This window comes from Ruditapes philippinarum, unplaced genomic scaffold (genome assembly GCF_026571515.1).
Source record: "Ruditapes philippinarum isolate M1 unplaced genomic scaffold, ASM2657151v2 ctg6087_1_1_1_1, whole genome shotgun sequence".
In the NCBI taxonomy this organism is placed as follows: Eukaryota; Metazoa; Mollusca; class Bivalvia; order Venerida; family Veneridae; genus Ruditapes; species Ruditapes philippinarum.
The window spans coordinates 1-53,947 of record NW_026861136.1 but is presented as its reverse complement, the minus strand read 5'-3'; the positions used below and the strand labels follow the sequence as shown (position 1 = coordinate 53,947).

Here is a 53,947-nt window from a genome sequence, read left to right as displayed (position 1 = left end):
AGTTGCGAGTACTGTTAATGTTTTCACGATTTTTTATTGTCAAGTACTTTTCGTGTTTTTCCCTATTTTCAGTTATCAAGTTCTTTAGTGTTTCATGATTTTCAGTTGTCAAGTACATTCAGTGTGATACGATATTCAGTTGTCAAGTTCTTCAGTATTTCTTGATTTTCAGTTGTCAAGTTCTTTTAGTGTTTCACAATTTTCAGTTGTCTAGTATTTTCAGTGTGATACAATTTTCTGATTTCCTTTCAGTGCTTTACAATTAACAAGTATCAGTTTTTCCCAGTCCATAAAATTTTTTCAAGTAGCAATTTTTTTAAGTGCGTTACACTTACATCCGAGCATCCCCATTTTAAATTAAAGTAATTAAATTTTTTTCGGGGTAAAATTTTATGTAAATTTCAAGTTTATATTTTTCCCGCCCATTCAGGTTCCCCAAATATTCAGGTTTTCCAAGTTTTTTTAAAAAAAAAATCACGATTTAAGGGTTTCGAGTATTAGAAGTGCGACACAGTTCACATGTTTTGCAACATTTTGCGTTCTTCACTATTTTCAGGTTTTAAGTACTTTCAATGCTTGCAAATGTTTTTAGAAATTAGAGTGCTTCAAAATTTTCAGATTTTACAGTACATTCATGCTTAAATATTTCAGGTTTCCAGTTTCCTTGTATTTATTAGCAACACGTGTTTTCTTCAATTATTGATGTTCCATAGCAAGCAGTGATTTCCAACATCAAATGAATTGTTTTATCAACCAGTCACTTCAATGGAAACAATGACTTCCGATTCATTCCTTTGTTTTCCATAGCAATACAGTGATTTCCATATTTTGCCATAAGCGACCAAACATAATTTGATAGCTACCATTCACTTTCTATAGAAACTATTAACTTTTAATCGAGAAATAAACCATTTGACCTTCATAGTAACCCCACTAAACTACCAAATTGTTAAACAAGCAAGTGAATCTTTTAATTACTAAATGATTTTCTCAGCAAAAACAACCTTAAAACTGTTTTACATTTTGCACGATTTCAGATGCCAGAATTAATAATATTTCATATGTTGCCCGGTTCGGACCGGAATATCCGGTCCCGAGGGGACCCGCCATTGGGCGGTAACGAGGCTTGCCGAGTTACGCCCTATGGGGGGTTCCGAGGGACGGATGTTCCCGATCCCAACCGCAAAACATATGTCAGATATTTTTTCTTGCATTTCTGCCATATTATTTTTTCATATTTAAAATGGTTTTAACCTCAATGCAATATTATGTTCATGAAAATTTAAGTCATTTCATTGTCCATTTCTATTTCCCTTAAAAAAAGCGTATGAACTTACAACTTAAATAACAAACGGCGAAAATGAAGTCATCCTTAGCAATTATTTCCCCTTCTAAAACGACGTCCATTTAAACGCGGTTCATTCCATAAAGGGTGCGGTAAAATGACGTTGTTTTTTGGGCAACGCGAACTCATCTGGAACCCCCATGCCAGATGAAATTTCCCGGCATGGTGTAAAACTCAGGAAACGCCCAGTCTGCTATCAAGAATTTAATAATATCTGTCTATGTTGCGGTTCGGACCGGAAAATTCGTCCCGAGGGGACCCGCCATTGGACGGTAAACGAGGCCCTTGCCGAGTTTACCGCCCATGGGCGGGTTCCCCAGAAGGGACGAATATTCCCCGATCCGAACCGCAAAATATGTTAAAGATATTTTTCTGCATATTTCCTGCCATATTTTTCATATTTTAAAATGGTTTAGCCTTTCAATATGATATATTTTCATGGAAATTAAAAAGTCATTTCATCCATAACTATTTTCTAACAATTTAGCGTATGAACTTACACTTAAATAACAAACGGCCCGAAATGACGGTCATCCTTAGCACAATTTTCCCTTCTAAAACTACGCTTCCCCCCCCCCCATTTTAACGGCGGTTTCATTTCAATAAAGCGCGCTAAAATGACGTTGTTGTTTTGGCCCAACGCGACTCATCTGGCACCCCCACATGCCAGATGAAATTTCCGGCATGGGTAAAACTCACGGAAACGCCAGTCTGCTATGCAAGAAATGGGACATTTGTAAATATCAGTAAATGATTATGACTTGATATCCTGTTTTTTTGATTTATAGTAAACAGTGTTTAAATCACAAGGGAAGGAAAACTGTTACACGATGGGTGGAGTTCTTGGTGATATATTGTTTGGAAAGTTCTTATGATTTATGTTTTGCTCATTAGAGAAAGTCACCAAAGGGTCACACTTGTATGGATTAAAAGTGAAAACACAACTCTAGTATTTGAATAAAAATAGGGCACTTATTAAATGCCATAATAATACATAGGCAAGTAATAGGGCATTAATTAAAAATGCAATAAAAATACTAACAAGTGAAAAACGTTTTAACAAGAGAAACATAACTGGGGTGAAAAAAACCGCCACAAACCCGACCCAGAGCGACTTACTGTGAACTTGCCCTAAGATGGACTGATTTGACAAAAAAACCTAGTTTTAGGTTATATTGAAACTCATGTGAAAAATTTGGTCATTTTTTCCTTTATATGGGGAGGTTTGAGTTGCAAAATTAAACTTTGTTAATTGAGCTGGCCCTTGCATATTTTATTTTGTTTCAAGAAGAACCCTTTTAGCCATTTTTAATTTCGCCTTTTTTAAATGAAATGTGGTAGTTTTTAGTAAAATTTCCAAATTACTTCCTCATTCGTACATATTGTGACCTTTTTCATTTTGTGAATTCTTCGGTTACTTATACAAATGTTTAAAATGCCCCTAATTATAATGCAGAGTTGCAAACATAAAGCCCACGCTAAAAAAACCGATTTTTTTTTAAAATGTCACGGATTCTTCGTTGATAATCAAAATATGTCCTGGAGTTCTTATGATTACTTTTGTTTACGCCAGTGGTGTTTCTTTGTGCTCATTACGGCCATATTTAAGCGTATTTTATGATTTAATATGTGTTTAAATTATCATGAAAACTGGTTTTATAATGTTAGTTTTGAAGCGTGTTTTACTTTAAAAAGATATTTTCTAATTAAATTTGTGCGAATTTCATATACTTATAAAACCGAACTAATTCACCTAATTGTTTTTGTGTATACTGTTTCGTAAAATATAGTTTTAATGTCATAAGTTTTTTTTGGGAAATGTTTCGCTGAATTAACAGCATCTACAATGAAAGAAATATTATAAGTTAGCATAACAGACATGCATATCGTTTTTTTTATGATGACCAACGTTAAGTATATATGCGATATATAGATTGGTGTGTTTAAAATTTTTCAAAAGTAAATTTTTTCGGTTATTGTCATTTTTTATCGGAAAATTCGGCAGTCAGAAAACCCCAAAACTGTTTAAAGCATATATTTGAACATGATACTGCTTTGGTGTCCATTCTACAAAGGATAAACAAGTGATAGGCTATCTTCAGCAAAAACCTGAATCAGCGGTAACCCCTGTATTTGAAGCCAGTAAACATGGCTTTAACCCCCAAGCAAAAAAATTGTTAAGAACTTTTTTTGCTCAAACGAACATGTTTTTAAGCAACTGCCTTCTAAGGCTTGACAATATACAGTTGGGCTTCACTCAAGAAGCGGCTAAGTAATTTGTTTCATTTTATTATTAAAACAACAGTATATAATCGGGATACCCTTTCACACCCATGCCGCCACCAAAAATGTATGATCTTATTATACATAAAAAAATCAACCGATAAACTTTACCGATTCTCTTCAACAGATTTCCACGGTTCGAGCAATATAGTTTTGGTATCAATTACAGCAAAAGTTTGTTGCAGAGTTTCCAACAACAATTGATTTATATGCCCGAAGGACTCCAAAAATTTAATAAGAAAAAATTGTAATGCAATAATTTTCTGCAATATACCTTTTTAAGACGCGGTCCGTTGCTATGATAAAAATGACAGGAAGTACTATTTTATCGCGCATGCGCAATTTGCGTATGGCACTAAAGCCATGCCTGCATAGAAATGAAGTAGAAATTCATAGACAATTCCCGAATTTGTTTAAGATAAAAATAGAAAATCATATAAAATAGCTTTTAACAGAAAACACAAACGATGCCCCAATAAAGGCATGGAAAAAGACGATTGTTTAAGAATTCCCCCTCACGGTCACTGACCTGACATTGAGATTATTGTTGTAAAAATATGTGGAAATATATATGTTAGCAAATAAATAAGTCAAATTAATTGTTGTTGAAGACATCCATATTAAAAAAAAATTATTACATATAATATATAACATTTTTATATAAATTTTATTAACATTTTAAATCGGAGGTTTTTTAAATATTATCCGGAAAAAAGTCGAAACACGTGATTTTTAATGCTTTTTTTAGTTTTTCCCAGGTTTTTTAAAAAGTAATTTTATCCTTGATCCAAACTTGGGGGGGACTAGATGCCAAAACATAATTTTTTTTTAAGTCACATAATATTTAAAATTTATTTATTCTAATATTTTTTAATCTTGTTGAAGTTTTTTAGATGGTTTGTGGAATAACACACATTTTGTCCGGTTCCTTGTTAAACACATGGAAAATGCACGTCACCGTACACTATTTGTCACTTCATAAAATCAATAAAATTGATTGAGATTTGGTATAAATAAAAATTACTTAAATTACGATTAAATCATTTTTTCATTTAATTTTTATGTCATGGTACAAAAAACGGACACGGTTGAATGAATTTTTGTTTAAGTAGGGATGGCAAATAACAACCGGTCACGTGTCAATCTGTTTGACACTTACCCCTTGCCAATCAACTTTCAAAAGAATACTAATTGTGTAATATTTTTTTTAAAACAAAGGGGTGATAAAATGTTTAATTTTTTAACACCCTGTTTTTTTTAATTATTTGGGAAATTCTGAGAAAAGGGCACCTAATGATACCCTTTAACAGAGGGCTTTTTTCGTTGAATTTTAAGTCCTCCTTTTTTAATTGCTTTATTAAAAACAATTCATATAAAGTTTCTAAAAACCCCTTTTAAATTATCCTAAAAATTTTTTTTTTTTCTGGGGGACATAACTTGAAATCCCCCTTTTTAAAAACTTTTTAAATTTCGTTAAATTTAAAAGCCCATCCCTTATTTCCCCTTTTTTCCGTTCGCCAAAAATGCGCATGCGCGAAATGCAGCATACGTTGCTATGGAAAAAACGTAATGTAAAATGGTCCGTATGGGGATTATGTACACCACGTGATGCTACATTGGATTTAAAAGTGAAAGGAACAAGGTCGATAAACGGCATGAACCTTACGGTGACTAACATATCTCATTAAAGACCTACTTTCTATTGTTTTATCAACTTTGTACGCTTCTATGACAAAAATTGAAACTTTTAAGACATCAAAAATATCCGTTGAATACCAAAAGATAACACCAACCTCATTAAATTTAGATAAAGGAAGTACATACGTCTTCCTATTTTGCTGCAAACCATTTACATGTAATTTGTTTCGGCACACCGATAGCATAATTACTACATGTTCTCTAAAAACTGCAAAGAATAATGTATACATGAAAAAAATCGAGTATTAGATTCAAAGCGTTTTTTTATCCTGTAAGTCAATGTTCTACATCAAGTATGTTTTCAGTCATTCCAATAAAATGAAAAACAAAACAAAAAACAAACAAACACAAAAAAACTACAAAAAGAGAGGAAAGAAAAATATCTCTAACTAAAATACACTCTTACCCAACGTTATTTAACCAAATGTTTGTGCAAATGATAAGCGTACTATGGTTCATAATGATTTACACACTTATTGACTAATAAAATACGCTTAAACGTGCCTTAAATAAACACAAGAAACACACTGGAAGTAACAAAAAGTTATTATAAGATCTTCAGGACATATTTTGAGTTATCACAAGAACTCCGTGACATTTGAAAAATCGGGTATAAATTTATTAGCTTGGGCTTTATGTTTGTGTTGCAAAAAATTTCCCTGGCCCAAATTATTTTAAAAAAAGGGGTTAAATTAGGTATTGGCAAACGCGGAAAAAAAATCCAAAAAAAAAATTTGAAAATTGTTTAATTTTCCTTTTTTGTAATTGGGTTTTAAAAAAGGGAAAAGGAAATTTTAACATGTTAAATTTGGGAAATTTTTTTAAAAAAACAAAAAAAAAAACTCCAAGAAAATTTGTTTAAAGAAAAAGGCCGGGATTTTTAAAAAAATGAAAAAAAAAAATTTTTTTTTCGAAACATACTACAATTTTTTAGGCCCAAAAAATTAATTTTCAAAAATTTGATTTTTGGGGACCCCAAAAATCTCCATTTTAAAATAAAAATGAAACTTTTGCACTTGAGTTTTTCAAAAAATTTGTATATAGAAAAAATTTTTCCAAGGGAAAACCCCAAACATTTCCAGGTACCCCCGTTAAAAGTTATAAAAAAACTCCCAAAAAAATTATCATAAGAACTCCATCCTCCGTGTAACAGTTCCTCCCCCGTGTTAATTGTCCCTTGTCATCAAGAGCCTTTATAAAAAATAGAGCCATCATGGCTCTTGTTCAGTAACGTTTGTCTTTTATATCTAATATTTTCATAAACAGATAAATTGTTGGGTCAACATCTTCGCTAAACATTTATAAAGATCATCAAACATCGAATCTTAAATGATAAAGTTATTCATTTCCGGTTTTAGATACTTGTTCGTCGAAGCTCTCTAGCTTTGAATATTCAGCAAACAATCGGCAAATTCAAAACCTGCCCTCTTGATCTGGAAGAAGAGAGAAGAATCCAGAAAGAAATAGAAAAGTGGAAGGACTATAAAGACGATGTTGACCGACTAAAAACAGGAAATGACAGACGTGAAGAAAGACCTTGATGACGTAAAAGAAAGTGATACTGCAGTGAAGAGAGACCTTGAAGTCATAAAGGAAAATGTAACTGATGTGAAGAAAGACATTGAAGATGTAAAAGAAAATGATAATGCAGTGAAGAGAGACATTGAAGACATAAAGGAAAATGTAACTGATGTGACGAGAGACGTTGATGACATAAAGGAAAATGTAACTGCAGTGAAGAGAGACGTTGATGAAATCAAAAGACGGCAAGGGGCAGGTTGGTTTTTTTAAGCTTAAATATTTTATTGTTTATGAATTCTACAATAGAAAGGCTGAGAAAAGAATATACTAGAATACTAACAAATACTATGAAACTTTTATGGATTAAAAGTGTTCATGCCAACAGCAATAATTATATAAATCAATGAATACAAACATGTACTTCTTTAGCGTTTTGATCCTGACGTTTACATTGTCATTGCCAGAAACGTCAACAATGTAACAGTGTTTAAGAAAAACGAAAATTGTCTCTTTCGAAGATTATAATCGATTTTTCCAATTTGAAAATATAACAAACTTAATATCTTGCGGTAAAAATAAGTGTAAATCTACAATATTTCTAGGTTTTGAGACACAAGCAACTACAAGAAAAACTGATTATGTGCCGCAGAAAATAATCTATCGATGTAACCGAAAATTCATTACATTTGTTTGTATTTTGTCAAAAAATACATGCACATCAATCAATCCCGTGGATGATACGAGTGATAAATAACTATTTAATATTTTTAAAGATCATTTTACTTATTTTATATGGTTTAATATCATAAATATAATGCTTAAATGAAGATTTATCAATATTGTAAGTTCCAAAAAGCAATGTTTGTAAAGATATTACCGAATTTACATTTCATGTTTATAACACGAAGTAATTAGACATTTATTTTCTATAAAGTCTATGTCAATTTTTTCAATAAGAAATAAATGCATATATTTTAATTATTACATATAATGTGACAAGTATTTGCAGTACATATTTTACATTTTCTTTGATGTTTGAAAATTCTTTACGAAGCATAATTTTATACAAATATAAAATTTTGCATATTTAAGTGTGGTTACATACAGGATCTTTTAAGTGTAAATATCGTGCACGCGCGTTTTTATCCGGTTTATTCGGTTGCGTTTAGTTTTTTTTACCATGTATGTTTAACTTCCGGTATTGAATCGGTGAAACTTCACAATTTCTGTTCCTGATGTATATTGTCCAGCTCACCCGTGCAATATCATGAACACTGGTCACTTGTTCTGTGTTGTATTTGTCCAATTGTTTTGTTTGTTTTATATGTTTCTATTTAAAAAAGATATTCATTGGTTCTTTTAAATATTTTTTTAACTTCTGCGCACTGTTTGCTCTTCCTGACCCGCTCATTCTATTCAGTCACCTCTTACGAATCACACGTTTACTATTATTTAGATCTACGTTTACTGTATTACAATTAAAATTGAAATAATTTCATAAGTAAATATATTCATACAGAAGCTGTGGTAAGAAATCTTGTCATCAAAGTTAAGTTATTTGTTTTTTCTTATTCCGATTTGACTGTGTATATAAAGTTGTTTCCTTGTATTTCGTTTTATATGTATTTATTTGTAAGATGTATAATTATTGTATTACATCTTAAGGCCATTTTTATTTGGAATATTAAAAGATCGACAAAAAACCGACTGTTTATAAAAATAATTTAAAACACTAAGCTTCTTAAAATTTATTAGTACATTTTAAAAAAAAAATAAATTGGTCAGACAACTTTAACATATACTGAAATATTTTTTTATATAAACTATAGTTATATTCCTTATAGATAAATTCATTTTTATTTTTTGTATATAGAAAATGTACTCTATTTACTAATTTATCTTGATAATCTTTTAGATAATAATCAAGCCTGGATGACGTCATAATTATTATGTGATGCGCATGGATTTCAAAAATCATGGTATTTTCCCCATCAGGTATATATATTAACTATATATACGTACCTGATTATTGTGTCGCCTCTACGGAGTAGTGGCGACATATAGGGATCACTTCTCCGTCGTCTGTCTGTCCGTCTGTCTGTCTGTCTGTCTGTCTGTCTGTCCGTCCGTCACCAAACTTGTCCGGACTACCCCTCATAAACTACTGGTGCAATTTCATCCAAACTTTACAGGAATGATCAGTACAAAGTCTAGTTGTGCATATTGTCAGCATTTTCCGGTTCAATGATTTTTGTCAGAGTTATGGCCCTTTAATAATTTTTATTTTTAAAGTTTGTCCGGACTAGTTCTCTTATACCACTTATGCAATTTCAATGAAACTTTACAGGATTGATCTGTAGCTCAAGTCCTTGCGCATATTGCACGGGTTTTCCGGTTGAATGATTTTTGGCTGAGTTATGGCCCTTTGATAAAAAGGTGTTTTTTTCTGTGTGTTGCCAGATACGCAAAAGCTTGTCCGGACTACTCTTCATAAGCTACTGGTGCAATTTTATCCAAACTTTACATGATTGATCAGTACCAAGTCTAGTTGTGCACTGTCCGTCTGTCTGTCCGTCTGTCACAAAATTTGTCCCAACATGAAATTGGCCATTATGAGGCGACACATGTGATTACTGATCACTCTTGTATTATTTCTTTGTTAATGTTATATTGTACCGACAAATTTAAGTAGAAACATGCAAGTTGAGAGCAATATATACGATACAATTATAGACAATATCTTATACATTCAAAACATGTATGGTGATGAAAATTGTACATTTATGCTCTTGGGAGACTTAAACTCGAGGGTTGGCCTCTTACCCGATTACGTGGTTGATGATTCTGATATTTTATTTAATTGTGATTTACTTCCAGATGATTATACAGCTGATGTATCTTTACCTCGTTTTTCACAGGATGAAAATACCAATTCAAATGGGTATTTACTGATTGACTTTTTAAAACAAACAGGGCTTAGAATAGCTAATGGGAGGGTAGGGAATCCTGAACAGTCGGGGTCTTATACTTTTGTAGGATATAATGGGTCAAGTGTTGTAGACTATTGTATTGTTGATACTCAAATGTTAACTGAATTTAAATCATTTATAATACATGAACCTAATTTATTATCTGACCATTGTTTGATTGAGTTTACCTTGAAGGGTAGTATGTATGCAACTAGTGATGTTATAAATATCCACAACGAACCAGAGTTTAATGAACTCAGTAGTTGTTACAAATGGAATAATGATTATAAAGATTTATATGTTGAAAAAATAAATAGTGAACAGTTTATTTCTACAATAAATGACTTAAACCAATCTGTAGAAAATGCTCAATGTTGTAATGATATTGACAGTAATATTGAATGTTTTGTTAGTTGTATTGATCAAGTTTGTTCACCAATGTTTAAGAAAATAGTTAAATGTAATGCTCAAAATCAAATAACAATTATTCAACACAATTCAATGATAGATGTGACAATAGCAGGAAAGGTTTTTATCAAAAACTTAATAACTATAGGCGCAATAAAATGACATAAATAGAAAGGAAATGATAGAAGCAAGAAGTATTTATAAGAAATAATGTTAGGAATTTTGATTATGAAAAAGACAAACAAAACACTGATAAATTACTAAACGCCAAATATAAAAATGCTAGACTTTATTGGCGAATGCTTAAGGAATCAGTTGCACCAAAGGCACCAAAAGATATATCTTTAGAAACTTTCACGAATTATTTCAAAGCAATTAATAATCCTGATGACTCATTTTTTTCAAGCTGACGACGACGTTATATACTTAAATGAGAAAGTTAAACAAGAATTAAATGATATGTTTTCTGAGTTAGATGTACCGTTTTATCGTTTAGATATTTTGAAGGGTATATCAGATCTGAATTTAAATAAGAGCGGAGGCCCGGACCGAATATTAAACGAATTTCTTATTCATGGAAAAAATGTTTAAGTTGGCTATTTTTATCCCACAGAACATATTAGGTTTGATATGGTCCACCGTAAATTACACGCCAGTATAATGCTGCTTTCGATCTTGAATCGTACAAGGCACCGAAATCTTTGAAACTTTCACGAATTTTAAAGCAATTTTCTAAGACTCATCAGCGAGAACAACGTTATATATTAATGAGAGTTAAACAAGAATTATGTGGACAAATTTACGATTAATGACCGTTTTATCGTTTAGATATTTTCAAGCGGTATATAGATCTAATTATGTGCAGGGCCGGACATATAACGATTTCTTTTGGACAAGGTTCTATTTAAATCTTTTTAGCAAACTATTATATCTTGGGTATTTTCCTAAAAAGTGGAGCGAATGTCTCATTGTTCCTATACATAAAAAAGGAAGTCTGTCGGAAGCTGAAAACTTTGGAGGTATAACACTTTTAAGCGTTATCGGAAAATTATTCACACGTTTAATAAATACTAGGCTTACAAATTGGGCAGAAAATTATTACGTTTACGTAGAATCTCAAGCGGGATTTAGAGCCAAAATGGGCACCATTGATAATATTTTTGTTTTACATGGTTTGATTAATCATATCATTAATAATAATAAACAATTGTTTTGTGCATTCATAGATTTTTCAAAAGCATTCGACTATCTAGTAACAGAAAACATTTGGTATAAACTTTATCAATTGGGACTTCGTGGTAGGCTTTATCATGTTATTAAATGTCTTTACAGCTGTGTCACATCTAGAGTAAGATTAAATAATAATGTAGAAGAAATATTCGAAAGTTATTTAGGAGTACGACAGGGCGAAAGTCTTTCCCCTTTTTTATTTTCAATGTATCTAAACGATCTTGAAGACGAGTTTTATTTAAAAGGGTCAAAAGGCATAGACATCGGTTATTTTAATATTTGTAATAATTGTATATAACATTGTAATATTTGCTTCTTCAAAAGACGAATTACAGGATAATCTTAATATTTTGCATAAGTATTGTAATCGTTGGAAATTATGTCTTAATAAGGCTAAAACAAAAGTAATTGTTTTCAGGAAAGGGGGCCGCCTGCCACAAAATCTTAACTTTTATTACGATGGATATCCTTTAGAAATAGTTAACAAATTTTCATATCTAGGAGTAGTATATGCGCCTCTTTAATCCCAAGACTGCGCATGCGCGGCGGCCATTTTGTTTTCTATTATTAGCAACTCATTTGCATAGAAGAAATGGCCTTACTACACATGCACGGCGACCGTGTTGAATAACAGACGCGCGGCGTCCATTTTGGATTCTATTTTTAAGAATGACATCATCACGTTATAAATAGAAATAAAAAATATCTCCCGGAAGTATACGGAGCTGACTCGTATACACAATCTTAGGGCGTGAATCGCGGACATTGAAGGTCAGGTCCTCGGCCCTAGACGGGGAGATAATCACCATTATTATAACTACAGATAACCTTTGTATAAATACGTGCTTAACTACACATATAAATTAATAAAATCATTGTTCGAATAAAGTAGAGTCTCTTAAAAAAATGCAAACGGCTTTATTACATTTTTAATTAGTAATAAAAACTGACTAAATATTAATATATTATTTTTAATGTGTTTTTCTATAAACATTCCAAATAAAAGAAAATACATCAGTAATAAGATATAATTGAAAACTGACTGACTAATTGACTCTCTAAAATACTATAAATAAGACAATTAATTTATTACTTTAAATGTGTTTCTTTATAAAATTCTTAACATATAACAAAATATATCCTATTTATAAAATTATAAAATTTTCCTATTTTCAAACTTTATTTGATACCTTTCAAATAATTACCTTTTTAATAATTCATGTGACAATCATAAAAATGATTCAAAGACATTATGGAAATCCCTTAAGGAGCTTGGTCTACCTTCTAAAAAGGACAATTCATCTTGTAAAATTAATATTGGATTAAAAATAGGTGATGAAATTTGTTTTGATAAACAAAAGGTTGCTGAAGAATTTAACAATTTCTACTGTAATGTTGCATCAAATCTTACTGCAAAACTACCTCCGGCATTAAACATTTTTGGTAAACAGTTTGTATCTTCTTTTTATTTATCAAAAAGAATTATATTTAATAATTTTTCTCTTTCATTGATGTCTGAAAAAAGTGGAATTAAGTATTTGAATAAACTAGGTTCAAACAAATCCACTGGTCTGGATGGTATTCCTTCACGTTTTGTAAGAGATAGTGCATCTATTATTGCCTTACCTTTAACACACATTATAAATTTGTCATTGATACAAGGCACAGTACCTGATGATTTGAAGGCAGCCAGAGTTGTTCCTCTTTTCAAAAAGAATGATAAAACTGAAGTTGGCAACTACAGGCCTGTTTCCATATTAAGCATTGTTTCTAAAAATTTTGAAAGAGTTGTTTATGATCAGATTTCTTCCTATCTTAAAGAAATGGACATATTATATAAATTTCAATCAGGATTTAGAGGTGGTTCTTCCACGGACACTTGTCTTACACATCTATCTGATTTCATTAGGCTACATATGGATAAAGGTAATCTTGTAGGCATGATTTTAATGGATCTTCAAAAAGCATTTGATACAGTGGACCATTCAATTCTTTTAATGAAATTAGAAGCCATTGGTCTTAGTACTGATGTATTACAATGGTTAAGGTCATATCTGTCTGATAGGCAACAACTTGTTGATGTATCTTGTACTTTTTCCTCACATGAAAGGGTTACTTGTTGTGTTCCCCAAGGGTCTATCTTGGGACCATTATTATTTTTAATTTATGTAAATGATATGCAGGCTGTTGTTAAAAATAAACTTCTTCTTTATGCAGATGATTCTGCTATTCTTGTTACAGGTAAAAATAGGTCATCTATTGAAAAAGAACTGACAGATGAACTACATTCTGTCAGTCAATGGTTAATTGACAATAAACTTTCCCTTCACTTAGGCAAAACAGAGACAATATTATTTGGCTCTAAACATAGGTTAAAAACAGGTTCATCTCTTCATGTCAGTTGTAAAGGGACTGATATACAGTCAACTTCTGATGTCAAATATCTAGGTGCAACACTTGATCAGTCTCTCTCTGGTGAAGCAATGGCAAGTTCTATTATTAAAAAGGCCAATGCAAGGTTAAAGTTTCTGTATAGAAAACGTGATTATCTCACTTTTCACACTAAAAAACTTCTTGTTATGGCCCTCATCCAATGTCATTTTGATTATGCATGTTGTTTCTGGTTTCCTGGGGTTACTAAATACTGGAAGGATAAACTCCAAGTCACACAAAATAAATTGATAAGATTTGTTCTAAATCTTGGTTATAGGTCACATATTGATAATGAACACTTTAAAATTTTTAATTGGCTACCTGTCCAGAAAAGAGTTGATCAAATCATTCTATGTAATGTTTTTGAAATAAAACATGGACTTGCCCCTGAATATATGGGAGAAAACTTTATTCCATTAGATTCTGTTCATACTTACAGGACCAGGTCAAGTGAAAGTGGTTGTTATATGCTACCTAAGGTCAAAGGTTTCGGATCAAAGTCTTTTGCTTACAATGGATGTGTATTGTGGAATAAGTTACCCTCTTCTATTAGGATGGAATCAAAATTGTACAATTTTAAATTATCTGTTAAAAAACATTTACTTAATGGGTAATTATCTCTTTTAAGGGTGTCTATCCTCTAGTCTTAATGTTTATTATTTTTATTAATTGATTTTAATTTGAAAATTTTATGTATACTTTTGTCTTTCTTTAATTTAAAACTGTGATAAGTCATTTTCATGCCTCTCTTTGTCAAAACCATCAGTATCTAAGGACCACAATGGAAATAAGAGATTAAGTTCTCTTTCTTGTGTTATCCTTGGTATGATGTTTTTGATATGGTGCATTTCTTTACATTGATATTTGTTTTTATTATTTTATCATGTATTGGATATGTTTTTACCATGTTATTTACTGAATACTGAAATAAATCTATCTATCTATCTTTCAAATGTTCGATATATTGTATCATGTTCGTTATTCTTTTTTCTTTTCTTTTTTTTTTCTTGTTCTTTTCATGGTATTTTTTATTATCCTCTTGTTAAACAATTTTTATTATAGCAAAAACTAAAGGTAAACAAATCTTGATTATCGTTTACATTATAATTGACATGGTTATTTCCCTTGTCATACTCGTCTTGTACTTTCGTTTTCGATACAAGGTAATTTGTCAAATACTAAAATGCATATTTGTACATGTATGTGTGTCTAAATCTGACATATTCATATCTGACATAAAAACATGTCATGCTTTAGTAAAATATTGGTCTTGTAATTTCATTTTATATACAAGTCATTATGTTACATATATGTTTATGTATACATTTGTAGGAGGTAAGTAATACCAAACATTATAAATATTTATATATGAGCATATTATGCTAAAACAAGTTAACATTTATAACCATTGATGTTTAGTAAAAAGAACACATACAGAACAAGGTAACAAATCAAATAAACAAGAGATAAATATGTATGAAATTATAATTGATATGAATTAAAATGTAAATGACATCATATAGTTTTGATAAGTAATAGAAAGAGCACCGAAACACGAGGTTATCTGATTTGTACGAGGGGGCGTAGCCCCCGAGTATAAATCAGATTACCGAGTGTTTTGGTGCTCTTTCTCTTTTGTATCATAGTCAAACATAAAAACACGTTCCCTGTTGTCACAATATGAAACCCCGGCAAAAATGAACCAATGAACGAACATCTGAATATGATATTTCTGTCGCTTTTCCTTTCTCTGCCGTCACAATTGTAAACCCCAGCAAAAATGAGCCAATCAATGGGCATGCTCTGGAGTGCGGGTAACTAATACCCGCACTCCAGTTAACGCACGGTGCATGTATATGTATACGATTTTACCCTGACACATTTTCATTGTACCTGTCAAATTCAAACATGGAATTAGCAAAATCTTAATATTGTAATTGTAACCGTTTTTTTAACTAAGCTCAAAGCTGTATCTTTAAAATTTTAAAAGGAAAAATACATTTTCAGATTCAAACATTACATTTATTCAAGATTTATCTATTCTTATTTGTTTATATTAAAAACATGATTAACTTCAGATATTTAACTCTATTGTAATCAAGTCACCTACGGTCCTTGAGAATATATCAGTTGGTCATCACCACGTGGTCATTAAATCTTCTCCAAATTATTGTCTAATTAAAACCGTAATTTTAAAATAATATTATATAATGAACAGGGATATAAAATTGTAATATTTCCTTTATGGTTAAATAATATTAATTTACATTCAAGACTTTAATTTTAGATTTTGTTACGAAGATAAACTAGTCTACCTCTTCTATGGTGATCCTCTAGCGGATAAATCTAATAATACGCTGGTTTATTACATGCTTTTCAGAGGACAGTGAAATTATATTTGATGATTTCACAGTGAAATTATAAAATGTTATTTTCACAGAAGACGGACAGTATCTGAACGCAGATGAAAATAATGTTAAAATAAGTTTAGTTTAAACATATTTTATTGCATTAAATACATGTTTACAAACATATCATACAAATAATGAGTATATATCAAAATGCAAATGGGTTGGATTTTCACGACCAAACAATAATGTATCAATGTTTAATGGATGATAAGATCGGATTTCTCGAAAGAGTATTATTCGTTGTTCGACGTAACGATTACATTTGAAAAAGAAATGTTAAAATAAGTAGAAATATATTGTCAGGAATACTCACCATCGATAGTTAAGTATGCTTGAATACGAGAAGCAAACAAAAGGCTGCAAATATCACTGTTATATTGTAACATAATCCTTTCAGTTTTACAAAATTAGTTTTCAACAAGAACTATTTGTCACATGCGTTGATGACGTCATTATTGACAATTCCTACATTACTCGATTAATATATTCTTCACTTCTGACACTTGAATAATTTCTAACTTAATAAGGAAGTAATTTAGTATTGGCCTTTCTTAAAATGTGAGGAATCGCCGTTAAGTTGAGTTATTCGAATTTTCCCCTTGAAATAGACTCCTTTCTGATCAATATAAAGCTAATGTTTCTTCTTTTAAAAGACATAGTCCGTTTAACACACAATTTGTTTTGATATCAGTTGACCATTATTTCTTTTTTTTTTCGGATCGCGCGGAAACGTATTTATGGCGTATTTAAGGACATGAAGATGTCTAAACTCATACTTGACCTCGATCACATGGCATCATGTATTATTCCTAGTTTACTTGGACAATGAATATAGACATATAATTTATGCATATACAAATAGAAAAGGAAACGATCTTCAATTCTTATCTCCGTTTAATCCATTCCTTATATTTTCTCCATTTATTATTTATTTATTTTTTTAAATATATTTTTTTACTTAGTATTAGCTTTGTAAAATATCATTATGAATGTATTTTTTTCCAACTATCTTTTAATAGGGACATAAGTAATCTTTATCTTTTCTCTCTCTTTTTGTTTCTTCTCATTCTTCATCTATCTTTCCTTTCTTTATACACTTTCTTTTCTCTCTTTCTTACTTACTATGCACTTTATAGTACTATCAGTTCTTCTTAGCACTCATTTTCTTCTGTCAAAATCTTTTATTAAAAGATCTTAACATACAAATATACTTGTCATAATCTGATAACATTGAATTGACATTATTTTTTATGTATTCATTACATGTACTATGATTTGAATGTTTGTATATTTTGATTGAAAAATAAAAGAGAAAAAAAAATGAATGTGGAGCTGAAATCTACAGATGCCAAAATGTGCAACCATTTCCATTTTATGCTGAAAGTTTATCTTTAATATCTTCATGCTACGAAGAAAAAAACATCTCTTTTGAATGAAATTTTAGTAAATTAAGCAACATTATTTTTTCAAGTTTATGGTTAACTCTGAAACGTGTATATAATTGAATTAGAGGAAAAAACGATGGATAAAGCAATATAAACTCAACGTATCCATAAAACTTCAGATGTGTGAAGTTGGCGGCCTAGCGGCCTGGCGGCCTGGCGGCGTGAAGTTGGCGGCCTGGCGGCCTAACGGCCTGGCGGCGTGAAGTTGGCGGCCTGGCGGCCTAGCGGCCTGAAGTTGGCGGCCCAGCGGCCTGGCGGCCTAGCGGCGTGAAGTTGGCGGCCTAGCGGCCTGCGGCCAAAAATTTTAAATGTTCTAGAAATGTTTTTTTAACAATAAAACGGCATTTAATGAAGTTTTAAAGATAATTATTGTTATTTAAACGATATATCTAAAGAAAAAATCACTTTCAGAGATTTTTAAAATTTTTGTCATTTTTTGTGAAGTTGGCGGCCCAGCGGCCTGGCGGCCTAGCAGCCAAAAATTTAAATGTTTGTAAAAATGTTTTTTTAACAATAAAACGGCATTTAATGAAGTTTTAAAGATAATTATTGTTATTTAAACGATATATCTAAAGAAAAAATCACTTTCAGAGATTTTTTTAAGTTTGTCATTTTTTGTGAAGTTGGCGGCCCAGCGGCCTGGCGGCCTAGCAGCCAAAAATTTTAATGTTGTAAAAATGTTTTTTTAACAATAAAACGGCATTTAATGAAGTTTTAAAGATAATTATTGTTATTTAAACGATATATCTAAAGAAAAAATCACTTTCAGAGATTTTTTTTAAATTTTGTCATTTTTTGTGAAGTTGGCGGCCCAGCGGCCTGGCGGCCTAGCAGCCAAAAATTTTAATGTTGTAAAAATTTTTTTTTTAACAATAAAACGGCATTTAATGAAGTTTTAAAGATAATTATTGTTATTTAAACGATATATCTAAAGAAAAAATCACTTTCAGAGATTTTTTTAATTTTGTCATTTTTGTGAAGTTGGCGGCCCAGCGGCCTGGCGGCCTAGCAGCCAAAAATTTTAATGTTGTAAAAATGTTTTTTTAACAATAAAACGGCATTTAATGAAGTTTTAAGATAATTATTGTTATTTAAACGAATATATCTAAAGAAAATCACTTTCAGAGATTTTTTTTTAATTTGTCATTTTTGTGAAGTTGGCGGCCCAGCGGCCTGGCGGCCTAGCAGCCAAAAATTTTAATGTTGTAAAAATGTTTTTTAACAATAAAACGGCATTTAATGAAGTTTTAAAGATAATAATTGTTATTTAAACGATATATCTAAAGAAAAAATCACTTTCAGAGATTTTTTTAATTTGTCATTTTTGTGAAGTTGGCGGCCCAGCGGCCTGGCGGCCTGGCAGCCAAAAATTTTAATGTTGTAAAAAATGTTTTTTTAACAATAAAACGGCATTTAATGAAGTTTTAAAGATAATTATTGTTATTTAAAACGATATATCTAAAGAAAAAAATCACTTTCAGAGATTTTTTTTAAGTTTGTCATTTTGTGAAGTTGGCGGCCCAGCGGCCTGGCGGCCTAGCAGCCAAAAATTTTAATGTCGTAAAAATGTTTTTTAACAATAAAACGGCATTTAATGAAGTTTTAAAAGATAATTATTGTTATTTAAACGATATATCTAAAGAAAAAATCACTTTCAGAGATTTTTTTAATTTTGTCATTTTTGTGAAGTTGGCGGCCCAGCGGCCTGGCGGCCTATCGGCCAAAAATTTTAATGTTGTAGAAACGTCAATTAATGGTTATTTAGTCAAAACAAGCATTTTGGACAGTCTTAAATTTTTACATGTAATGGATTTTTATTTGAATAGTCCCTTTTAAAATGTAAAAACAAGAAACATGGCAATGCCATGAAACCAGGTTTTCAATTATCACCATTGTAGATAAATATGTTGTATTTGAAATACAAATACAAGCAACAAACAATGTAACTATGTGCAATGTAAAACATGAATAATGTAGGAGGAATTGCCACTGAAGAAGTGTTCACTATATATTATGTATAAGGAAAAAAACAAAGGGCCATAATTAGGTCAAAAATTATCCAATCACAAAACCCTGACAATATGTGCCAGGGTGCTTGATGACAAAGCTTCTGTGAAAGTTTGAACAAAATCCGTTGAGAAATGTAGGACGAGTTCAGCACAGAAGAATTTGTTCACTATAATTATATTGATAATTCTGTATAATGAAAAAAAACAAAGGGCCATAATTAGGTCAAATAGTATCCAATCGCAAAACCCCGACCAAAACCCTGACAATATGCGCCAGGGCACTTGATGACAAAGCTTCTGTGAAAGTTTGAACAAAATCCATTGAGAATTGTAGAGGGAGTTCAGCACAGAAGAAATTGTTCACTATATATTCTATATAAGGGAAAAACAAAGGGCAATAATTAGGTCAAATATTATCCAATCGCAAAACCCCGACAATATGCCCCAGGGCACTTGGTGACAAAGGTTCTGTGAAAGTTTGGTCAAAATCCGTGGAGAAATGTAGGAGGAGTTGCGCACGATAGAAATTGTTCACTATATATTCTTTATAAGGAAAAAAACAAAGGGCCGTAATTAGGTCAAATATTATCCAATCGCAAAACTCCGAAAATATGCCCCAGGGCACTTGATGACAAAGCTTCTGTGAAAGTTTGGTCAAAATCCGTTGAGAAATGTAGGAGGAGTTGGGCACAGAAAAAATTGTTCACTATATATTCTATGTAAGGAAAAAAAACAAAGGGCCATAATTAGGTCAAATATTATCCAATCGCAAAACCCCGACAATATGCGCCAGGGCACTTGATGACAAAGCTTCTGTGAAAGTTTGGTCAAAATATGTTGAGAAATGTAGAAGGAGTTGCGCACACAGAAGAAATTGTTTACGCCCGCCCGCCCGCCGACATACCTCAATCTAATAACCAGTTTTTTCCTTCGGAAAACCTGGTTAAAAATTGCAGCTTTATAGTCTTGAAAAGGGGGTATCTAAAATGTAACATTACTTGTTTGTGACATACCTGTGTATTGTCTATATGACGCAGGCATGTAAGGAATTCTTACCTTCTTCCAACACATTTGCCGATGTTCTTTAAACAAGGACTGTAATACCGGTGCAAGGATAGAAAACAGCCTGTAAAAAAGTCCCGTCAATATAATGACATTTTGGTTCAATATATTGCTACTTTGGTATCATATATTGAAGAACTGGTATCATATAATGTGAAAATCAACTTTTATATTGCTACTTCGGTTACATATATTGATAAACTGGTTTCATATATTGTAAAATTGATTTAATATATTGATAATTCGGTTTCATATAATAAGCATCTGGTTCCATACATGACTTACTTGGATCCATATATTGAAGATCTGGTATCATATAAAATTACTACTTAAATGGTAAACGATTATGTTGAAAATATTCATAAAAGATGTACAGTATTTGTATGATACATGTATTACTAGTAATATCGACTTATAACAAATAAACCGGTTATATTATATGAAACTACCGAATTCCATCATTGATGCCTCAATGTTGTGTTGTTTTTTTGGACACGGCTTGATATGCACTTGTGTACAGTTAGACATCATCATAAATGTAAAAATATAATGAAGTTAAGTATGTTATATATTGATCCATATATTCAAGATATAAATATTTCGTAATCGTAGTGCGTTTAAAATAGTTTGATTTTTAAATTGCTAAATTTAATTAATTAATTAATCACTTGACATGTAGCAGTTTCCTTTAAAACGAGGGGAACAAGAAACAAATAACAAAAAAATAGAAAAAGAAATTGGGAAGAACAAAGTATTTTCAAACGATCATACAAAAGACAGACAAAAGAAAAACAAAAACAAAAAAAAATAACATCATCACTATGTCATGTATGAGCGTCGGTTTCGAACCTGTGAGTGCATTTCATAAGAGGTTACAGTGACCCTGATTTACCAATTTAACCACTACGATGGTACACATTTTTATTAGAAATTATACTATAATAGTCGTTGACACTTTCAATCTCCGATGATATGCAGACTTACCCTTTAATGGACTTTCCCAAGTACCGTTAGAACCAAATTATCATCTCGGGATAATAGGTAAAACAGCTTTTTTTGAAGAAGAGAATATAATACAAGATAAGAAGTACCATTTAAAAACAACTTTATGGCAAATTCGGTAAAGTTGTTGGTATACGATACGACTTAAAATTTTACCACGAGTTCGAGCCTAAGAAATTGCTCTAACATTTTTCTTTCCTTATTTTATCAATTTTATGATATATGCAAATGAATTGGGATATCAAGGTAGTTTTGTTACAATATCTAATAATTTTAATATACAGATTATAATATTTTTTTTCTTGTATACATTGAAAACAAAAGAAAAAGTGAAAATGAGAAGTAAATAAAAAAAATAACACAACATAATAAAAATATTCTTCATACAGAAATAATTTTTGCGAATCGAACATGCCTTGCATTGATATTCAAATAAAAATTTAACTGACAGTCTTACCTACTGCGTTAAGTTGACAGTTGGCAAATTAGTAGTTTTTTATTTACATAGTTGAAAGATGATAAATACAATATGATATCTGTTTTACACCTTTATAGTAGACTTGACCATTATGTTACTAATTAATTATAATTAAAAAATGTTGTTTGAAAATTTTCGTAATATTTGCTGGAAATCACTGACCAGCGAATTGCGTAGCTCATCTACACAAACGTTATCACAGATAGATATCTGACTTTTATTAAATTTGCCATATTTTCAGAATATTTGTTGCCATAGCAACCAGAATTTTCAACATAGGAAGAAAAGAAAAAGACGTGCATAATCTCCATACTGCCATCTATCCATATATCAAGTTTCATAAAAATATTTTCAGTACTTTTTGCGTTATCGCGGGATCCAGTTTTGTGGACGGTACAACCGGTTTCAAACATATTAGAACAGAACCGGTTTCAAACATATTAGAACAGAAAATATCGGAAATGATATATGGGGTTTATTTAAGAAATAAAAAATGGCCTTTCGGGGAAAATGCAAGCTTACGGACTGGTTGGTCTGGCCCGAAGCGCAGCTGAGGTCCATATACCTTCCGAAGTCTGAACAACTAGTCCCTAAACTTGCATTTTCCACGAAAGGCCATGTTTTATTTGTTCTATTATACAGAATCTAAATCCTTTCATCCCCTTGTTTTGTGCTGTCATTTTTACTATTATTTGCTTTCAAATAATAATTTTACTTGTTCAGTGTGTGAAATATCTCAAACCCTAAACGGATTTTGTGTATGCTCTTCTTTTAATATTCCGATTACCGATGATTTAGGAGTTGTGATTCCATTTTTGTTAATGAAATTTAATATTAATTTAATGTTACTAGGCAAAATAACCCGGACTTTAAGAATTTCAGAAACAGTATAAATAAAATTTTTAACTAAATTAAAGAAAAATCATGACTTTTGATCAACATGTAGGTCAGGGTATCGTATTGTAACACGGCCAGTGATTGGCTGAAAAAAAGTGCAGGGAAAACCGTATGATTCAGTTTATACATGAGGCGATTGGATGAAAGTGGGGTGTTTTTAAGTATAAAAACTAATTTAAAAAGTAACACTACAATGTTTTCTGAAGAAAATGAAATATTTCATGAGTCTCTGTGATAATTTTGACTTGGATATTTGCATTTATAAAAAAGTGTATGTCAGTCCTGTGATCAGCAGAAAATTATAATGAAATGAGGGGTAATCCTCTTTGAAGTCAATTTGCAAAAAATTTGGTCGGCTACCCCTATATAACAGAAACATTTTTATGTGTCAGGCATTTCATTCTGCTAGAAAAAATACCTCTTTAGCATGAAAACTGAATTTTAAGGTAGGATAAGGGACCATTTCTTATAATGTAAGTCTATGGAAATATCAATGTGAGTGTCTGACCTGTAGTACATAAAGAGACAAATCGCCTATCCATTTTGACAGTTATCGTCTGTTTGTGTCGTCTCGAAATTCGCACGTCGTGAAAGCTACGTTTAACCTGCGGTCTGGAGACCGCAGGGTATTGGTACACGTTTAACTTTTGAGGCATGGAGGAGCACGTGACCTGTTTTCGGTACATGGAGGAGCACGGGATATGTAAACCTTATATGATTGGTTAATTGAACTTTCGAAAACCTGGCTAAATACCGTTTGCCGGTTCGTGACGGATTTACCTCTGGGGGAATTAGGCAGAATTACATCTAATTAGAACAAAATAACTGTTACGTGATATTTGTAATTTTGTTTAAATATTTTACCGTTTAAGGTTGAAAAACTTGAATAATGTGTTTGAAAATTATCAATGTTTCTTTAATATAAACAATTTATTGTCTGTAAAATTTGAGATACATACTAATTGAAATATATTCGATCGTAGTGGCATATGCCATAATAAATAGAGATATTTTCTGCGTAAACTTGTGTGTTTACTTATTTTTATGTTCGGAATTATTCATAAAATGGTAGGCCTATTGAATCATTTTCTTAAAAAGAAATAATTGTTTTATGTTCGACCTTCTCCGGTCATCAACGGTCACCAGTTTCCAATGACCTTCTTCTATATTGATCGACTATATGTTGTCCCCCAAACAATGTTGAAAATAGTTAAATGAAATATCTTATATCATTTAAAATGTTCCCCGCAGGAAACCATTTTACTTGTAAGAATTATGGACCGCCCCCGGTCTGTATGCGGTTTTTGGACCGGATGACGTCATATTGAATATAGAAGACCGTATGCAAATGAGGTATAATATAATTTATTATCTCTCAATAATAGACTCCAAAGAAAATAGAGACTGCAAGTGTCAACTATATATATATGCTTTGGAATATTGCTCTTGAGGGATCTCCACGATGTCCCATTACAGCCATCACGACACACATATAACGCGAAACAGCGTTAAAACGAATTTATGATGGTTAAAAGTCGAACAAATAAAGAAGAAAAAAAGATAAAAAAAAATCAACAACAAAAAAACAAATGAAACCACGATGTTGAAAACTCTGCATAATATCGTATCATCGTCATCGTACTTTCGACCTCTCGCCATAGTAGTTCCGTTGTTTCGTGACCTGGTAGCCTTTGTTCATTTAGTGTTTAGTTTCTTGCTCAAGAAATAACGGCTTGCCCCTGTCTTGGTTTGTGCCCACACGGTGAGCGATACATAGTTGACTATTTCGACGCGCTAACCACTCGCCATAACAATACTTTATTTATTATATACATGCATAATTTAGTATTATAACATAATGATATGGTTATAAAGATATTTATTTCGTGTACAAGTTATGTTTTTATTTTTACTTTCAAAAGATTTTAAAGAATAATATGACCGTTATAAAATAAGATTATATTCCAAATATTGGCACCATTGTAACAAAATGTATTTTTTACCATAATTTATGCGGTGTTGAGGTATAACAATTATGCGATGCAGATGGAAAATGGGAGCAAAACCTTACAAAGCAAAGGTACTGTACATTTATTCTGGGAATATCCATATATACAACACCATAAGAATGAAGTGTTAAAGTACAGCAATAACAAAACGATATATTGACAAACATGTGATACATGATAATAATGTAAACAACTACATACTTTTACAAGCAACATACAACATATACAAATGTTAAAACAAATCAATGTTTAAAAATTACAAGTTAACGTTTTGAACTTAAACAAAAAATAGCGTTAAAATGACAACATGGAAACATTCAATACATTTTTCACCCGAATAACTTGTGCTAGCAATCAGAATCCCAACCATTCAACTTTTCAGTTTCATCCAATAACAAGGAGGTAATCATTTAGGGTATGACCATAGCCCCATCTGTAATCATGAGTTATTGTTAACAAATGTGTAAGCAAAAGTTATTTTGTAAAGTCAGTAAAGGATGACTTATACTCATGGATTGAACGGAGATAATAAATTGGATGGGACCAGAAAAAATGTTTTAAAACTTCATAAAGGACAATTCATATTTGTTACAGAAATTGTACACCATATATTAGCCTGCGATCCAGTCTGTCACTCTTATGTCCTGTTCGGCTGATCGATATTATCAAAAACACGAACAAGTATGAAATAACTCGTATGTGTTTTATTGTTAAAAATCATTTTTGGCCGCCAGGCCGCCGGGCCGCTGGGCCGCCAACTTCACAAAAATGACAAAATAAAAAAAATCTCTGAAAGTGATTTTTTCTTTAGATATATCGTTTAAATAACAATAATTATCTTTAAAACTTCATTAAATGCCGTTTTATTGTTAAAAAAACATTTTTACAACATTAAAATTTTTGGCTGCTAGGCCGCCAGGCCGCTGGGCCGCCAACTTCACAAAAATGACAAAATTAAAAAAATCTCTGAAAGTGATTTTTTCTTTAGATATATCGTTTAAATAACAATAATAATCTTTAAAACTTCATTAAATGCCGTTTTATTGTTAAAAAACATTTTTACAACATTAAAATTTTTGGCTGCTAGGCCGCCAGGCCGCTGGGCCGCCAACTTCACAAAAATGACAAAATTAAAAAAATCTCTGAAAGTTATTTTTTCTTTAGATATATCGTTTAAATAACAATAATTATCTTTAAAACTTCATTAAATGCCGTTTTATTGTTAAAAAAACATTTTTACAACATTAAAATTTTTGGCTGCTAGGCCGCCAGGCCGCTGGGCCGCCAACTTCACAAAAATGACAAACTTAAAAAAATCTCTGAAAGTGATTTTTTCTTTAGATATATCGTTTAAATAACAATAATTATCTTTAAAACTTCATTAAATGCCGTTTTATTGTTAAAAAAACATTTTTACAACATTAAAATTTTTGGCTGCTAGGCCGCCAGGCCGCTGGGCCGCCAACTTCACAAAAATGACAAACTTAAAAAAATCTCTGAAAGTGTTTTTTTCTTTAGATATATCGTTTAAATAACAATAATTATCTTTAAAACTTCATTAAATGCCGTTTTATTGTTAAAAAAACATTTTTACAACATTAAAATTTTTGGCTGCTAGGCCGCCAGGCCGCTGGGCCGCCAACTTCACAAAAATGACAAAATTAAAAAAAATCTCTGAAAGTGATTTTTTCTTTAGATATATCGTTTGAATAACAATAATTATCTTTAAAACTTCATTAAATGCCGTTTTATTGTTAAAAAAAACATTTTTACAACATTAAAATTTTTGGCTGCTAGGCCGCCAGGCCGCTGGGCCGCCAACTTCACAAAAATGACAAAATTAAAAAAATCTCTGAAAGTGATTTTTTCTTTAGATATATCGTTTAAATAACAATAATTATCTTTAAAACTTCATTAAATGCCGTTTTATTGTTAAAAAAACATTTTTACAACATTAAAAATTTTTTTACAACATTAAAATTTTTGGCTGCTAGGCCGCCAGGCCGCTGGGCCGCCAACTTCACAAAAATGACAAAATAAAAAAAATCTCTGAAAGTGATTTTTTCTTTAGATATATCGTTTAAATAACAATAATTATCTTTAAAACTTCATTAAATGCCGTTTTATTGTTAAAAAAACATTTTTACAACATTAAAATTTTTGGCTGCTAGGCCGCCAGGCCGCTGGGCCGCCAACTTCACAAAAATGACAAACTTAAAAAAATCTCTGAAAGTGATTTTTTCTTTAGATATATCGTTTAAATAACAATAATTATCTTTAAAACTTCATTAAATGCCGTTTTATTGTTAAAAAAACATTTTTACAACATTAAAATTTTTGGCTGCTAGGCCGCCAGGCCGCTGGGCCGCCAACTTCACAAAAATGACAAAATTAAAAAAATCTCTGAAAGTGATTTTTTCTTTAGATATATCGTTTAAAATAACAATAATTATCTTTAAAACTTCATTAAATGCCGTTTTATTGTTAAAAAAAACATTTTTACAACATTAAAATTTTTGGCTGCTAGGCCGCCAGGCCGCTGGGCCGCCAACTTCACAAAAATGACAAAATTAAAAAAATCTCTGAAAGTGATTTTTTCTTTAGATATATCGTTTAAATAACAATAATTATCTTTAAAACTTCATTAAATGCCGTTTTATTGTTAAAAAAACATTTTTACAACATTAAAATTTTTGGCTGCTAGGCCGCCAGGCCGCTGGGCCGCCAACTTCACAAAAATGACAAAATTAAAAAAAATCTCTGAAAGTGATTTTTTCTTTAGATATATCGTTTAAATAACAATAATTATCTTTAAAACTTCATTAAATGCCGTTTTATTGTCAAAAAAACATTTCAAGAACATTAAAATTTTTGGCCGCCAGGCTGCCAGGCCGCTAGGCCGCCAACTTCACGCCGCTAGGCCGCCAGGCCGCTAGGCCGCCAACTTCACGCCGCCAGGCCGTTAGGCCGACAGGCCGCCAACTTCACGCCGCCAGGCCGCCAGGCCGCTAGGCCGCCAACTTCACACATCTTAAAACTTCATAAAAATTCTGGCCCGAATTGTAAGTTCACTATAACTTTTGTTTTGCCAAATAGTTCTGCTAGCAATTTATACCAAAATTTGTACGGACAATTGTGAAGAGTGGTAATAATTATTTTTGGTTTTCAATTATTTTCAACACAAGGAATAATTAACAAACAAATATATACCCTTTTCATTCAAAGATTACGACGCAGTTCTAATTTCCAGCCCTGTGATATATATACATGTATATTTAGTCTACGAAGCATATCAGTTTATGCTCTGCAGAGATTACCTTGTTTAACTTCATTTCTCTTATTTTTATTTTGCTTATTCTTCAATTAAAACACTTGGAAAAAGTGAGATAACCAATCATTCATGTGTATTTGACTAAACATAAATGTAAAGGATAGTTCTTACCATAATACAATAAAATGTAAAGGCTAGTTCTTAAATGAAATGTTCAGAATAGTTATTTAACTTTCTAGTTAAATTGCTGAGATATTTAAGTTCTGTTTAACAGTACTTCCCTCAACAACAAAAATTACTCTGCATTTCAGATCTTATTACATTTTCTAGTGATCAGTTTATTTCACATACGAACTTACTTCATCTTATTTTACTCAGAACCTGAGTTTTGTCAAAATAACGAGAAAATGATACCAGTTACACATGAAATATGGTGCTTTATTTAATTTTACCCGTGAAATATGGTGCTATATCAGTCAAATATATATCATATTTTTTAATAAATATGAAATATAGATATGAAAGTGGGCGGAGTCAAAACTCATATTTATTTTAAGGGACTTCTTTCGCCATTTTTTTTGATAAATACAAAAAACACGTTGTTGAATTTTGTTTTGAAATCTATCTAGAATGATGAAAATGGTCTAACTAAGAAAATAAATCCGAACACCAATATCTTTAATTCAGTCATTAACGCTGTACAGACGTTTAAAAGAGTTGTTTACGTGACGTCACAATGTAGCTCTAAATATCGCGTACAAAACAAGACAATAATTATATTACTGCGCGCTGTACAAATGCAGTTGTGTAGCAAGAAAGGGGCTTCGTAACCATTTTTCTTTGCTAATGAAATTTAAAAAAAAGGTGGCATTTTATCATGTTTTGTGAAAATATATCAAACGATAAAATATCTTCTTAATATCAGTCAAATAAAGTTCATATTTTTTTAATGAAATATCAATATGAAAGTGGGCGGAGTCAAAACTCATATTTATTTTAAGGGACTTCTTTCGCCATTTTGTTTCAAAAAACTGACAAATACATTACAACTTTTTGTTGAATTTGTTTTGAAACTACCTAGAATGATAGAAAATGTTCTAAGAAAATAAAACCAAACACCAATATCTTTTATTCAGTCATTAACGCTGTAGAGACGTTTAAAAGAGTTGTTTACGTGACGTCACAATGTAGCGCTAAATATCGCGTGCAAAACAAGACGCATCTATAAAGATAAGATAAGATAAGATAAGTAAATTTTATTATAGTGACATTGTGTTATGTATATGTACATACATAATAACGATACATATTTTTTTTACAACACCCGGCCACGTTGGGCCTACAAGTCACTTAATTATTTAATCAGTTTCAAAAATATACAATTTATTGCATAATTTAGATATTAACTAATTATATACATGCACGAACAAGTAGTGATTAAAATGTTCTTGGACATAATAACATCTGCATTATAAGAGAAATAGGAAGTATACAAGTTTACTTTTTTGCCAATTACTTTCGGTATCAAATCACATATATGATACATATACAGTTGTCATTCATGTACGTATCATTAGAGCAAATACATTTACAACATTTTTTAATTAATTTCTGTACAGAGACATCCTTCTTCTGTTCATAGCTTCAACTAAAAATTTAGCCACATGCACATAATGATAATTTACAGCATATACTAACTTATTTACTTCAGACACATGTTCAAAATCAGAATTTCTATCTTTACATTTTGATAAAAGGTTCTCTCGTAAGTCATTATATTTAATGCAGTTTAAAAGAAAATGAGTCTCATCTTCTACAACATTAACTGGACAAAAATGACAAAATCTTTCGTTTACATTTAAACCGACATATCTTCCCGTTTCTATCTTTAATGGAATTATACCACATCGGAATTGGGCTAAATGAGACCGTTCAATCTTAGTTAATGACGAAAGCAAATACTTTTCAGTATTATAATGTTGTTTAAATTCAATATATGTTCTAAGTTTGGCAACATTTCTAACATTATTACACCAATCCGTTTTATATTTAACAAACAATGCATCTTCAACATCTTTTAGGTTTACAGGTAACTTGTTTTCATAGTAATGTGACATTTGAATTTGTTGCAATATAGTTTTTACATCATAGCACCATCTTTTTCCGAAACAATTGTAGTCATAGGAGAACATTTTTTTTGGAATTAAATATTTCTATAAATAATCAATTTGAGCCGTGTCATGACAAAACCAACATAGTGGGTTTGCGACCAGCATGGATCGGGACCAGCCTGCGCACCCGCACAGTCTTATCAGGATCCATGCTATTCGCTTACCAACCCTATTACAAGTAAAGAAACGGATAGCGAACAGCATGGATCCTGATCAGACTGCACGAATGCGCAGGCTGGTCTGGATCCATGCTGGTCGCAAACGCACTATATTGGTTTTGTCATGACACGGCTCAATCTGTACAATTACAGTTGCGTAGCAAACAAGGGGACTCGTTACCATTTTTCTTTGATAATGAAATTAAATAAAAAGGTTATTTTTTTCGTTTTTCGTGAAATATGGTATATATTTTCACCCAACATGATTCATTGATGTATGTAATTTAACAGATCCCTAATTTTTCACAAATGTTGCCACGCTTAACACTTTAATTTGAATGATCAGAATCTTATTGACTTTTCATTATATATCATTGAAAATTATATTGACTGTCTATGTAAAGAAATCGTCTGGATACATACACTTCAAACACAATATCCAGAAGGAATTAATACAAAACTAAATATTTTCTGCCGATTGATACATATTACATGTTTAAGATAATACTCTGAATGTGTGTGCTTATCTTAAGTACTATTTTGTTTTGTCCTATTTACGCTTTTTTATATTTTATTTCTCTGTAGGAAATTTAAGTATTTCTATATCCAAAATAGTCCTTAATATTGATCTTTTTGGTTTATTAATACTCTTGAAAATACACATATTTGAGTTGTAGGCCTACCATTTTCTGCAATTACAACGTCACGTAACTTATATTACCTCATGTCCGTTGTTTGTTTGATTATTTATCATAATGAAGGCATTAGCTGAAACGTTAATGAATAACAATTTATCAAAATTCAGGTGTTGTTGTTGATTTTTCTATCTTAAATCCTCAAGTATTTATAAAAATAATTGTTGCTTTTTGTTTTTTTTTTTGTGTGTGTGTTTTTTTTTTTTGCTATAAATTGTTTTCTCAAAAGAGTATCAAATGTATTAACTTTCTACTTGAGGTACTTGAAACTATTGGAAAGGTTGATTATCCTGAAATACATTTTTGCTTTATTATTTCTCCTGTTTGACAAAGAATATTTGGCTTTTTTTTTTCTAAAGAAACCGTTCTATCTATCTTCCATTAATGTAAAAACCCTTCGCGGGGACGTAGACATGACTATAGACTAGTCACTTCAGAAACAGCTTAAATATACAGTGGAATCCGGAAACCAGTCCCTAGCTCTTATTTAATACCCTGAACCTCAAGAGAGTCAGTGGTCTAACCAACTGATCTATCGCGCAACCGTTGAAGGTTTTCACTTAAAACTTGAGAAATATTTGTTTACTCTTAAGGGCAGATAATCTGATAAGCATGTTTGCAGAGTTATTATATGTTGCTTTTATTTTATTATCCCTCACTAACAAAAATAAAACACGCGTTGATGTGTTTTAGCTCACCTGTCACAAAGTGGCATGGTGAGCTTTTGTGATCGCTTTTCATCCGGCGTCCGTCCGTCCGTAAACTTTTACTTTAAACGACATCTCCTCATTAACAGCTAAGCAAATTTCATCCAAACTTCACAGGAATGTTCCTTCGGTAGTCAACTTTAAAAATTGTTCAAAGAATTTAATTCCAAGCAGAACTCTGGTTGCCATGGCATAAAAAAACACACTTAAAATATGTTCTTTTAGAAAACCCAAAGATCTAGAGCTTAAATATTTGGCATGAAACATCTAGTCAGTGTCTACCTAGTTTGTTCAAATAAATGCCCTGGGGTAAAAATTGGCCCCGCCCCGGAGGGGGGGTCATTGATTTTCCTTATTTGTATATAGTTAAAAACTTAAAAATCTTCATTTAAAAAGCCCAAAGAGCTAGAGCTTAGATATTAAGCATGAAACATCTTCTAGTGAATGTCTTCCAAGTTTGTTCAAATAAAAGTCCTGAGTCAAAATTGGCTCCGACCCAGGGGGTCATTGTTTTTCCCTTTATGTACACAGTAAAAACTTAAAAAGATCTTTTTTACAGCTAGAGCTTATATTAGATATTTATCATGGAACATCTTTAAATAGGTGTCTACCAAGTTTGTTCAAATAAAAGCCCCCGGGTTAAAATTGGCACCGCTCCGGGGGACTATATACATGTGAGCGATTTCAGGGCCATCATGGCCCTCTTGTTTTTATTTCTATTTTTATCTTTATCGACGTAAAACAGTTGGAAGTTTATAATGATAATTTATCATTTTTCTTCAGGAAATGTCATTTGACTAAGTCAATGTCAAGTAGTGCTATCGTGTGTTCTTATCTTTTATTCCAACAAATTTCATATCTTTAGTTTATACAAATATATTTTAGTTCGATTGTGTTGGAAGCTGTAAGCTTATTGAAACACTCTCGAATCCTATATCTTTCATATCTTTGATCAAACACGAAAGCTTACTTCAAAAGTTTTATTTTAAATAACGATGTATCATTTAAGTTCTTTATTTTCAAACAGTTGTTGTTAACGTTATCGAGTAGCATGTACCTTAAAAATTGGAAGATGTTTGAAGCAACGTTAAAAGTCATGCCGCCTCTAAATGTCGGATCTGAATTTAAATGTTGCAAGGTTGACGTTTAATGTCGCAATGAACGTTAAATGTCGCAATAAACGCTTGATGTCGCAATAAACGCTTGATGTCGCAATAAACGCTTGATGTCGCAATTACCATGACAGTAATTGTCTCATTTTCACAAGAATAATCTGGACTATTAAGGTTTTGCCGTACGGTTTATGAGTTATCGATATTTTTCTGAAATAAAACTTTTCTTTTAAAAGGGCTCTTTTTCAGAAATAAGGAATTTTTAAATAATCTATAATATATCATCAAAAGTTTTCCTACTGGTCATTGTTAAGAAACAAAAAATAGCATCCAGGTAACAAATCACACAAGCAAAATAATTGTTTCTACACAAAATGTTTGAAATTTGTATAAAAGTGTTACAATACTCCCATCACTTTAACCCTTTCCCTCATGAGCATATTGTGAAAAAATGGCCGTTTTCATTGAAAAGACTCTTGTTACAAGTTAAAACTGCTATGAAATTATGAAAAATGTTCTAATACTAATCAAACTTGGCACAAATGTTGACTAGACCATTGCCATTGTAACAGCATGATCAACCGTTGATATCCTGTTACCATGGCAGCGGGGGGTCTTAAATTTGCCAAAAATCACTATTTTGCAATGATTTTTTCCATCAAAACTGGTTTCAAAGTGCTGCAACTTCTCAATGGATTGAGATAGAGTCAAAGGCTTTTCAGCGTTGGTTGCACATTACCTCTCACAAGTCCACAATTTTCTTTGCCATGAGGGGGTCTACCGCCCCCTTCAACCCCCCCCCCCAAACAGAAGGGTTCACATCCTACTGGCAACCCCCTGATGTATCTTTTTGATAGGATCACTTTTTTAGCAACATTTCCCAAACGAAAAATAGTGTTTGGGGCCTACATAGGGCGTTTTTTTTCATTGTTTGAGGCCTCAAAAAGTGGGGACAAAAAGTCGTTAAAACACGTCTATATGAAGTAAAAGATTAAACTTAAAAAGCCATATTCTAAATATCCCTAAAACGTACAATAATGAGGGGCTGTTTTCAAAGCCTTCTGGGGGTTGAACCTATGTCCCTCCCTCAGTTTCAATGCAATTGACAGTAATTCCAGCCTATTTGAATACTCTTCAAGGCGGAGGTAATGCATAAGGGGATCTTACCTTAAATGTCGCTTAATCAACCCTAATGTCAGTTTTATGATACATGTTACTGTCCCAAAATCGTTAAAGTACTCCAAAAAATATTATGACTACTGTGATGTCATGTTACTACCTTTATGATAAGCACACTTTAATGGTGTTATCATATACCACATTTTATGGTCACTGTTATCTTTCAGCACACTTTTATTACAACTGTTATCATACAGCACACTTTTATAACAACTGTGATCATACATCACACTTTTATGGTTACTGTTATCACGCATCACACTTTTATGGCAACTGTTATCATACAGCACACTTTTATAGCAACTGTTATCACGCATCACACTTTTATGGTCACTGTTATCTTTTAGCACACTTTTATGACAACTGCTATCATACAGCACACTTTTATAACAACTGTTATCACGCATCACACTTTTATGGCAACTGTTATCATACAGCACACTTTTATAGCAACTGTTATCATACATCACATTTTTATGGTTACTGTTATCACGCATCACACTTTTATGGTTACTGTGATCATAATAGTGTGATGCGTGATAACCGTAACCATAAAAGTGTGAAATATGATTACAGTTGCCATTTAAGTGTGATGAATGATAACATACTTATGGCCACTGTTATCGTACAGTACACTTTAATGGTAACTGTTATCATACAGCACACTTTGATGGTAACTGTTATCATATACCACACTTTATGGTCACAGTTATCATACATCACACTTTTATGGTTACTGTTATCATACATCACACTTTAATGATTAATAAAGTACAGGAAAAATCAACAAGAATAAAATCACTTCGCCTTGCAATAATTGAAAATAGATGTCATGCTTAAAAGTTGTTTAACGAGAAATATTTGCAGTTAAAAGGATGTATACATCAATATTTTTTTTTCGTACGGACACCCATAATGTGTAAAAGTTGTTGCTGTAAAATTGAGGTGTATTAGCTATATTTTTCAAAATATCGACCATATAAATGTCAGTTGATCAATTACTGATAGATATGTAATAATAATAATAATAAATGTTTAGGATATATAATATTAACTGCCTAAAATATAAAAACTGACAATAATACGGACCAAATACAAAGTTCTGGTAGCACAGACGGGGACACAATCAGGGTCTTTTCGATTATTGTCTTGGAAAACGGAAATAGTGAAAGACAATCGAAAATCTGTGAAAAATATGTGACAGACGGCATACAACGACACGACGGGCATCGCTCAATGACGTTACGTCACTTCCGTTTTGGTTTGTTTTAATTATACAAACTGCCCAAAATATATAAAGATAAAGCTAACGGAGCATGAAATTTGTCACCGGTATGGGGGCATAGGTGACCAAAATGCAACTTAGATAAATTGCAAACCTTAATTAGAAATTAAGTAATAGTGACAAAGTGGCAATTTTCATAATTTTGGCGGCCATCTTGGACACCATCTTGGATTTCTCTGTTCGCCACAATATATGCCAATTTATGCCGGCAGATTAGGAAACTACAAACATTTGAGAACATTTTGGTACATGACATGTCTTGTTAAAAAGGGTCCGGTAGCCCCTATAAATAGATTAGTTTCTTTTCGTAATTGTCACCTTACCATAGGGCATATCAATTTTTGAGTTAATTTCTTCAAGTAGGTCAAACTGAACTTTATCTTGGCGTTCATACAAACTTGACTGGTATATTTTTTTTCCTCACAATTTGACATAGATTGTTTATCAATGGAGTTCTAAATACTCGGACAAACCATATAGATATCGTGTTAAGCAGATCAAGTATGTCATTGACCTTACATTGACCTTAACAGGTTAGGTCAAATCATTGAATTTAGCTAAGATTTGCATAATTTTGTAATTAATAGACTTATCTAATTTACATTGGAATAAATACCGCCAACAATACAATCCTCAAGTGTATGACATTGACCTTTGGAGTCAAATGATTGAAATTTCATACATTTGGCCAAATATATATTTAGAAAAAAATAGTTTTGAATATAAAGTGATGATATTGATTTATTTCAATATACTATTATTTTTTTGTATTTCATAACAGAGAAAAGTAGCGAAACCGATTCATCAGTACAAACAGAGGAGAGAAAATATCAAAATCACAAGAAGGGTAAGTTAATTCTGCACAACCATCTTATTAAGTAAAACAGTGCTCTTTGTCTGTCGTCTTTCTCGGAGTGTTGGAGTTATTAACATCCTTCTTGCTATAATATCTTTGAGATAAAGTGGCATCAAATCAGGTGACAACATGGACAAGGGCGGCTTTGCCGTCCAAGTAATTTGCCAGATTACTTTTCTCCGGTTTCCATACGCTCCCTTCGCAGCTCACTGAATACACTCACGTTACTTCAGAAAGTGAGTGATAGTGGAACATTCGACCGATGCGCAGGAGAGTACGGTTTCCGATGCGACTTTGACATGAAAATGTGTCGATAAGTTGTGAATAATTCGTGTCGTGGTAATCTTTGTTGCCTGTCAAAGTCACAATTTATTAAAAAAAAATGAAAAGTGTTGTTCAAAACTATTCATTGATGGTATGTATATTAACAATTATATATGTACGCGTCTAAAATTGGGGTGATCCCTCAGGAGAAAAGTCAACAAATTACACCAACATTGCAGACTCCGTTTGATTGAGTCTTTTTATGATGGAAAATAGAAAAGTGCAACATCCTCTGCGCCTCCTTTCATCGGCTTTTAAAGCGGTATTCAATTTTCAACATTTAATGTGCTTGGATCAATGATCCCAAAAGGCCTGGAAATATAACTGAAAACTACCAACATAAGATCATATGTAGTGATTGTAAGTGTTTGATTATTTGAGTTTGTAATTATTTATAGAAGATTGCCTAAAATAAGGTAAATTGAAATGTCCGCATTAAATAATATAGATAATAGATTATATGATATTCATAATAGCCCTTATAACAGCTTGATGATGTGAATTATAAACGTATGCGAGAAGTTAGCAGTTAACAGTGAGCTAAGCAAAAAGGCATTACGATTTATATAGGGAAATCAATGATCTGCTGATATGCTCAGCTGGGTAAGCAATCTAACAGGGCATTTCTAAATATAGTGTAAAAATGCTCTGCTGACCAGTATGCTCAGTTGGCTAAGAAATCAAGCGGGGCGTTCCAAAATATAGCGTAAAAATGCTCTGCTGGTATGCTCAGCTGGCTAAGCAATCAAGCGGGGCATTCAAAAATATAGTGTAAAAATGAGCTGCTGATATGCTCAGCTAGCTATGCAATCTAGACGGGCATTCCTAAATATCGTGTAAAAAAATTTCTGCTGTTATACTCAGCTGGCTAAGCAATCTAGCGGAAGGTTCCAAGATAAAGTGTAAAAATGCTTTGCTGAATTGCTAAGCTGGCTTAGCAAACTAGACGGGCATTCCTAAATATAGTGTTATAAATGCTCAGCTGGCTAGGCAATCCAGCATAGCATTCAAAAATAAAGTTTAGAAATGCTCTACTGGTATGCTCAGCTGGCTAAGCAATATAGCAGTGCATTCCTAAATATAGTGTAAAAATGCTCTACTGGTATGCTCAGTTGGCAAAGCAATCAAGCGGGGGCATTCCTAAATAAAGTGTAAAAATGCTCTGCTGGTAAGCTTAGCTGGATAAGCAATCTAGCGGGACATTCCAAAATAAAGTGTAAAAATACTCTGCTGTTATGCTCAGCTGGTTAAGCAATCTAGCGGGGCATTCCAAAATATAGTGTAAAATTGCTCTGCTGTTATGCTCAGCTGGCTAAGCAATCAAGCGGGGCATTCCAAAATAAAGAGTTAAAATGATCTGCTGGTATGCTCAGCTGGCTATGCAGTCTAGCAGGGCATTCCTAAATATAGTGTAAAAATGCTCTGCTGTTATGCTCAGCTGGCTAAGCAATCTAGCGGGAGGTTCCAAGATAAAGTGTAAAAATGCTTTGCTGAATTGCTATGCTGGCTTAGCAAACTAGACGGGCATTCCTAAATATAGTGTTATAAATGCTCAGCTGGCTAGGCAATCCAGCAGAGCATTCCAAAATAAAGTTTAGAAATGCTTAACTGGTATGCTCAGCTGGGAAAGCAATCTAGCAGAGCATTCCTAAATATAGTGTAAAAACGCTTTGCTGGTAAGCACAGCTGGCAAAGCAATCAAGCGGGACATTCCAAAATAAAGTGTAAAAATGCTCTGCTGTTATGCTCAGCTGGCTAAGCAATCAAGCGGGGTATTCCAAAATATAGTGTAAAAATGCTGAAATGCTAAGCTGGCTAGGCAATCTTGCACGCCATTCCTAAATAAACGTAAAAATGCTCTGCTGGTATGCTCAGCTGGCTAAGCAATCTAGCAGGGCATTCCTAAATAAAGTGTTAAAAATTCTCAGCTGGCTAGGCAATCCAGCAGAGCATTCTGAAAATAAGTGTAAAAATGTTCTGCCGGAATGATTAGATGTCTAGCAGGGCATTCTTAAATACAGAATAAATATTTTTCCTCTTTTGCTCCTTATGCATCCACTTGTCATCCTTATGCCTCTGAAAATTATGGTAACTGTATCATACACCACACTTTTATTGTAACTGTTATCATACACCACACTTTTATGGTAACTGTTATCATACACCACACTTTTATTGTAACTGTTATCATACACCACACTTTTATGGTAACTGTTATCATACACCACACTTTTATTGTAACTGTTATCATACACCACACTTTTATGGTAACTGTTATCATACAGTACACTTTTATGGTTACTGTTATGGTAACTATTATCATACAGTACACTTTTATGGTTACTGTTATCATACAGTACACTTTTATGGTTACTGTTATAATACACACTTTTATGGTCACTGTTATCATACAGCACACTTTTATGGTTACTGTTATGGTAACTGTTATCATACAGCACACTTTTATGGTTACTGTCATAATACACACTTTTATGGTAACTGTTATCATACAGCACACTTTTATGGTTACTGTTATGGTAACTATTATCATACAGCACACTTTTATGGTTACTGTTATAATACAGTACACTTTAATGGTCACTGTTATCATACAGCACACTTTTATGGTAACTGTTATCATACAGTACACTTTAATGGTTACTGTTATGGTAACTGTTATCATACAGCACACTTTTATGGTTACTTTTATAATACACACTTTTATGGTTACTGCTATCACACAGCACACTTTTATGGTTACTGTTATCACACAGCACACTAATATGGCAACTGTTATCATACATCATATGTTAGTGGTTACTTCTTAACTGAGATTTGTGTCGGATAATTGGATATAACGGTAATATGTATAAGCTAAACGGTAAGTGGAATATAAGGGTTGTATGTATATCTCCTGTCGGCAAGTTGAATATCACGATATATATAGCTTCTTATGACAGTATGCAAAGTTGAAAAAAAAACGATATACATAGCTTCTGTCGTGTATGTTATGGTATATATAGCTTCTGTCGGCAAGTTGTATATAACAGTTTATATGGCTTTTGTCGGCAAGTTGAGTATAACGGTATGTATAATTCGGTCGGCAAGTTGAATATTACGGTATATATTAATAATATATGTCATATGTTTGCGGTTCGGATCGGAATATCCGTCCCGAGGTGACCCGCCCATTGGGCGGTAACAAGGCTTGCCGAGTTACCGCCAATGGGCGGGTGACCCAAGGACGGATATTCCGATCCGAACCGCAAACATATGTCAGATGCTTTTTCTTGTATATTCTACCATATTCCATTATATTTCAAATTCTTTATCTTTACTACTTTCTTACAACAGCGTATGAATTACAACTTCATTCATTACTGTAAAATAACGTCATCCTAACCGTGCCATTGTACAGCACGCGACTCATCTGGAACCCCCCATGCCAGATTAAATTTCTGGCATAAGTAAAACTCACGGAAACGCCAGTCTGATAAGCTTTTTTCGGCTAAATTGAATACAACGATAAGTTTAGCTTCAGTCGGCCAGTTAAAATATAGTTTATTTCGGCAAGTTGAATTTATAAGTATGTATAGCTTCTGTCTGCAAGTGGGAAATAACATTTTATATAGTTCTTTCGGCAAGTGGGATATATCGATATGCACAGCTTCTGTCAGTTGGGTAATTACAGTATGTAAACAATGGGAATAAACTGTATTTCGTGTTGGCAACTTAGATAAGACGGTATGTAAAGCTTCTATCGGCAAGTTATATAATATGGTAGTGCAAAAATCGTTGTGTAAATAGAGGATATTTGTTTGTTTGTGTGTAAGATGAAATTTTATTTCATCGAGTGGGCTTTAAAAACAGTATTCTCACGAGTGGCGTAGCCATGAGTGAGAATACTGTTTTTAAAGTTCACGAGATGAAATAAAATTACATCTTACACAACAAAAACAGACAAATTTTCTTTTTATTTTATGCTTAAATACAAGTTAAAACGAAATTTCCATAATTTTAACGTTAATATTAAAATCTGTTTCCCCCATTGAGAGCCCCATTTAGACGGAATTTCTCATTTAAAACAAGAAGTCTTGAGCTGAAAAATAAGTCCGCAAATCAAGGTTAAATGACGGTGATAATTTATTCATTTTATTACAAAAATATGAATGATCGCTTGTTTTACTAATAAAAACAAACAATTCTTGTAGGAAAAAAAGTCCAACCATTCATCCATACTTCTGTTACTTACTGCGAATTTATATTAGACCTGGCTTTGTAAAATGTAAGCGGCAGCCATTTTTTAAAGTTGTCTGTTTCATGGGAGGAAAATAATTGTGTAAGATTCAGAAGGATATAATTTGGAAAGGAGCTAGGAAAATGGAAAACTTGGAAGCTTGCTAAGGACATGAAGGAACGCTGGGTTGTTTTACTTATTTTACGAGTGATGGCTGTCAATGCTTTTCAATTTTTCATAAAGCGTACGGCAGTTATTGCTCGTAGGACACTTTAATATGCCCAAATGTCATCAAGAGCAGTTTTGCATGGGGAAGGAATGTATTTTTTAGACTGTAAAAACAACCAAAAAATTTAGAGACGAAATTTGGTAATTGGAATTTGAAGGAATAGAAGTAAGTTTTATCTCTTTATTACTTTTGACATTCAAGTTATTTATCTATTTCAGCTTTGCTATTTCTTTTAACAGCCTGACATTGTCAGAATTGTTAGTAAAAATAAAATTGAGGTACAACATGGGGAAAACCTTAAAAAAGTAGTTTCGTCATTGAAAAAAGTGAAATTATATTTTGATAATTTTCACTGTGAAATTATCAAATATAATTTTCACGGATAAATCAGTAAACCACTGAAAAGCATAAAATAAAAAGGTCTATATCCCCTGTACTTTTGTCAATTTGTTATATCATATATGTACATGTCCTATATAGTTGTCCAATTCACTTTCCCATATTTTTCTCATTTTCATTCATCCTATTCATTTATTGCAACATGGAACACTTAAGTCATTCTATAATTCTTAACGACTTATTTCTTCTTGGCAGGCCTCTTAAAATTTACTTACCCGGATTAGAAGGCACGCATGCGCACATTGAATATACCTCCATTGGTTTGCGCCACGAAGTTGTGTTGATTTTTCCTTCTTCCAAGTAAATTGTTTTATTTGTTTCCTTGTCATTACAGGCCGAAACAGCTCCCCCACCCCCGCCTTGATTAGGAAATAGGAACCCTACGACATAACAATACAAACTTGCAAACTAAAATGTGGCTTACCATATTACTTGTAAAAAATGCAATATGCAATATGTTGGGCAAACTAAGCATGCAGTTTCAATGAATAGTAACAAATTTGATAGATCTATCATCTTCCACAAAATATTGCCTCACACTTTAATTTGAATGACTTTGATTTGAATGATCATAAATTCAGTGACTTTTCATTTATGCCCATATATTCCTATTGAAAATTGATATTGGCCGTCTTATTTACAGACATACACTACAACACATATCCCCAGAAGAATGCATACAAAAGTTATTTTCTGCCGATTGATAACAGATTTGCATTTTTACTATAATAACTCTGTAAGAGTATGCTTAAACGTTTATTTTTTCATATTTAGTTTTTTTAATATTAATATTTCTCTAAAGGAAATTATGTATTTTTATAGCCAGATATAACTTAGCTTTCTGTCTTTTGTTTAATTAAAACCTTGAAAGATACGCTATTTGATATGTATTTTTTTCGCCATGTTAACGTTACGTAACTTATTTTACCTCACGTCCGTTGTTTGTTTTGATTATCTATCCTGTTGAAAGCGGTAATCCGAAACTTTGATAAATAAAATTAATCAAACATTCACGTATTGATTTTTTCTATCATAAATCCTCAAGTATTTATGAAAATAATTGCCTACCTAACTGGGGGTTCACTTACCGAAACATAAAAGCGTTAGTTTAGAAATACATACATCTTCAAGTGTAACATTTTCAAGATTAATGTAACACGGTACGTTAAATATTATGCCATTGTTATGCAGACTACGCTAACATTTCTATACTATTTTCCATGGAAAACTAAGAAAAACATAGGCCAAGGTATAACCCAGTTTTACTTTGTCCAAGTATCTTTTTTTAAATATACTTTTTTTGTTAAGAAACTGTTCTAAAAAAGAAGATATATCAAAAATATTTTACTTTTTAATCGGAGTACTTAAATTATACATTATTTGTTTTAGATCGATTGTGAAGGAAGCTTTAAGCTTAAAGACACTCTTTCACAATTGTTATCCTGGAACCGACATACTTGGCAATGAGTGTAAAGTTTCTTGCTCAAGGGAAAACAACGACTTGCCTCTGAGGGAATTTGAACCAATGCGGCTAGCGATCATAAGGTTACTAAGTCTGACGAGTTTACCACTCGACCAAGCCGGCCACTGAACAAGTATTGGAGTACTTGTTTTTATTTTAAATTTTTTAAAACAAGTTTTGAAAAGGTGGATAATCCTGAAATACGTTCTTTTTTTATTATTTCTCTTCGATTTTTTTCCTAAAATAGAGTTAAAAGGTAGTCATTTCAAACTTGTGTGAAATATTTGTTGAACAAGGGCAGACAATCTGATAAGCGTGTTTGCAGAGTTATGCTTCCCTATTCTATTTTGCTTTTACTTTACTTTATTTAATGGCTTTCAACGTTTAACTGTAATATATCAGATAATTATATTCTGATAATCACTAGATCTAGTGGAAATTTATAAAATATAATTTTCAAATGTAGCCAGACAAAGATTTCTATTTCTTGAATATCATACAGCTAGGATTATTTACCGTATCGCGTGCTAGAAAAAACCTGTCTTACACCGCTCCGCTTTAAATGACGTCATTGCTGCGCGCCTTTTTATGAATGCATAGCGTTTTAAGGACGACGTCATTTTACCGTTATGAAATTAAGTTTGTAAGTTTATAATCGCCTTACTACATGTATAAAAAAACAGTACTGTCATGAAAATATCAGTTTTTCTTATTTTCTGTTCCAAAAAAAATGACATTTAATATGCAAGAAAAAAAAAACACTGGCCGTCGGTACAGACGGGAATGTCTAGCTCTCAGGTAACTGTTTAGCGGAAGCTGGCATAGCCTCGTTACCGCCGTAAACAGTTACCCTCGAGCTAGATATTCCGCAAACTCCTCACAATGATTACCTCCCCTTGGCAAAATTGTAATCTCTTTTGATAAGGGGAGATCACTGCTTATGAGTCTGTACCGGCAGCGAACTGCGGATGAAAATGATATTATAACTTAATTAAATAATAGGCAATAATAAATGCCGTCATACGTAAATGTTGCTTCTTTAAGAAAAGAAAGTCGATTTCATCAAAGAATCTACATCATGTTAACATGTTAAAAAATTAGAGAAATTTAACAGAACTATATTTAAAAATTGATGATGTGCGTCGTGATGTGGTAACGTCATATAGGAGAATGTGAAACGTTACTCGGCAGTAGAAATACTTAAAATCACTTATAAAGCATGAAATAAAAGAAGCAAAAATAAATTTGTTTAGAAATAAGATTGATCAAAAATTTATTTTTAACATACTATTAATTTTTTCTCGTGTCAACGCCCCCTAGTGAAAAAAATTGTGTCCATCTGGGGTTTACTCAGTGAAAAAATTCAACAATCAATTCCCCTATCACTGAGAAAAAAAAGCACCGTTGGTGTGTTTTTTTTGTTTTTTTTTTTCTCTTTTTTGTTAGTCAGGGACGAAACCCAATTTTTTTGTTGGAAGTTTATAAATGGTTTTTTTTCAAACAATTTTGTTAACGTTAAACGAGTAGCGTTACCTTTTAAATTTTTTTAAAAAAATGTTAAAATCCGTCGCCTCTTAATGTCGCACCTGAATTTTAAAGATGCAAGGTTACACTTAATTTTGCAATAAAGCTAAATGCGCTATAACCCCAATGGGAAACATCGCACTTCACACAAACATCTTGCTGACCGTAAGAACATCTAATTGACATATAAGGGAAATTTTAAAAAAGACACATGGAAGTTTTTAAAGTTTTTAAAGGGTTCCCCAAGCAAAGTTTAAGTTAACTGTTTATGAGTTATGACTAAAACTTTGCTTTTAGAAGGGGTGTTTTCAGAAAAAAGGGAAAATCTAAATATCTGTAAAAATAATTTTATGAAAAAAGTTTTCCTATTTTATTATTAAAAAACAAATAAAACATTAGGTAACAAATCCCCAAGCAAAATGATTGTTTTACACAAAATGTTTGAAAAATGTTTTTAAAAATGTGTCCCCACCCACCCCTTAAAATTTAAAATCTAAATAACCTAAAAAATTTTCAACAATAGGGTCCCTTTTTCAAAATTATCTAAATGTTCTGAAAAGTTTTTTGGTTTTTCCAAAATAAAAACTTTTTTTTATTTTTTATTTTATTTTTATTTGAAAATATCGGTACCATTTTGCTATTAAATTTGGGATTATTTAGCCAATAAATACCACAATAATAATAATAAAAATCAAAATTTACTTCCCAAAGGAGACTGAGAATACATGAAAATGTTTTAAAAAAAAAAAATAAGAAAAAAAAAAAGCCCTTCTGGGGTTTAAATCATGTCCACAGTTTTAATCAATTTACAGTAATTTTAGCATTTGAATACCAATGTCTGTTTCAAAAATTTTTTTATTTGCTTATCAACGTAAAAATTCGTGATCGCCTCTAAATGTCCCCAAGGATGGCTATAAATGTCACAATCGCCTTGAGGTAAAAATTGATTTCAGCGCTGAATGTCACACATAAAAAAACGGGGCCGTTTAAAAGCACAATGTTTAAAGCTAAAAGTCAGTTTTTTTTTTTAAATATTTCCTCCTGTAAAAATTAATTACTCCAAATTAAAAAACTACTGTACGTCATGCTATCATCATTATGATAACTACACGTCATCGTGCTAGTGCTTCGGGGATTCACTCCTGATAAATGCTTATTTTTTGTACGAAAACTGTTCTGAAAAATAAACATCATTTTCATTACAATACAACGCTCACTTTTGTCTTAAAACTGATATGTTGCTCATTGAAAACACTGTTTTCAAGTTGCAAAGAATTTTGCTAATTTTGTAAAAACTTTTGTTGTTAAGTAATGGGGCAAACTAACAAAAAAATGGGAAAAAAATTTTTTAACAAAAAATTCTGGTCAGTGCGGGCCCCGTAATGTTTTTTCCTAATCATCACTCATCATCATATTATCTTCGAAAAATTATCACAATCATCCCTAATCAGCAGGAGCGCGCGAATCCTCTCATGATCATATTCATCATGTGCAATGTGAATTTCATGTTTTTTTTAACGATTTAAGGGTTACCTTTTAGTGTCCTGTCTAAAATTTTTGGTGGCTGATTTGGGGGCCATTTGTTTTTCCTTGCCACCCCCGATCCCTGAAATCGAAAAATCGAATATTTAAAAATTATAATGGCCAGGGCGCGGAGCGAAAACACGCTAATTTCGGGGCGCGGGTTGCGTTTCATTTATTAAACTAATAGCTAAAAGCGACCCCCCCCGTTCTATACACCTCGTTTTCGCGCCCCTGCTATGACTTGGTTTCCTGCGGCCCGCCGTTTAAATTTTTTCATCTCCTCCGCGCCACTGCGGGGGACGATTTATTTATTAAATTTATTGTTTGTATTATAAACTGCTAAAAAAATTTTTTTAAAAAAACATTATCTATAAAAAAAATGTCATTCATGTAAAAAATATCATCGCCTTAATTTGTGAGCTTCGGGCTTCATGTTTTTAAAAAAACGGGGTCTAAAATTTGGGTATCATTTTAAAAAAAAGTTATTTAAAATCGCATAAAAACTAAATAAAAGAAAATTTGTTTGAGTTATTTTGTTGAAAACTGATTTCGAAGCTCACTCATAAATAAAAATTTCATCTTACACAAAAACAAAATATTTCTAATTTTGACATTTTTTTAAGCTATCATCACTTCAATCTAATAATAAATTTTAAGTGTGCCTGTATCTTTTTTTAAAAAATAAAAATTAACACCATATTATTGCATTCTTTTTAAACCCTTTATTCGAGGCAATGGTCTTTTTCAAAAAGGTAATTTTAGTAAATTTTAGCATATGCATATTTGGGGCCGTCCCTTTTTTATTTTTAATAGTGGCGTATGGTAAAAAGTCCTTGAAAACCCAAACAAAAACCGCTTTGGCATTTATAAAAAAGTTTTTAGTCTCTCTATTTTCACTAAAAAAATAATTCGGATGGCTATAGCTTCGGACAAAAAACTAAATGTCTTTTTTTTTAATTTATATGTTAAAAAAACATGCAAATGTTTAAACTCTGTTGATATTATAATTGCATGCATTAGTAAAACCAAATATTTCAAGAATACAAGGAATAAGTATGCGATTTTTTTAAGAAAAACTTTTTTGGTCATTTATCATTAATTACAATGTGAAAATTATTCTTTGTTTATTTATAATATTTACTTTTAAAAAACATTTTCAAAAATTCCATGAACTTTTTTCGTAAATCTGGAGGCAGCTTTTTTTAATATGTATTGGGCAGCTTTTTTTGTTTCTTTACTTCATTCTGATTCAAATCTTCAAATACCAATATGATGTAATCTTGCTAGAAATTAAAGAAACTTGATCGGTAATGGATAAAAAAATATATTGTGATCTTAAATTCGTCTAACCAAATGTGTTTACTAACTTAAAATACTTTATTGTACACCTAGAGACACTGAGAAAAAAAATGAAAATAATTCTGCTGTTAAGCTTTCGAAGAAAAGGTAGCTTTCCGAACACGGATTTGAGTGCCTTTCGGTCCTCCGATGTTGCGTGTTATTTTTTTGGGGACTGCTTTCTTTCGGGCCCTTCCCCATTGTAGGCTTTATCATTTTTTTTCCATTTGTTAAGTTACAATGCAATAATTTTCTGCAGATTAAATAATTATATAATTATGAGTTGTCATTGCGTTAAAGATATTCCCAAACACAAAAATGAACTGTTTTCTCGTACTGGGGGGAACCGCATTCATTAAGGCCATTACGCCTCAAAAATGAAAAATTTTTAACTTCTTTGAAACAGGCATTTATAAAAAAATAGTGTTTTTAAATAGCTGTTAGATATGCTCATCCCAAAGAAGTAGCGGAAAATGAAAAATTTTGTTTTAAAGATGGATCAAGTAAAAAAAAGTATTTTAACTTCCATCCAAATACTGTTGAAGTTTATTTATTTGGAAACCCGTTTTTAACATAACAGGGATCGTCATTTCAAAAAAGTAATCATGTGTGTAAGATGTATGGTTATTTTTGGCATACTATTTACATAGACTTGTTGTGTGGTAGCTTGCTGGTCATAATTATCGGGTGCCGGTTCAAATACTTTTTTTCCATTTTTAATGATATTTTTTTAAATGCACGGGAAACTTTCGAATGTGCTTGCATATAAAATGAAAACAAATTTCTTTTCGACAATAGGGAAAACCATTACTGTTTTGAAAAGAACGAAAAAAAATAAATTATTTTATAAAAAAATTATTCAAAATCAATCATTTCACCCAAATACGGATTAGAAATCTCGTTTTTTAATAAATTCAACTGACTTTTGTGCATACAAGTGAGCAAAAAAAATCTTTTAAGGTGAGCACCGGAGCCCCTTGTTTTTGATTGGGGTGTATTTTGGCCCCGTAAAAAAACGTCACCATTTTGTTTTTGATTTCGTTAAAAACTTGTCTGAAAAAGTGTATAAGGTGGTTGCCTTTTTACATGAAAGGTGTCTGGAAGATTAACATTAGTTTTAATTAACCCACGGGATGAAACCCACTTTTCTTTCTCCGTGGTAACACCCTATTGGGTAATTTTAGCACTGGAGACGAACAGCACGCGACGATTTTGCCACAGAGGTTGAAGGCATGGTTTTTTAATTTTAAAATTAAATTAAATTTGGAACTTATTTATGTTTTTGATTCTCGTGAATAAAAACATTGAAAATATATATACATGAAAATAAAATAGCAAGAAAAAAACCCAATAGTATAATCCGTTATGGGATTTCAATTTACGACCGTCCGCATGCAAAACAAGCTCCTTAACCACTACACTGTCAGACCAGATAATATTCAAGCACCTGTTTTCCTGGTAATGCGTTTTCGTATATGTTTGTTTTCCTGCCACCCCTATGTACTTTTAAATTTAAGATTTCCCATTCTCGATCATATTTGAATCGATAGTACTAATTCACTTTAACTGTACTTATTGCCAAACAGCAATAGATTAAAAAGATAATTCATGTACTTGGGCCAACGAGATACTTTTTGGAAAATACAGCCCAAATCCAATCATTAAGGTTTTTGAAAAAAAAAGGGGTTTGGGGCTAATGGGCCTTTAATACGGGGTAACATTTTGGTTAAAATTAAAACGGGTATTAGTCCAAGGGGAATCCGTTTCTTGTTAATTTTCGATTTTTCGCTGGGAAAAAACGTAATTGCGACCCCCTTTTTATTTCTTAATTTAAAGCCATTTAAACTGAAAATTTTTGACTTTTCGTTGTCGGGGTGTGGGGCAAAAAACGAATGGCAAAAATCAGCCCCCAGGGGGAAGGGGTAAGAATATGACAATAATACAAAAGGATTTTTTAAACCACATGTAGTAAAAGGGTTTTCAAATTTAAATTTCCCTGCTAGTAAAGCCACCCCCCCTAAAAAGGGAAAAAAGCCCCTTATATGTGGTGTTGGCAAATAGAACCAAGGATTTTCAGCTATCCAAAAAACCCCGATCGCACTGACGTGTGAAACTTCAAGTATTTAATATTTTTTGTTAATACCAGGTTTATCCAATGATTTTTTCGAAGAAATAAAAGTGCCAGAAAATTTTTTGTTGGGACAGTACATATATATTTTTCCTTCAATATCCAAAATGAAAATTAACCCATTATAAGGGGGATTAAGTCGTTTATATCCCCTTTTTGTACTGTAAAATATTTAACAAGATTTTTTGTTAATGTTAAAGTGACGTTTCTTTTTAGGGAATACAAGTCACGTTCTTTAAATTGTCCCTTTGACCTCAAACAGTGACAAAAAACCTATTTAACCCCAAAAAATTTTTTCGTTTAGAAAACTTAATGCCCACCCCCCTACCTACCTAAACTGCGTAGGCAGTTCGCCAACAAATCAATGTTTTTTGATTTTACTAAATTGTCAATTTGGGAAATGAGTTCTTTTCAATTTGAAAGGTAAGATGAAAATTTAATTTTTACCTGTATATTTGCGGTTCAGGTCGGAATATCCGTCCCAAGCAGTGGGTAGCTACTATTAGGCCATGTAGGCAGGGGCCACAAGTTGGTTCAAAAAAAAGTCCCAAAAATAAAATAAAAAAGGCGAGGGGGGTTGGGTTGGGTTCAAGAAAAATAGTCGATAAATTGTGTGTGCAAGTTTTACACCAAAATTAATTTGATCTAATTAAATTTATATTTTAAAATTATTGTTTGATAATTTTCCCTTTTAACAACTTTGAAAACCGCGCTTTTTTGTTTTTTAAAATCAAACTTGTTTTGGTTTTCGGGGGGCCCCCGCCCCCCCTTTTATGTGCCTACAATTTAAAAAAAGCTGCTACCCCCTCCCAAGGGGGATCCCCCTTTGGGCGGGTAACAATGCTTGCCCGAACATAACGGAATCTTTTTCGTCAGTAATTTCGGAACATTTTGGGTCACTGTTGATATATAGCCTAATTAATTTGGCGTAACGGTTTACCCCTTTTTAAAATTTTTTATTACTGTCAAACGTTAAGCCAATTTTAACTGTCATTTTTACGCACGGAAAAAAATACCGGGAAACCATCGAAGTTTGGACTGATTTTTACTGCTTAAACCCTTTCTTCAATTCCTCTAAAGATCAATAAATATAAATTTTTGTACAACTTCTCCTAGAAAAAAATTAGATTGACCTTTTTCTTAAAAGCATACATGCGATTTATTTCAAATTTGTACTGTCTACTTTTTCTTCGGGGGACATGTTGACTCATCGAAAAAATCTTCCGTGAAAGCTGGTAGTAGCACCCGTGTGGGTGCAGGTAAGGGGGTTTCGCTGAAGATTAAATTAAACAAAATATGGGGGGAAAAAAATTATTCATTATTTTTTTTAATAAATGTTGGGATTTTAAAAAACTATTGAAAAAATATATTGTATTTTAACCCAAATGCAAAGGGGCGCAAATAGGCTCCGTACAAATACTGTTGTTTCATATTTTTTAAATATTTAATAATGTACTCAACATTTTTTCAATTGGGGTTTGCCCCTTTTGTTTTCTGCTAATACTGCCCAAATGTCACTCTCGATAAATACTGACTTCATTTTTAATGCATATTTAATGACAATTAAGAAGTAAAAAAAAATATTGAAGGAAATATTTGAAAAACACTTCAAAAATTTTCATATTTGTACAAAAATTTTTTTCAAAAGCTTTTCTCACGAGCCGATATATATACCCAAATTTAAAACCCATTGATAAAGTAAATGTCTCTTGACATATTTATTTAAATTTATAAAAAGGAACTTTATTGATCAGCCATATGATTTTTAACTATAAAGGAAAGGGCACACATTTTAATTGAAATAATTTTTTAAATAGAGGATATTAAAAAAAATCATTTTAGAAATCAAAATTTCAAATGAACAGATTTAAAAGAAAATTATAAATTTTTAAGGTGTATGCTTTTTGTTCATACGTTTTGGTGACATTTGTTTGTGCCCCCTTTTTTTTCTCTCTATGGTAAGTATCTTCCTTTGCCCCTAGTTTTTTTTTCTTTATTTTGGGGCCCCCCCCCCGAATTTCCATCCCCCTTTCCCCCGTGCCCCCTTAACTTTTGGTCTGTTTTATACTGTTTGGTACTTTTGTTTTTGTCCCTTGTTTTTTCTCGTCTTTTTTAAGTATTCCCCTTTGGGCCCCAGTTTTTTTTCTTTTTTCCCCCCCCCCCGAATTTTCCCATCCCCCCCCCTGGCCTTAACTTAGTGGTCCTTTCTCTGTTTTGGTGACTCTTTTTTTTTGTGTCCCCTTGTTGTTTTTTTCGTCTTGGTAAGTATCTTCCCTTTTCCCCATTTTTTTTTTCTTTATTTCGCCCCCCCCGAATTTCCTATCCCCTTCCCTTGCTCGTTAAATAAGTGGTCCATTAATCATTCTTATTTTTTTTCTTTTTATTTTTCCCTTTGTTAATTTTAGTGAAAGCATGACCGTCTCTCCCCTTTCGCCCCTTCCCTTTTAATTTTGGGTCCCCCTGGGTCCCTTTCCCAATGGTTATGTTCCCGGGGCGTGTGGGGTTCGTTCATTGAAAAGCCGCCTTCCTTTTCTTGTTTATCATATGTAACATGTTACCCAACCGTAAAAACAGTTTAAAATTTCAATAAAGGGTTTGGCAGCAAGCAAAGAAATGTAAAAAAACAGAAAAAAAATTATCCACTTCAGTATCCACCCTCAAAAAAACCCCCCCCAAAAACGCCAAATGCAAAATCGGCATAAATAAAAGGATGCCAAAGACGGTCGTGATGAATGCTCCCTTTCGCCGGTTTAAACAGAATTTATCCTTTAAAAATAATGTTTTTTTTAATAACACCCCCAATTGGGAAATAAAGCGTCGGGAATATGGGAAATTTTAAAGTGACACATTCGAGGTGCCGTACAACGGGGGAAATAATAAAAATGGAATTTTAATGGGATCAAGGTTTTGGGGTTTATTTTGCGACAGTCGTTTTTAAAATTTTTCCCCTTGTCTTTCATTTTTATGCTATTCAACGCTAAATAACGGTCATTAATTTCCCCTTGCGCTTTTTTTTCATAAACCCCGGGGAAATCGTGCGCGAGGACTGTCTGAAATTCCATTTTATAGTTTGAAATTTTAAGATTTTTTTTTCGAATTTTAAATTATTTTTGGTTGTTTTTAATTTTTTCCCCTTTACAACCGTCCTCAATTTCTTTTAAAAAATAATAAACTAGAAATTTATATGGTTGTAATATAAACTGAAATTCTTTTTTGCTTCTCATGTATAATATAAAATTTTAAATTTATAAGATGTACCCACAAATTTCATTGTATTTTCGTATTGGGAAAAATGGGAGGGTTATAAAAAAAAAAAAGGTGGTTCAGAAATTTCACCTATGATCCAGATGTTTTAAAAATCCACTTAAAAATATCTAATTTTTTCAATTTAAAAGGATTTAAATGCAGTATGATCTACATGGCCTCATAAACTATTTAAATTTTAAATAAGGTTTTTCGAATTTCCTTTTCACATTCTCTTTTTTTTGGGGTGAAATAAATTTTTTGTTTAAAAAAATTTTCCTGCAAAAATTATATAAATAACATAAAAAAATTGTATAATAAAGCTTGGCAAAAACAAACGATTGCCCCCGAACCCGTGTTACACCATGGTTTTTCCAAAACACCCCCTTCCCCTATGGCCGCTTTCCAAAAAATTTTTTAAAGATTAAAAAAAATTTAAAATGGAAATTTAGACTTCTGTTCGACTTTGAAGTATGATAATTTTTGGGAACCCTTTCATAAAAAACGTTTTCTTTTCAGGGAATGTAGACGTTTTTTTTGAAACTTTTTATTTCGCTCCCCCAAAAATTTAATTGGGAAAACGTCCGTGTAAAAAAGCAGTTGTGGTTGGGCTTGGAAAAAGACAGGCCCGTCCCAAAAATTTTCTCGGTGTCTCTTTAAAAGTTAATTTTGTTTTGGAATGTTGTATATTGCACCTTAATGGTAACTGTTACCTATAGCACACCCTTAATGGTATCTGTTATCTACGACCATTAAACGTTTCAATTATTATACAGCAACTTTTTGGTAACTGTTTTCAAAACGCCACGTTTTTTGGTAACTGTTATCATACAGCACATGTTTATGGGTAATTTATTAACAGCACACGTTTTTGGTAAATGTTTCATACAGACATGTTTTAAAGG

At 32.1% G+C, this 53,947-nt stretch overlaps 1 protein-coding gene across 2 annotated transcripts; it reads left to right on the top strand.

The window, feature by feature from the left end:
• Positions 1-6,460: 6,460 nt before the first annotated feature.
• On the top strand, positions 6,461-40,071 carry LOC132714676 (structural maintenance of chromosomes protein 2-like). Of its 2 annotated transcripts, none has more exons than XM_060697587.1 (2): positions 6,461-7,103; positions 8,763-10,815. In XM_060697587.1, the coding sequence occupies exons 1-2, from the start codon at positions 6,842-6,844 to the stop codon at positions 8,789-8,791; spliced, it is 291 nt and encodes a 96-aa protein (XP_060553570.1). In that variant the 5' UTR covers positions 6,461-6,841; the 3' UTR covers positions 8,792-10,815. The 2 variants fall into 2 exon arrangements, with proteins under 2 accessions (XP_060553570.1, XP_060553569.1); XM_060697586.1 differs by lacking the exon at positions 8,763-10,815 and adding an exon at positions 36,560-40,071 and having other exon boundaries at positions 6,463-7,103.
• Positions 40,072-53,947: the final 13,876 nt, after the last annotated feature.

What these genes read in the sequence shown, in the direction of transcription:
- LOC132714676 (XM_060697586.1), top strand. Translation starts at nt 6,842, where the DNA reads ATGACAGACGTGAAGAAAGACCTTGATGACGTAAAAGAAAGTGATACT. An exon ending in CAAAAGACGGCAAGGGGCAG is followed by an intron (nt 7,104 to 36,559) that starts GTTGGTTTTTTT and finishes ATTTCATAACAG; the next exon opens with AGAAAAGTAGCGAAACCGAT.